General features: G+C 42.4%; 1 protein-coding gene across 1 annotated transcript; it reads right to left on the bottom strand.

Annotated features, from left to right (window-relative positions):
* Positions 1–5580: 5580 nt before the first annotated feature.
* Positions 5581–48004, bottom strand: dkk2 (dickkopf WNT signaling pathway inhibitor 2). The gene is made up of 4 exons (XM_043674335.1): positions 47787–48004; positions 24515–24668; positions 11663–11812; positions 5581–7804 (listed from the first exon to the last, which is right to left on the bottom strand). The coding sequence occupies exons 1-4, from the start codon at positions 47982–47984 to the stop codon at positions 7566–7568; spliced, it is 741 nt and encodes a 246-aa protein (XP_043530270.1). The 5' UTR covers positions 47985–48004; the 3' UTR covers positions 5581–7565.
* Positions 48005–56794: the final 8790 nt, after the last annotated feature.

Raw genomic sequence — 56794 nt, 5'->3', positions numbered from 1 at the left:
CTGAGGCGGGAATTGAACCCGGGTCTCAGGCGCTGTGAGGCAGCAGTGCTAACCACTGTGCCACCGTGCCGCCCACAAACAGCAGGATGCCATTCCTGTTTATTGAATCATGAGGGGCATGGACAGGGTGAATTGCCAAGCTCTTTTTCCCCAGCGTAGGCGAGTTCAAAACTGGAGGGAATAGGTTTAAGGTGACTGGGGACCGAAGGGGTAATGTTTTCATGCAGGGGTGGTCTGTGTAAGGAATGAGCTGCCAGAGGAAATGGTGGAGGCTGGTACAATTACAGCATTTAAAAGGCACCTGAATGGGGACATGAATAGGAAGGGTTTAAGAGGGATATGGGCCAAGTGCTGGCAAATGGGACTAGATTAATTGAGGATATCTTGTTGCGATGGCCGAGTTGGACCGAAGGGTTTGTTACCGTGCTGTACATCTCTATGACTCTATGAATTCCTGCTTTTACTAATTGAATTTAAATTCCACCAGCTGCCATGAGGGGCTTGGACCTATGTCAGTTTCAGGAGCACAATCACCTTCGAGGAGGTGGTAACAATGGCAATTTCTCCCATGATTAATGTCCTCCCAAGCATTTACCTTGATTGGTGATTTATTTGTCTGATAACGATACCCCATTCCACCATCACAGCTCGGAAAGGTTTGACACTGACCTCTTTGGTGCTAAAAGCACCAATGTTGCTGATGTCACAGGGGACAACTATTGCTGTTCCACTCCAATTTCTATCTTTGCCTTTCCTAATGCTTACGGCAATGTAAGGTTACTGATTCCAGTCCTTTCTGGAGTAAGAGCAAGGACCTTTCTGTGTTTAAAGGAATAGCACTAGTGGACTTGCTGAAAGGTCAGGTCATGTGGTAAATTAAAATTTCACACTGCTACAATATAAATCTCAGGAGCAAAGAAGAGAGTTTGATGTTCCATTTTCTGCTTTTTAGAGAACTAAGAGTTCTCACTCATTGAGAGACCTGTAAACTATACCAGATTGAAAACAGAAACTGATACCTTTATTTCATGGGATCGTAACCTGGCTAGACCCTCTTCTAATGTGTTATAAAATGGGAGACAACACTCACTCATCAAGTAAACAGATAGCTGATAAAAAGGCTCTGTTAAATGGATAAATAAGCAGTTTAAAGGTATTAGCATGGCGCTTGACAGATGGCAGTGATTTGGAAACATACTAACCTTTTAGAAAATCCTTTTAATGTGTGATTTAAGTTGTCATTGTCACCATTATTGCTTTGATGGTTAATTTGATCAAACTCATAATCCCTAACAGTTGAGCTTCGACATCAGAAGAAAAATTCCCTTTAATCCATGAACATCTCAAGATTTCTAGTTATTTGTTTACCTCATAGTTAATAAATACTAGGACCCCCCAATACAGCCTCAGTGATTTTCTTAATGCAATTTACTATCACAGCCTATATTTCCAGAAACTGTTAAGAAGATATGACAAGAAAGGTGTTTATTAACTTCTTGTTGTCTGGTTCCATTTTTACTGCTTTTGTATATTCGTTTTCAGTGTGTTTTCTAACCATAAGTAAATCTGACTAAGCAATTTAGCCAGATTTGGTCACATAATTATAGCTCCATGTAGGCTTTTGGTTTTCTATCTTCTGAAATGTTGGAAGAATGTAAAGGTATTTAATAAATTTTCAATTTATGATTCATTAGAATTTAGGTTTAGATGTTTAGACCTATGTGAAATTAACCTCCAGTAATTACAAACACAAGTTCCAATTTGGGCTCAGTTGGAGTGTGATTGATCATTCAGTGAGGAAGCAAGACCTCCTTTCACATTATTGCCATGAAATCTTAAATCCATTCAATTTTCTGCCACAATTTTGTAACTTCTTTACAATCCAGCTGGGAGCTTCATGTGTCAGTTTCTGTTTTCATCACAGGACAGTTTACAGGTCTCTCAATGAGTGAGGACTCAGTTCTCTAAAAAAGAGCATTTTCCTCTGTGTCATGTCATATGAAGTTCCCAACACTCATGAAAAGCTTGGTTGGAAGCATGCCTCCAATGAGTCTTCCATGTGAGAGTCTTTAAAATTCTCAAGCTAGATACATTGAGGCCATTTCTGGGATGTTACTGAATATAATTGTTTTGCTGGCCATACTTTGAACTCTACCAACTTTAGTTCTGTCCATTCCATTTTGTCAGTCTTCTTTTGTCACCACTGACTACAGTTTTGTGCTCCCCAATTTAGTATCCACATTGGGGGTAGGGGGGTTGTCTAGCTCAGTTGGCTGAACAACTGGTTAGCAATGCTAACAACAGGTTCAATTCCCAGACTGATTGAGGTTTCCATTAAGGTTACACCTTCTCAATCTTATCCTTTTCCTGAGGTGTGGTGATCCACTACCAGTCATCTCTCTCTTTCTAATGCGAGAGCAATCCTACAGTCCAAGATGACTTTAGATGCATTAAGATATAACAGTTCATTTTCATTGCAACTAAAGAAATGCAACTGTTACATAAAAAGCAAAAAGCATAGTTGATGAACAATCATGATTTACTTTATTTAAAAAATTATGAATTGTCATATGTAAAATAAATCATTCTGAATACATGTAAAACTGCACTATACAAAAAATCGTTATTCATTCTAAAATTTGGAAAAATACAATAATTGAATATAATCAATTCCTGTTGAATGATATTAACAGCTCTTGAATGCAACACTGACAACGAATGTAAGAATTCTACAGCAAGACAGTTTGATTACGTTGTTTCAATGTTCCAATACTTTTGATGATAGAATTCAGTAAAATATTAAGATTTCTTCAATCCTCTGAAATCTGTGATGACTGCTTAAGAAAGTAAGTGCAAAACTTTAAGGATATTCTCTGATTATAATGGCTACTTTTTAAGCAATTAAGAAATTGGGCAATGAGATAACAGTTTTCATTTAACTTTGTTCAGCAAACCATGATTAATTGTTGCCACAAAGTGAATAAAAAACTAAAAGCTTTATTATAACATGCACTTGGTACTTCACCCCCTAATTCTCCTGCTCTGAAATCTTTGCTTATGCGAACAAGTGTAATCTGACAACTTATTCATCTGCAATTCTACATCCCTGACAATTGTAACATCACTGAAATCAAGCTGGTGTTTATCATTTCCTAACTCTTCCTCACTTGTAATGGGCCAATTTTCCTTTAGAGTGGGACAACAGGGTGTAGTACCTGCATACTTTATTCAAAATAATAGTCAGTGGGATGCAGCAGAGATGAATCAAGGTCCTCTGCAAGAGTCAGATCTAGTTTGTGCACATACAGGTCCCAAACCAGCTTGGAAACCCATGCCTGCACCCATTCAACCTATGGATGTCTGTATTACGTTGACACAGTGCCATCTCTTAGTAACATACCGCAGACTGACTAATCACAAAGTTAATCATGATATCATCGACAGCACTGCTGTAGCTATTAGGAAACTAACTGCTGAAATGATTACAATGAAAATAATCTCATCAAGGGATACAGGTGAAGATAGATAAACAGTAAGAACAAAATTCAAGTGATTAATAAACAATTTGAACTCTTTTTTAATGAGATGATTTTCTAGTAAACACTCCCATTATTCTCTACAACATGCTTTCAAATATTGTTTTGCTATTCATTCTTCTGTACTCACTGTTGTTATGTGTTGGAGTAAGAAGGGAAAACTAAAATAGCCTTATTTATGTTACATCTATTGTAGAAAGCACTTTTCATCAATAATACATACTTCATTGCGCCCTTTATGTGCTTTAAACCCTCAGGGTGTCCTCATATTAACAATATATTTTGATATTTGTAGGGAACTCTTAAACAAAACAAAAGCAAGTTACATGCAGTCCCAGCAAGCCTGAACTGAGCATGCACTGCTGAAAAAGGAACTGACTTGATTTTATTTCTTTAAGAAGGCCCCAAGTTTTGGCTTTCAATACTGTACATAAAATCCTGTACAAATTTACATTGAAAAGGTTCAGCCGTCACTTACAGGGTTCATTTTTGCTTCTCTGTCTTGATACCACAGACTATAAATCGTGACTGACACCTGTCTTTTCTTTCTTTGCTAAACCTGGCTCTAAAATTTTCACGCACTGCCCCGAACTGTAAGCATTGTGACAATTCCTCCTGTTGCATTAAAAAAAAGCTCCATATTCACTGGCTACCGCAGGGGTGAAGTTACATTAAACATTAACAGGTGTGTGCATATGACTGTATCTGTGAAGTCTAACAAGGTTATCTGATCCCAAGTGAACACCATTAGGGGAGGTTTCTATTCCCAGTACCTACCAGTAATGTGCACTTCAGACATACGGACCCTGATCTTGCATTCATTAATTTTATTACAGGAATTGTGCAAATTCCTGATGTGTACTTACATCGTATGTTGGCATGCTTAAATGGAAAGCCTCTTTTAAGATAACCTGGAGGCAACATTACTAATGCTGCATGGGGCTCCATGTATTCCTGATGAAGGGCCTTTGCCCGAAATGTCAATTTTACTGCTCCTTGGATGCTGCCTGAACTGCTGTGCTTTTCCAGCACCATTCTAATCAAGACTGTGGTTTCCAGCATCTCCAGTCATTGTTTTTACCTGGGGCTCCCAGCAAACTGGCAGCTCACTTTCACAACAGAACTGAAAATGGAAAAGAAAATTTGGAATGGTGCATAATGGGTTTCCGCTTTGCTAGTATCCCAGTTCTGCTACAGAAGATAGCAATGTTTTTTTTTTAAGAGTTGTCATTCGTTTTATTGTGCATTATTCTGCTTGTAACCGTTTTGTCTGTCTGAAACGATCAGGTCAAAATCTCTAAGGTTTCACGATGAAGATATCAACATGAGTGCAAATTATGTTGCTGCTCTATTGAATTGAAAATATTGAGATCAAATAGAACCTGCAGGAACAGAGGATGACTGACTGAGGCCTTTTGAAAGATCAACCCCACTAACCTCCCTTGTCACTTCTCTTTCAATCCTTTCTGCCTCCAGGTAACACAACTGTTTCAAAGGGCTTGATCTGATTTTTAACATGTGCCCCATGTTAGTTGAATCTTTCACGTTGAACAAGAGGTAAGAATTGGAAAACAGATCAGTATAAACAGAATCACATGGCACAGAAGCTTTGTAAAAGCTATTCAAATAGATCAACTCATGCTGCTCGTTGCTCAGAGTTCTGCAAGACTTTCGATTTCAATTACGTATCCAGTTACCTTTTGAAGTTATTATTGAATCTTCTTTCAACATCCTTTCAGAAAATGCGTTCCAGATCATAACAACTAACTGTGTAAAATAATTTCACCGCATCCCCTTCCTCGTTCTTTTATCAATTACCTCCATCTGCATCTTCTGGTTGTCAATAGTGGAAATAATTTCTCTCTCTGGAGTCCACTTCTTAAATTTGAGACTATCTTTTAAATACTCCCTTGACGTTTTCTGCTCTAATGAGAAAGATCATCTCTGGAATTCCACTCGTTGCATGTTTTTAAAGCAAAGATAGATAGATTTTGAACAGTAAAGGAATTAAGGCAAGTAAGTGGAGCTGAGTTCATGAAAAGATCAGCCATGATCTTATTAAATTGCAGAGCCGCCTCGACGCGCCAAGTGGCCTACTCCTGCTCCTAGTTCTTATCATATTCGTATTACAGTGGGACTATGTTCATATTCGTATTACAGTGGGACTATGTTCATATTCGTATTACAGTGGGACTAGTGTCGCTACATAATTGAATTTGCTTATCACTGGGAGCATCTTTTTTCAATGTCCTCTGCACCCTCTCCAAGGTTTTAACATCTTTCCAAAATGATGTTGCCCAGAATGGGACACAATTCTTCCCTTGGAAGTTAAGCCAGTGTTTTCTTAAAATTTTGCCATAAGTTTGTTTCTTTTGCACCCTGTGACTCTATTTATAAAGCCAAGGATCCCTTTTTATTTCAATGTCCTTGTCAAATTATTTGGCCATATCCTAGAATCTGTGCCTGTGATCCTTTAGATCTCTGTAACATTTCTCCTCAGTCTTCATTCCAGAATACATTACTTCACTGCATTAAACTTGATTAAACATTTGTCCATCCTACCAATCTGTCTGTCTGCTCTGAGTCTGTCACCATCTTCTTCCCAGTATTAATAGATTTTAACCCGTTTTACATAAATCTGTACAATATAAAGTAATGACAGATTTACTACAGCACAAATTAACATATGCCGCCCTCAAATTACCTTTCTTTACTTTGTTTTTCAAAATATATTCATTAGTTTAAGCATCATGGAAGAGAAATAAAGACTTGTATGGTAGGCTGAAAAAAGAATTTGATTAACAGGCCCATTAGCCCATTTCAGTCAACATGATGAGACCTAATAACTTCAACCATGTAGTTAGTGATTAATTTAAAATGGCCTTCTCACATTTTGGTTGGCATTATGTTAATGATACATTAATATTTATTCCTAGTTGAGCTAAGTTAGCAGATATTGTCCTCTAATTGCTTTTAATTTTGTTGCATCATTGCTACCTTTTGTGATACTTGTGAATTAATTCAGTGAACAACTGTGGGAATCCCAGGCTATTAAACAGAAATGGTGAGTACACTGAGGTACACGGCAGCCACGATCTGATTAAATGGCAAAGGAGGTGAAGGGGTTGAATGGTCTACGCCTCTTCCTATATTCCTCACGTCTGCGTTTGTCAATTATGTCACTAACAATGGAACTGTAAATTAACTTATATTTTCATGGTCTGGATAACACAGTCACTGTTGTAGGAAATACACTGAATTATAAGCAGAGCGTTTCACTGTGTAATATTAACAATTGTGTGGATCTGCTAAATGGGATCATACAGTTGAAATGAACACCATTTTGGGGCAACACCATTGACGAGTGACTGATCTTCCCTAGTTTGCTAGGAAAACAAAATTTGAGATGCAGATCAAAGGGACTGCAATGGTTACAGAAGAAGGCTGAACCACTGCAGAGCTTGTGATAGTCAATATACAGATGGCATTGCACTGATCACAAGAAGAAATCGTTCAAAATGCCAGTGTAGAACCAATGAGGCAGGAGTGTGGAAAGACATTTGCAGAGACTTACTTTGTGTTATAATTATTTGAATCAAAAACTTGAATACCTTCAATGCCTCAATACCTTCACCACTGACTGAAACAGTTCAAAACTACCATCAGCTCAAGGAGCAGCTAAGGAGGGGCTAAAAATGGCCACCTTTTCTGCAATGCCTACATCCTGAGAATTATGCTTTTTTCATATACTTTATAAATGGAATAGTAAATGAAAGACTAAACTCAACACTCCCCACTAAGGTTTCTGACTGTCTTCAATTAATTTGGATGTGCTAGGCTATCATAGAATGATCAGAATGGATGTGCTGTGGTCTTCAGACCTGGTGCTCTATGTTATTTTGCAATAAGCATGGATGAACTCTGGTGAGAGAAATGGCACTTTAACAAATCCTGTATTATTTACACAATGTGCTCCGACAAAAGCACCTTGCTTCACAGTCTCAGGGCCGCAGTGGAATCCCGACATACTCAGATTTTCTGGCAGATGTGCAACCTTGATTTGGCCTCTTTCCAGATTTTACAGGCTAGTCCTTTTGCACAGTCACAGCGTTGGAAAAGCTCCAAACCATGCGAACCCTTCCTCTTCTGCTTTGTACATACTTCCCCTTGGCGGAGGACTGGCTTACAGATCTTGGTCCAAAAGTGGCGAGCACAGCAGAACCCTTCTGCGCAGTCTGAGGAGCGCAAACACGAGTCCCCTTCGTGACCTGCGTAATAAGAATGACAACCAACGTGTACTTATTTGGTATCTTTAATATTGGAAAAGCAAAGCTTGGCCACATATATGAATAGAGTCAAGAGTGTGGTGCTGGAAAAGCTCAGCATCCAAGGAGCAGGATAATTGACATTTCGGGCAAAAGCCCTTCATCAGGAATTTCCTGCTCCTCAGATGCTGTCTGACCTGCTGTGCTTTTCCAGCACCACAGTCTTGACTCTAATCTCCAGTATCTGCAGTCTTCACTTTTGCCACAAACATGAATAGACAATTAGCACCAAAGAACCAAAAGGTGAAATCTGCAGGGTTGGACCCAATACGTTTTTTTTATTCGTGTGACATGGACATGGCTGGACGGCCAGTGGTCAAAGAGCTTGAATGTGAAGGAGAGGGTAAGGGGTTTAAGAAGTTAACTCCATAGCTTAGCAGCAGGTGTGGGACAACAATGTTGCCAATCCTGGGAGGAGAGGTGGGAATGCATCGGAGGTTAGGTTTGGGCAGATGGTCGACTGATCTCAGAATACCTACCTCATCTGAAGTGTGGTCACCCCAGGGGAGTGAGATGGAAAGGGGGTATTGATAATAAAACGTTTCCCTGGCAGATAATGGTGTTTATTGTTGTTGATAGTGCTTTGCATGGTCTTTTGGAAGGCCATGCATCCCACATCAATTGCATTACCCTAATCAGCTCTTCTTGTTACTTCATCAAAAATGTCAATTGAGTTAGTTGAATATGGTTTGTCTTTAACAAATCTTCTCTGGCTTTCTTTCATTGGCCAACTGACTGCTAACTTAATCCCAGGGTAAGTTATCCTTACACCCACTTTTGAACAATAATATAACATTTGCAATTCTCCAGGTATCTAGAAGTACCTAGTGAGGTGTTGGAGGACTGGAGGGTGGCTAATGCTTTGTCTTCTGCCTGGGAGTTATAGACATGTGAGCCTGACATTGGTGGTAGGTAAGTTGTCAGAGGTGATTATGAATGATAGGATTTACATGCATTTGGAGAGGCAAGGACTAATTAGGGATAGTCAGCATGGTTTTGTTTGAGGGAAACTGTGTCTCACAAATTTGATTGAGTCTTTTGAGGAAGTAACTAAAAGGATTGATGAAGGTAAAGCAGTAGATGTTGTTTACACAGACTTTAGTAAAGCGTTTGATTAGGTTCTGCATAGTAGGCTAATTAGTAAAGTTAGATCACATGGGATTCAGAGGGAGCTTGCCAATTGGATACAAAATTGACTTAACAGTAGGAGTCAGGAATCCTGATGAAGGGCTTGTGCCTGAAATGTCGACTCTCCTGCTCCTCAGATGCTGCCTGACCTGCTGTGCTTTTCCAGCGCTACACATTTTGATTCTGACTCTCCAGCATCTGCAGTCCTCGCTTTCTCCTAGTTAATGGTAGGAAACAGAGGGTGGTGGTGTTTTTCAGACTGGAGGCATGTGACCAGTAGTACTGGGCCAACTTTTGTTTGTCATTTATATAAACAGTTTGGATGAGAATATCGGAAGTATGGTTAGTAAGTTTACGGATGACACCAACATTGGTGGTGTACTTGAAAGTGAAGAAGGTTATCTAAGATTATAAAGAGATCTTGATCAATTAGGTCAATGGGCTGAGGAGTAGCAGATAGAGTTTAATTTGGATAAATGCAAGGTAGTGCATTTTAGTAAAACAAACAAGAGTAGACTTTATGCAATTAATGGTAGGGCCCTGGGTAGTGTTGCAGAACAGACAGACATATGGGTTCAGGCACATAATTCTTTTAAATTTACATCACAGGTAAACAGGGTGCTTAAGAAGGCATTTAGCGTGCTCGCCTTCATTGCTCAGGCCTTTGAGTATAGGAGTTGGCACGCCATGTTGAGATTGTACTGGATATTGGTGAGACTTCTTCTTGACTACTGTGTGCAGTTCTGTTTGCCCCGCTAAAGGAAGATATTATTAAATTGGAGAGGATTTGGAAAAGATTTACCATGATGTTTCAGGTAATGGAGGGTTTGAGTTATAAAAATAGGCTGGATAGGGTGGGACTTTTCTCACTAGATTGTTGGTGTCTGAGGGGTGACCTTAGAAAGGTTTATAAAATCAGGAGGAGCATGGTTAAGGTGAACATCGAGGGTCTTTCTCCACAATGTGGGGCAATTCAAAATTAGGACAAAATCTTAACTGGCTTGCATTGTCTCTAAGTAGGATTATTAAAGTACTGAAGTGCATGACCACATCAATGAAGAATCAAAAACAGCAGTTAATAATAGGGGTTGAACAAAGCTGGCGTCAAAGAAGTGGGTTAAAAGTCTCTCTCTGCGATGCAGCGGTAGGAACGTGTGAGAAGGGAACTGGAGAGAGTTGGAAAGTCAAAGACACAGCCAATAACAGCAAAGTGTTAGATTAGGCAGGGCACCTCCAAGAGAGAAATGTCATAGGAATGTGGAGCTTGTAGGTGATTGTAAACTAGGAGGGAGTTCCACAGATAGGAGGGATTTGAACATAAAAATGAACTTTAAATTGAAGGCATTGAGGATGTAGATCAGATAAGACAGGAAAAAATGAGTCTCTATCACTTGATCTGGGATGGAAGCAGAGGTAGGGGAGCACAGAAAAGGAGAGGTACATTGAAGTGGTGAAGTCTGGAGTTGACAAAGGCAAGGGTGAGTGTTTCAGTCATAGGAGCAAGTGCTGGTACAAAGCTGAAACGAGTTGGTCCTTATGAATGAAAGAATATGTGTCAGAAACTCAGCTCAAATAGGAGGGTGAGGTTGGAGGAAGCTTGGTTGAGCTGGTTAACCCTTCCCCCAACAACACTTTTCAACACAAACTTTGGAAAACTGCTGCTGACCATTGCAAACAGTATGCAGTACTCTACCAATGCGAATCAGCGAATCAATCAGTCTGCGTTGATAATTTTCATCTAAACTCTTCAGGAAATGATCAACAGTAGCTGAGCAAGTCTTTCATTTGCTAGATTTAAATTTAAAGCTTGAGTATGTGAATAAAGAAATTGGAAACCAGGAGTCTAAATCTAACAATGCTGGCAAAAGCTTGACATCTGAATTCTTCTAATACGTGAACACATTTGACCAGATTGGGAGGAACAAGTGGCTTCTTCTGAGGTTCCCTTGGAGTTTTAACAAGCATGTCACAAAGCCAAACATCCTTGCTATTTCACTTATTGTTATTCATGGAAGCCACTAATGGCCCAGTGCGTGACTGCTGCAACTTAACAGAGCAATAGGAGAACAGAACTATATTAGCAATGTACAGGGGAACCTGCCAAGTGTAGATTACGGGGTTGAAGAAAAAGTCTTTGGGTTGACTGAAAACCATTGCAAAAACCCACAATTATCTTTGGCTACATTCAGCCTCAGGCACCTTCATTACCCTTCAGAAGTTGCTGTCGTGAACTTCAAGGGCTGTACTAAATGTACAGATGAAAAATGTTATTCTCATCCTTTCCTCTCTTTCCCCCCAGCTTACTTCAGAGTGCCTCAGTCAGTATATACTGTAAGTGGCACTGTATCATACAGAATGATTTGATCCAAAGGTATACTGGTTAGGTGGATTAGCCATGGGAAATGCAGGGCTACAGGTATAGGGTAGAGGGGGAGGGTCTGAGTGGCAAGTTCTTCAGAGGGTTGATATGGACTCAATGGGCTGAAGGGCCTGCTTCCACACCGTAGGGATTCTATGATTTCTATATGGGTAGCACAAAGCAGCTGGTATTGGGTTCTAGATCTGACTGAAGTCGTTCTCACTCCACATTGTCTCATTATTGCTGGAGATGGCAAGGTGTGATATTTTCCCACATGTTGCTGATTCTGCTGAAAGATGATGGTGCCTACTAACCTTTCTCACGTGATGGTTTCGCCTGTGTGTTTCCCACAATCTGCCAATATGTGCCCTTGGATCCATGGTGGGTTCCCTTCTTGGTGTGCTCTTGTATGTCCCCGGGGAGGGTTCTGCGACTGGTGCCTTCAAGAAGTGGTACACAGATACCTGAGGGAAAGGATAATAATAGCTGCAACTAAATCAGGCATTACACACTCATGGTTAAAGATTAGCTGCAATTAATTGATCAAGGTGGAGTAGGGCAGAGTTAGCTTTAACTTGTCCGATTTGCACAGAAGTGTCTCTCAGTCTCTTACGCCTTCAGCACAAGAATACTTAATTCCCTATATCCGCTGCATGGTAGATTATTAATCCTTCCTCTTTGGATATCTGCACATGTATCTATCTGTACTTGTAGACATGCAAGTGGGTGTTTAAATACACTTGTATGTGTGTGTACCTGTGTTTATGTGTCTCTGAATGTGTGTGTTTTATTTATGTATTTAATTATTTGTGTCTGATTGTGTGTTTGTGAATTTGTGTCTTTGTTTATGTGTGTGTCTGTGTTTGTATGTGACTGATTGTGTCAGAGGGGGATAATACTTAGTCACATCAAGAATGTGCATGTTACACCTTTTATCATCGGGGGGTGGGGGGGGGACATGGTTTGTGCTCCAACTGCCACTCAGTTCTGGTTGACCAGGAAACCTTTCCTCTTTTAGCGCCTACCAATGGAGCATTAGAAAGGGTAACGGTTTGATAACCAACATGTCTGGTCGTGTTATGTCAAAACAGAGTTAGTGTTTCAGGTTTTCAACTACAACTGGAAAGAGTTACAGACTTGGGAATTTGTAATCCAGTGCAGAGAGTGGGATAGGAGACATGGAAACAACAGAAGGGAAGGTCTGTGATAGAATGGGAGGCAGGAAAAGGCAAAGAGTTGGTGGGAATGGGAAAAGTTATAAAACAAAAAGTGGGTCAAATGGGAATGACATTGACTGCTGCTTGAAAAGCTGGGATCAGAGGTTGTGGTGTGCTGTTATTTTCTAATCAACCTGCTCACCTCAGTTATTGCTAATCATTGGAGTACTGGGGCTTGAACCCAGGCTCAAGGTTAGAGCGGTGCTGGAAAAGCACAGCAGATCAGGCAGCATCTGAGGAGTAGGAAAATCAATGTTTCGAGCAAGAGCCCTTCATCAGAACCCAGGCTGCCTAGATGAGAGGTGGAGACACTATCAGCGCATCCTAAGACCCTCACTAAAGTTGTTGAATGCAATGTGAAATCTGGGAGGTTGCAAACTGCTAATTTTGTGCTAATTTTGAACCTACATTGAGGAACAGTGTAGCAAGCAACAATTGGATAGATCAGAATGGGAGGGGTTGCAGGATTAAGATTTAAACACATCTGTGTACATGTGCTTGTCTGTACGTATAGCTGTATAGCTGTGATTAAGGACGTGTGAGTGTGCACCTGTACAGTTCAGGAGTGATTGTAATAAGGAAGCAAGGGACAAAAAAATTGCTGGGGATGGAGAGGAGAGGCTGACAGCTCACCAAGAAAGGTCAGCAATATCAGGCCTGTCTTGCAGCTATAATGCATTGTGGTTGGGCTAAACTGATGGATTTTGGGACTTCTCCTCTGCAGTGGGAGGAAGTCTCACTTATTGAACAGGGCTCATGCCCGAAACGTCGATTCTCCTGCTCCTTAGATGCTGCCTGACCTGCTGCGCTTTTCCAGCAACACATTTTCAGCTCACTTATTGAACAGCCAAGCAATCTGATTGGCTACTCCTGCAGTCCCAACAGTGCCAAAGCTACGTAGTGGATGCTGTCGGAATTACAGGTAGTTCCAACTTCAGCGGCTTAGTGGGATAATTTTCAACTCCAAGTCAGAAGCTTGGATGCTTCAATTTGGAACAGTAAGTGCATACAGTCAGTCCTGCTCTCATGCAACGACTGCCTTCTTGTGCAACTCCACATTATAGAAAAATCATGCTTTAGGAACAGCACTTAAAGTGTTGGTGCTGTAATTGCACTAAACGCTCACACGTTAGAAACAGCATCCCCAATTTGTGAATCGCTTTACAGCAAATTTGCATTCACAAAATGCAATGTAATCTAGATCATCTCTCCAGTCAACACAGAAGGACTGACATCTTTTTGATGAGATGTTAAAATCAGTCCCCATCAGCACACTCAATCCAAAGCAGAAGACAACATCTCCATGGAGACCTGGCCAACATTAATTCTACACAAACATCACTAAAACGATTTGTATTGCTGTTTGTTAGATCTTGCTGTGTAAAAGTTGACGACCACAACATTCAGTTGGCTGGAAGATTCTGAGCTTGTTAAAGGCACTAACTCAAAAGAAGTTCTTGCTTTATCTTCAACAAGTAGGTACTAGTTACAGTTAAGAGTGTGGTGCTGGAATGATGAAGGGCTTATGTCTGAAACATCGATTCTCCTGCTCCTCAGATGCTGCCTGACCTGCTGGGCTTTTCCAGCATCACACTCTCGACTCTGATCTCCAGCAACGCAGTCCTCACTTTCTTCTAGTTAGTTAAGATTTTTTTCACTAAGTAGAATGGAGTAATTATGTGGGAGTCACAAATCATTAGACATCAGCTGGTAGAAGTCCCTTGAGAATCTTACACAACTGGCCCGAACAATAATAACGTGAGAAGTTCATATCATTAAATAAATGCTGTATCTCCCTCTCTTTTCCAGTGGCTCTCTCAATTCTATAGGCATCGGTAGGATCTGAGTAAGCTTCTCAATCATATTCTATTGAAATAAATTACATCAATCAAAACTAGGCAACTTGTCCAAATTTGCACTATTTGAGTATGCCTGACCTTTTTAATGGTTGTTGCTATTGCAAATTATGCTTTTTTTAGATTTCGATTTTGAGTTGATTTACTATTGTCACATGTACTGAGACACGGTGAAAAGTATTGTTTTGCATGCTAACCAGACAAATCATACAAAAGCGTAATAGAACAGAATGCAGAATATAATGTTACAGCTGTAGAGAAGGTACAGAGAAAGATCAACTCTAATACATGAGAGGTCTGTTCATAAATCTGGTAACAGTGGATAAGGAGCTGTTCTTGAATCTGTTGGTATGTGTTTTCAAACTTTTGTATCTTCTGCCCGATGGGACTCTTGCTCCAAAAAGTTCAATTCTAAAGATATATACAGAACTAATTCAGAGGCCTGATGTATAAAGTTGGTACTGCCATCAGTATGGTCATGAAATAAAAAGAAATGATGCCTCCATGTTCTTTTAACAAAACGTAACCATAGCTTCTGTTAAAATCATGTTTGCCAAAATGGTGTACAAAATAAATAAAATGCAGATGTTTGTTTAGGAGCTTGATCTAAATGGGATACAAAGTGGCACAGGGCCATGCATTGGAACTTGGCAAGTTGAAGAATTTGCTTCAAAACTGGTTCGATGGGTCAAATGGCCTCATTCTATATCGCAATGTCGACAATTCTAAATGATTTTCCAGAGCACAAAATGACGCAGTCCTTGATTCCAGTCTATTGGTTAAGTTGAGGTTCATGTCTTATGAAATCACATGACTTCAGACTTGCTGCTCCCAGACATAAAATAATGAAGAAGATGAGGGGCAGGCTGTGGTGGGCTGTGCACTGTGTGTCAACTCTTAGATGACATTGGTTGGAGCGACATGAAGTCACAAGGCAACGTGGTTGCAATTATTACAAAATAAATTACAAAGCACTGATACTGTGTGGCACACAATTTCCCAGGAGAAATAAAACAGTAACAAACCAACAATAGTTTAAAATACACACAATGGTGATACTGGAGCTCCACTTTGAGTTATGCAAGATACTTTGGACTCTTGTGTACCATTTGCATGTTTTACTGTTCTTTTCCCTTCTGAGAAGGATTTATGCACCCAGTGTCACTATCATGAACTCCTGAACTTGGAAAAGGAGTAGTTAAACATCAAACACACATCCAAAGAGCAGGTTCTGAAATTGCTCTGTGTTTAAAAGCTCATTCAGGGGCATTGGTCTCAGGAGGTAACACTGGAACAGACAATGACAAACCACTCCATTCTCTATACTCTCTGAATTCAATGGAAATCTGAACTGAGAGTCATAGTCATAGAGTCACAGACTCATATAGCATAGAAACAGACCCTTCCGTCCAACCAATCCACGTTAATCATGTTCCCAAACTAAACTAGTCCCATCTGCCTGTATTTGGCCCATGTCCCTCCAAACCTTTCCTATTCATGTACTCTTTTAAATGTTGTGACTGTACCTGCATCCATCAATCCATAAGGCAGTTCATTCCACACATTAACCACTCTCTGTGTAAAATGTTGTCTCTCACAAACTTTTTAAATCTTTCTCCTCTCACCTTAAATGTATGTCCTCTAGTTTTGAACTCTCTCATCCTAGGGAAAAGGCCCTTTCTATTCTGCTTATCTACACTCCTCATGATTTTATAAACCTCTATAAAGTCACCCCTCAAGCTCCTACACTCCAGTGAAAACATCCCAGTCTATTTTTATATCTCAGCCCCTCCATTCCTAGCAACATCCTAGTAAATCTTTTCTGAACCCTCTCCAGTTTAATAATATCCTTCTTAGAACTGCACTCAGTACTGTAGAAGATGCCTCACCAATGTCCTGTACAGCCTCACCACACCATCCGTAGACTGTCGACTTACTATAATTTTGTGTTACCTATTCCCCTACTATTCTTTTCTATTAGACTGTTTTCTTATTAAATGGATCAGACTAGACGAAACTGATGATAAATGCAATGTACTCACACTTATTCAAAGTAAGCTTAACATCAACATTCTGAATTTCAATCCCAAAGTTCATACCTGAGGTTACTTTGTGTCTTCCAAACAGACCTCTCTCTGCAGTTTTGAGTTTCTGGACAGCTCTCTGCTACCTCACAATAGAGAAACCTGAACCAGGTGTAGGGATTTGCACTGAATCTCAAATACTAAGGTCCAACCTGGCGTTCATTAGACTGCTTTGGACAAACCTGGAATCAGATGTGTTGCCTTTTCAGCTATACGGGGTCAAATTTGACTTGGGGCGGGGATGGGGGGAGATGTGACTCAAACACAATTGCCACAGAGAATTTGAAACTTATTTTAATTCCCAGTGTGTTAGTTGGTTAACACACAGAAGACAGGGAGCTGAGATTATAGGATCTTTTATTCAGTTTGGACAAACTTAACTAGTGGAATGCCATAACAGTCAGTCCCGGGCTTCAATTATTTACTCTCTACATTAATGACTTGGAGAAGGGAGGAGAGTGTAATGTATCTAAATTTGCTGACGATATAAAAATAGGTGGGAGGGTATGTTGCGAACATACTGGAAGGGGATGTCGGTTGGTTGAGTGAGTGGGCAAAATCTTGCCAGATGGAGTGTAATGTAGGAAGTGTGAGGTCATTTACTTTGGTGGGAAGGATCCAAAGCCAGACTATCATTTAAATGGAGAGAGACCCCATAAAAGTCCAGTGCAGAGAGATCGGGGTGCTCTTGTGCGTGAAACACAAAATGTTAGCATGCAGGCACAGCAAGTAATTAAGAAGGCAAACAAAATTTTGGCCTTTTTTGCTTTAGTTTAAAAATACCAGTCTTTTTAAAGCTGTGCAGGGTGTTTATGAGGCAGCACCTGGAGTACTGTGTACAGTTTTTGTCCCTGTATTTAAAAAAAGGATTTACTGGCATTGGATGTAGTGCCAAAGAGATTCACTAGAACCATTGAATTCCTTCAGTGTGGAAGGAGATCATTCGGCCAATTAAATCCACACTGATCCTCCAAAAAGCACCTCACCCTACCCTACCCCCATAACCCTGCATTTGCCATGGCTAACCCACCTAGCCTGCACATCCCTGGACACCAAGGGCAATTTAGCATGGCCTATCCACTTAACTTGCACATCTTTGGACTGAGGGAGGAAACTGGAGCACCTGACGGAAACCTACACAGACACAGGGAGAATATGCAAACTCCACACAGACAGTCGCCCAAGGCTGGAATCAAACCCAGGTGTCTGGCACTGTGAGGCATCAGTGCTAACCACTGAGCCACTGTGCCACTCTAAGGCTGATCCCTAGGATAAAGGGGTTGACTTATCAAGAATGGCTAAACATGTTTGACCTTGATTCATTAGAGTTTAGTAGAACAAAGTGTGATCTTATTGAAAATGCAAGATTCTGAGGGAGTTTGACAGGATCGATGTTGAGGAAATCTTTCCACAGTGGGGTCATGTGGAACTTGGGAACATAGTTACAGAACACAGGGACACTCATTTAAATCAGCGATGCAAGGAAATGCCCTCTGAGGAGGGAGTTAGATTTTTAAAACATTGAAGAGTTGAGGCCTGATCTGATAGAATGCTGGGTAGGTTTGAGGAGATGGATGTGATATTCCTGCTCCTAATACTCACGTGTAACTATTTCTCATTGCCACACAAAATTAGTCCATTTGTTTTTAAAGTTTCTCCATTTATGATCTATTATGGTATGAAAAGAAATCAGTTCAAGGAAACACCCACCAGCCTCCTGCCCAAAACAGCAACTGTCCAACATGACAAAGGCAATGCAGTGTTAGCACCTTATTTGAGAAATATAGCTGCTCCCACGCTGTTTATAATTGCCAAGCTTTCCATCATATTAAAAAGTCCTGGCCTAGTTCATGGTTTTTTTAAAATTTGATCTATGGCCATTCCATAGGTGAGGTTTTTGGAAGGATGTACAAGTCTCTGTAACCCTGCTACTCATAACACAGGTGGTTGGTCTAGCATTGCCAAGTGTATCAGTGAAACCTCTGATAGGTTCTGACACATGGGTTCCTACGTTGAGGGCTACCAGTCTGCTCCATCTCTGCAATTGTTTGGCCTTTTATTTCCTGGCTTATTTTCTTTTAATGCACTCAGGAATTTCCTGGCTCCTATTCCCCTTTGAACATTAATCCTATCCCATATGAATCATCCTGTCCACTCATCATCCAATTACTCTCTCAAAGTTCATCAGCTTTGTTCAGCTCATGTGCCTTCAGTACACACAATTCCTCTCATAGCACAGCAGTTGAAAGGTCTTCATCTCTGCCACTCCCTAAGCAATTTTTTTTTCCATTCCGCAAGGCTCTGGCTTGTTTCTCTTTCTCACGAGTTACAATAGAGTTTTCAGTGTTTATTTCTGATTGTTTCGGTTATAGCTCTGCTAATGTTCGCGGCCTAAGTATTGTCTCTCATCCCAAGTGGATGCCCCATCTCTCAAAGCTGTGAAGTGGGGCTTAACCCTCTGACTCAATGGCCAGAGTGTGAACACGAAGGAAAGACTGGCATGCAAAGGTTAAAATAATATGTCAAGATCTAAACCAAACCCATCTGCCACTTAGCAATATGTTCCAGCTCACAATATACAGCTGCACCAAAGCATTACTAAAGCGTTACGAATCAGCGTAATGTTATAACTGCTATTTGATTGATAATGATATTGCTTGACTTGAGGCATGTTTCTACTTTGCTGCTGTTGTGTGTTAGGCAGACAGAAGCAAGGTGGAACTGGAAACAACAGCAACAGCAAAGACAGATGAGTTATGAATCAAAACCTGGTGGTTTCTGTGGATACAGAAGATGTGCAGAAATTGCATTAGGTTAAGAGTTGTCAGAAGTTGTTTTTTTTTCCCCAATGCTTCAACAATAAAGTGACAAACAGTAGGCAACAACACGGAGTGGGAGGAAGTTCCATAGAGTTTTTTTTTTATTCATGGAGCATCACTGGCTGGGCCAGCATTTCTTGCCCGTCTGAAGACTACTGCTTGAACTCAGTGACTTGCTGGGACCATTTCAGAAGACAGATTAGAGTCAGTCACATCGGCGTGGGTGTGGAGTCACATGTGGGCCAGGCCAGGTAGGAACAACAGATTTCCTTCCCTAAAGTTAGCCTTTTGAGTCTGACATGATCTTTCTTCAGAGCTGTCCCTCAAAGGTTTCCCCAATTGTTAGCACAGATTCGAGACGATTAAAGAATGGAGAATGTTTTCAGTTTAGTTGGTGATGCTGCTGTCAGGATATGGAAGGGGTAGTGGGGGCATGTTCAACATCAGGTCGTTTGGTAGAGGAATAGCTCAGCAGAAGTGCTCCCAGGATGGAGGGGTTGCCCATGAAGAGAGATTGGGAAAATTGAGCCTGAATCCTCTACAGTTTCAAAGAATGAGAGATGATTTCATTGAAACTTAAAAAAATACTTAAAGGCATAGAATGGGGTGGATGCAGGTAAGATGTTTCCCCAGTCGGGGAAATCTAGAACCAGGGGCATAATTATAAACAAAGGGGATGATTTTATTCGGAGAGTTGTGAATCTTTGGAATTCTCTACCACAGAGGGCTGGGGTAGCTCAGTCTTTGAGTATGTTTAAGGTTAAGATGTATCAGTTCTGGTTACCAATGGCATGTCAGAGTCATGGGGATGGAATGGGGGTGAACGGTTCAATCAGCCATAATTGCATTGAAGTGCAGGGCAGGCTCGATGGACTGAATGGCCTATTCCTATTCCTATATTCCGATAGACTGGCTCTTGTTAGTGTTGAGGGGTGATAAACTGATTGTCTTCACACTGAGTGGTAGATTTAACTTCTTCACCAAACAGAGACCTGACCTCAAAGGATAGGAGGCAGGAGGAGAGTGCTGATTTTCTGTGGTGCTATCTTTCAGCATGTATGCCGTACTGGTCACAGAGAATCAACAAATCCACCCTTGAAGATCAACCCAAGGTAACTGATCATTGCCAGACTTGTAAACTGAGTGGTAACCATTCACCAAGGGGTGACGTTGTCACCATCAGCAGGAATCTCTTAATTCACATCCAGCAGTTCCTTGACTAGAACGAGGGAGGGATACTGCCTGAGTGGTCCCGAAACCTAAGCACTTCAGTGTGAGCTGAAACGCATTTTTCATTAATCGAAGCCTTGAAAAGTCAGGAATTGCGAGGCAACGATATTTTCGCAGTGCCTGACACTTGAAAACAAATTCATGTGGTGTTCTTTGGGCAGAGTGGTTTCTGGCAAAACTGTAAAAATAAAGTGCCAGGGTACAGCAGTGATCACATCACTCAGCGTACTCCTTTGATGAGTCACAAATGTGAATGCACAGCTGCCAGGCTAAAACCCAGCTGTCACAACTCCATTAGACAGGACAGGCGACCACAGTCTCTTGTGCCCAATCAATTGTGTCTTTCACCACTGGGAATTGGGTATCGTGTGAACTGCCACATAGAACTACCCAGTGTCGCAGAGAATAGCAACAAAATGTTGCCTTCCTTCATTATCTGTTTAAAAAAGCATTTTCATATTGTCGCCCTGATCAGGAATTTCCCCAGAATGAGCCAGCATACTATGGCAAGTAAAGCAGTGTGCATTTTGGAAATGCGTGCGAGTTATTCAAGCGGCCTACTCCATTAATGTTAAATTATCTAATGCTGAAGGAGACATGCCTCTCTCCAAGCAATTCTAGCTCAAGTAAATCCAGGGTCCTTGTGCACCTTTCTGTTTGAAAACTAATCTTTGATATTGGTCCTGCAGCTCTGCACATACTTTATGGGTGGAACTTATGGCTGCCTGGTGTGCCATGTGTAATGGTTCAAAAAATGGAAAAGTACAGACAGAATGAGAACATCCGAATCAAAACATGAGAATTTTGCACCTTTCCCCATAAGTCTTAAATGGCCATTGAATGGTGACTACCTTATTTCAATGCATCTCACTAAAGGCCCAACTCACCTTATTTATATAACTCTCCCAATTCCCGTTTCGTTCCCCAAGAAACTGGATGGTGCAAATTCCCAACAAATAAACCGGAGCAGGTAGCTGGAAGCTGCAGCTCACCAAAACCTCATCCCAGTCAGCATCCCGACTGCTTCTTCACGACAACACCCCTGCATGCTCCTTGGCTGGCATCCTTCATCCCCCCATGTCAGCACTGGCAACCCACCAGCCTGACCACGGTGCCATGCCAGCTCTCCGGGCCAACTCTCACACCACGTCAGTCCATCAACCCTTTAGGGACACCAAGCACTTGTGTATTTCTTCCTGAACACTTTGGGAACACACATACATCTGCACAGGACCCATCTCATGACTCTCAGCCCGCTTTCTCAGTAATCACTGCCAGCCCGTGTGTGGCTCACCCTGCTTTCTTAACACAGACGGGTTTTCCATGCTCAGTCACAGGCTGCCAGCTTGTATTACTTTGTTAACTCGGAGGGCAGGGAGGGTTGGCAGTTTCAGAGGGTGAGAGGCATTAAGTGGAGGCATGTAATAGTGAGAGGTGCAGTCTGTGATCTTGGTGAGAGGGGGGTGCAGTACCAGAATTAGAGTGAGTGATGGCCCTATAAGTGTGAGGTCGTACTGAGAAGATGGTGACAGCTATACTTGTGGAGCACAGAAGGTCACTGACTTTTTTCTGCTGGACATCCTGTTTCCCCTGGGATACAGCACCAACCTGGGTTCCAATCTGTTCTCAGGCTGGCGGGGTCTGGTAGGGTGGCTGTCTGTGGGGGTCTACAGGGTAAAGGACTCCCCTCCTTTCCTCATCTCGTTCACTATCACCTCCAGGTCCCTGTCTGTGATGCAGGGAGTGAGCTCTCCTTTCCTCTGGGCCTGAGGGTAGGGGCAGTTCCTGGCTTGCAGCATCTGGACTGGTGTGCGTGGCTGGGATTCCAATACAGTGTCAGTGGATTCAACACTGTGAGCTCCCGGCAGCGATATCTGCTTCCACTCATGGGCCACAAAATTCCCTGAAAAAGCCACCCAGGAGCGCAGTTACATTACTGCTGAGGTGTAAGGTGGAGGATTGTGTGTGAAAAGTCACTCTGAGCCAAGGAGAACCATGAATGTCACTCGGCAGAACACTTCAAGTGGAATTGGGTGTTTTCTGCCTCAACCTATTATATTCTATTAGTTGCAAGAAGCTGACAGAGTATTATGAAGGTAAAATGTAACATCACTGCACCTGTTTGTTAGGGCTATACACAGGAACAGAAAGATCCAAACTTTATTAGAGTAAAACAATTTGATCATCTGATGACAAGAAGCCCTTGTCTTGAACAAAGATGTACTTTATTGCGTGATGGTGCTCAGATGTATTAGTATGGTAGACATTATGTGGAGGTGCCAGTGTTGCACTAGGGTGGGCAAAGTTAAAAATCACACAACACCAGGTTATAGTCCAACAGGTTTATTTGGAAGCACTAGCTTTCGAAGCGTTGCTCCTTCATCAGGTAGCTGTGGAGCAGGACCATAAAACACAGAATTTATAGCAAAAGATTACAGTGTCATGTTGAATATATCATTTCAGTTGCACAACACTGTAATCTTTTACGATAAATTCTGTGTCTTATGGTCCTGCCTCACAACCACCTGATGAAGTAGCAACGCTCCGAAAGCTAGTGCTTCCAGATAAGCCTGTTGGACTATAACCTGGCATTGTATGATAGACGTTGTTACAGAGACTGGGGAAGACCTCAATATTTAGTCTGACTCCCTCAAGATCTCAAGCTGTTCCTCCCACCCCAGGGTCCATGTGGCATCATTACATTGGATGGGTGCTTAATGCACTCCTCAATGTTAACTCTTTGATAGCCATAGACCCTTAAACAACAGAAACAACCAGATATTCTGCTTGGTTTAGGGATAAGTATTGACCAGGACACCAGGGATAAAAGCCCTCTCCTCTCTGACTGGTGCTGTGGTTTGTTTCATAGCTACCAAAGAGGGGAGTTCAATTAGCATCTCATGCAAAGGGGAACACCCCTGTCAGTGCTGCACTGGTGGAATGGCCTGGATTGTGAACTCAAATTCCTGCAGTGAAATTTGAACCTCAACCTTCTAATGTGGAGGTAAGGCTGTTGAACCTGAGCCTTTTTATATATTCTTTCACAGGATGTGGGGTCGCTGGTTGGGTCAACATTTATTGCCCATCCATAGACGCCTTGAAATGGTGATGGTGAGCTGCCTTCTTGAACCTCTGCAGTCCATTTGGGGTGGGTCGAGAGGGAGTTCCGGATTTTGCCCCAGTGACAGGGCAGGAATGGCAAGTTCTAGCACAATGGTGAGTGGCCTGGAGGGGAGCTTGCAGGTGGTGGTGTTCCCATGTATCTGCTGTGCTTGTCCTCCTAAATGATTGTAATTGTGCGTTTGGAAGGTGCTGTCTAAGGATTTTTGGTGAATTTCTACAGTGTACCTTGTAGCCAGTACACACTACTGCTACTGAGCATCAATGGTGGAGGGAGTGGATGTTTGTGGATGTGGTACCAATCAAGTGGGCTGCTTTATCCTGAATTGTTAGAGACAAAAACACTACAGGTGCTGGAATCCAAAGTAGACAAGTAGGAGGCTGGAGGAACACAGCAAGCCAGGCAGCATCAGGAGAAGTCAACATTTCAGGTATAACCCTTCTTCAGGAATCTATCCTGAATAATGTCAAGCTTCTGGAGCTTTGTTGGAGCTGCATTCAGCGGGGAGTATACCATCACACTCCTGACTTGTGCCTTGTAAATGGTGGACAGGCGTTGAGCAGTCAGGAGGTGAGTTAATCGCGACAGGATTCCAAGCCTATGACCTGCTCTGGCAACCGCAGTACTCATATAAATAGTACCAACTCAATTTCTGACGGTTCAGAACATAGCTGATCTCTCTTGATGGAAGAACACTCGTTTTGTACCCCTCCCCGCTCCCTTGATGATCAAATCAACCCTTCAATTCCTGCCCAGTGGATTCAGTTAAGATTAACATCTGCCAAGTTTAAATACTTCTTTCTCTTGACCAGACCCCAGTGAAGTAAAAACCAATGTACCGTTACTGCAGTAGTTTCCTGGGCAGCACATTGAGTCTCTATGACATCGTTTCTTCCTTCGCCTGCAGGATACACAGGATGGGTAGCCTTGATGGTGTGAATGATGACAGTACCCACTGGGTCCACACTCTTTATCATTGCTGCATGCCTGATTCTGAAACACACAAAACAGAAACACATCCTATAAGCCTTTTTATAAAGCAGTGGGTTAGCATGAGACAATCATTCAGATTGAGGGAAGGCCATTAGGGTGGGGAATGGGAAAGGGATGATCATGTAAAACCTACTCAGCAGTTGTGCCCTGAAGGGAAAAGTATCAGGTTTTAATGTGCTTTTGGTTGCAAATACTGGCTGTACTCGGTGAGCTACCTCACATTATCGAGTGCCTCTGAAAGCTAGCTTTGTCTGAAATCATTTTCACACAGATATCCTCTTCTTATCTCAGTCACAGCATCATGCACCTCAAACAATGTCCCCTTGCTTCACAGTAATCATAGGGAGACTTTGCTCACTGCTCACTGCTAGGTGTGACAGAGCACAGAGGAAAGGGAGATGATTAACATGGCAGCAGTATAAGCTGTGGTTGACCATTACAAATACCATGTAGCTTATTTGTACAACTCAGTTAAAGATAATTCACCACATTGAGATAATCATTGAACAACAATATGTACAGGATGTGCCAGAAGCTTAGTCCTCAAGTGTTCTGTATCATGAACAAATAATTATAGGTTCCCTTACTATCTATTATATTAAAACCACATATGACTGAATAAACTTCCTGTCAACTTTATAATAAAAACTTCAGTACAGATATGAACATGCATTATTGAGTCCTGGTTATCAGAGATTGCTCTGTAGCACTGTTACTGGTGGGATAGTGTAATTACAATGTGATAATTTCACACAAAAGGAATTGGCATTGAGATAGCATCACTGAAGAGCACAGCGCAACCCAAAGAGATTTACAGAAATGAAGTACTTTTTAAAATGTTGTTACTTCTATAACGAGTTTTGAGAAGATTTGCAACTCAGGTTGAGGTTCTGGGTGTAGATTTGCTCACTGAGCTGGAAGGTTCATTTTCAGACATTTCATCACCATACTAGGCGACATCTTCAGTGAGCCTCCAGACGATGCATTGCTGATGATTCCTGCTTTCTATTGATATGTTTGGGTTTCTTGGGGTTGGTGATGTCATTTCCTGTGGTGATGCCATTTTTGATGGTGATGTCATTTCCACCAACAGCTGCTGGCCAATCAGAGGCTGGCAGTTCATGTGCTCAGCAGCACTGCAGGAGAGAGACTGTGGTAACTGCAGGAAAAGCATTTGATGAAGTTACAGGATCATGAAGAGTCTGGTTAACTAATAGTTGGGATTGGGGTGGAGAGGATTCATGAAGTGGGATTCAGGGCAGACAGGGAGGACAGTGGGTTCAGTAGCAAGGACAGGCTTGTTGGAAATCGGCTCTGCCCCATTTCCCAGTGGAGCACGGATTACCTTTGATCAAGAGTTCACCTGGCATCAGGGCAGGCAGGTCAACCATGGGTCTTCCCAACCAGAAACTTAACTCCAGTGGAATCACTATAATGACCGACTTCAGAGAAACCGGCACCCTCCCAAATTAAATGCCTTTCATGTCTCTACATTTGCCACCTCCAAGATCAGAATATTCCATTAGTGCATTCTGGTCTAAATGTTCCCAATTTGTAAAATCCCTAAAAAAAATTAACACTATGCGTCTCTCCACTTCATGGAAGATCGACCAGTTATTTTTTTAAAATATCCCTCGCCACTCTTTGGGTACTTTCAGAAAGTGTTGAAATGTTTACAATATACAGTAATGACTTAGAGGAAAGAAGCAAATACACTGTAGCCAAATTTGCAGATATCATAAAAATAGGTGGAAAGGTAAGTTGCAAAGAGGGACACAAACAGTTTACAGAGAGATATTATTAGGTTAAGAAACTGGGCAAAAAGTTGGCAAATGGAGTTTGATGTGGAAAAATGTGAGGTTTGTTCATTTTAGAAGACAGAACAAAATTACAGAGTATTAGTTAAATTGAGAAAAGCTGCAGAAAACTGTGACTTTGGTGGTACTTGTGCACAAAACACTGAAAGCTAGCACACAAGCACAGCAGGGAATCAGGAAGGCTAATGGAATATTGGCTCTTATTTCCAGGGGGTTGGAGTATGAGAGTAGGGAAGTCTTACTGCAACTGTACAAGGTGCTGGTAAGACTACATCTGGAGTATTGTGAGCAGTCTTAGTCCTGTTAATTGTAGGCAGTTCAGAGAAGGTTCACGAAGATGATCACTGGTATGGGGAGTTGCCTTGTGAGCAAAGGTCAAACAGGTTGGGACTCTACTCATCGGAGTTTAGAAAAATTAGAGGTGATCTCATTGAAGCATATAGAATTCTTGAAGGATTTGACAGGGGAAACATTCGGGGGGCATTTCCCCTCACGGAAGAGCCAAGGACCAGAGGGCATAGTCTCAGAATAAAAAGGCGCCAACTTACGGCTGAGATGAGGAGGAATTTCTTTTCTTGGGGGATTGTGAGTGGCTGGAACTCCTTACCACAGAGAGCAGTGGGGGCAGAGTCCTTGTGTAGTTTTAAGACTGAGATAGATAGATTCTTGATCAGTCAGAGAATTGAGGGTTATGGAGGAAAGGTAGGAAAGTGGACATGAGGAATGTCAGTTTAGCCATAATCCTATTGAAGGATCAAGAGGCAGAACAGTCTATTCCTGTACCTATTTCTTACTATCTTCTTTTCATCCTCATAGTTTTACACATCCCCTTATTGCACTTCTGAAAGTTCCTGCAAATTCTTTTATTCATTATTTTGTTATTTTTAATCAAAAGATTTTTGATGTAATGGTCAGTGTAAGCCTAAAGCACTTCTTTTTGTTGTGTTTGTTCAAGGGATGTGGGCATTGCTGGCAAAGGCAGTATTCATTGCCCATCCTTAATTGCCCTTCTGCTATGCTACTTCCTTGAGCTGTCACCATACACAATGGGAGTTTCAGGATTTTGCACCAGCCACACTGAAGGAAGATATATTTCCAAGTCAGGATGGTGAGTGGTTTGATGGGGAGCTTGCAGCCGGTGGTGTTCCCATGTATTGCTGTGCTTGTTCAACTAGCTGGTAGATCTCAGGTAGATCTCAGGGTTTCCAAGGTCGCTGTTGAAATAGCCTTGGTGATTTGCTGTAGTGCATCTTCTAGATGGTTAACACTGCTGCCAATATGCTCCATTGGTAGAGGGACTGATTGATTATGGTTACAGATTGGGATTGCAGTCAAGTAGACTCCTGGATGGTGAGTCTCCTGAATATTTTGGAGCTCAACTTATCCAGGCAAGTGAATCTAACAATGAAACAAATATCAAAATATACATCAGATTGAGGGGCACTGGATGACTCTAACCCTTGGTTTAATTTGTTTTAATTTTTTAAAAAAATATTGACCAGATCGATTTTATAATCTTTTTATTAAAAAGTTATGATAGCAGACAGAATGGGGGCTGGACGGCTTAATTGGAAAGATCATGTCGGATCTTATTGTCGGTTCAGCTCCACTTACCTGCCTGCTCACCGTAACCCGTAATTCCTTTTTGGTTCAAAAATCTAACTTTGTTTTTAAGGCAATCAACAAGGAAGTCTCAGCGGCTTCACTGGGCAGGGAATTCCATAGATTCACAACCCTCTGGGTGAAGATGTTCCACCGTAACTCCACCCTGAATGTTCTCCCCCTTATTTTGAGGCCATGCCCTCTGGTACTAGTTTCATCCACCAGTGGAAACAACCTCCTATCTTTTATCTTATCTATTCCCTTCATAATTTGATATGTTTCTACAATATATCCCCCTCATTCTTCTGAATTCCAATGAGTATAGTCCCAGTCTACTCAATCTCTCCTCAATAAGCCAACCCTCTTAACTCCGGAATCAACCTGGTGAACCCCCTCTGCACCCTCTCCAGTGCCAGTACACCCTTTCTCAAGTAAGGAGACCAAAACTGTATGCAGTACTCCAGATGTGGCCTCACCAGCACCCTATACAGCTGCAACATAACCTCCCTGATGTTAAGCTCCACTCCTTCAGCAACAAGTGACAACATACCATTTGCCATCTTAATTACCTGCTGCACCTGCAAATCAACTTTTTGTGATTCATTCTGAGGGCAATGTGATGTCCCAAAATTGTGAGGAGGGGAGCTCAATGACAGAGGATATGCAAAGATTTTCAGTCGCAATATCTATGAATGTGCATGTCACCACTTTAAACATTGCGCAGAAAATAGACTTTCAGAAATGATTAAGTCGCAATTCTGCCTCGACTTTCTGACTCTGATAGCCTGGCCTTTTCTCAAGGACATAAGTCAGGAATTTACCTAACAATTACCAATCCAGAGAGATGTTCCTTCAACATCAAACTCTACTTGTCTCAAAGATGTTTTTACTTCCAGCAGGGAACTTCCCCAGATCACTTCCATAGGGAAAAGCCAAGTAACAATTTCAAAGGGACTGCTCAGGTCAAATGCTGCTCCATTTTAGCAACCAGACTATCCCTGACCATGAGACTAGGGATCAGTTAGCTTGTTACAGAAAAGAATTAAATATTGTATTCCAATTCAAAGATTCAATGGGAACTCATAAACCAATTTCTTTCTCATTTCATGACTGCGTAATCATTTTAACATCACTCTCACATGCTTGTGTTATAGAGGCTGTATATTGTAGCTCCTGAAGATCCACTGAAAAATGCATTCAACCTTTTGAAGAAAAGTGAGACTGTAGTACACCAAACTACAGGAAGTAGCCGACATTAACTTTCCATTAGTCTTTCTATCAACTATCAGTAGAATTTAGCTTGATCTGTAAGGGCACATTAGTGATGTCCCTACACCTCAGCCTGCAGCCCCGGGTTCAGGTTCCACCCACTTGTGACATATGTAAAGCATCTTTGAACTGATTGATTCGGAAGTATCGAGTTCGGTTCAGTACTCCTGTCTCTGAGCTGAAAGGCTTCAATACCAATGCTTAAAACTCAAACACATGTTCCAGGCTACTGCATTACATCTGTTATGATGCAGATAAGTTCAACTAAGGCCCTGTCTGCTGGTTCTGGCTCAAATCATACAATCCCTGCTCCAGTATATATAAGCAGGTTATTTGGCCACCAAGTCCACATTGATCCTCTGAAGAGCATCCACCCAGACCCACTCCCCCTACTCCAGTCCTGTTACCCGGCATTTCCCTCGGCTAATTCACCTAGCCTGCACACCCCCGGACACTATGGGCAATTTCCCACAGGTAATCCACTCGGGCCTGCACATCTTTGAAGTGTGGAAGGAAACTGGAGCACCCAGAGCAAACCCACGCAAACACAGGGACGATGTGCAACTCCACACCGACAGTTGCTCAAGGTTGACATAAAATTTTGTGTCACTACTCAAATGAGAGAAGGGAGCATTTGTAAAGGGACCAACTGATAAACTCGTGACCAATGTTTATGAAACTTTGCTGTATGCAAATTAGCCACTTCACGACAGCAATAATAATATTCCAAACATTGTGTGAAGTACTTTGAGAGGTCCTGAGGATGTAAATAGTGCTGTATCAATGCAAAATTATTTCTTTCAAGACTAAAAATAAGTTAAGTATTATAAAATATAATCATTCGAGATAAAAATTAACCAATATTGGAGAAGAAATGTCTTCACTCAGAGAGTGGGGAGCCTGTAGAATTCACCACCATAGAAAGCAGTCAAAGCAAAATACTGTATGGAATTGGATATAGCACTCGGAGCGAAGGATCAAAGGACATGGATGAAAAGCAGGAACAAGCGAATGAATTGGATGATTGAACAACACAGCAGGCTTGAAGAAAAAGAATGGCCGACTTCTGTTTCTATTTTGTCTGTTTCTATAAACTCTGGAACTTTTACACTTTTAGGATTATCCCCCACCTATTGAATAATCATTAGACTAGAGTTGTCTTGGCTTTTTTGCATTTATTTCATAATGCTCCGAAAGGAAGATTGCAATAGAAATAACAGACACACCACTGAGGCTTTGACAAAAAGGTGACTCAGAACGAGTATATTAACAGGCCTTTTCCTGTTTAGGTTGATGTACTGATTAGCTTGTTTGGAAACAGTGCAATCTATACCAGCCCAAGTTTCTCATTCACAATCCCCTCGCTAATTTCAATAGGATTGAATTCCTATTGAAAATGAACAGTTCCAATGGTAAATAGTTCCTTTCTTTAGCAGCATCCTACCCCAAAAAGCTGAAGCAATGTCACGTTTAGTGGTGCTGTCCAATGCTTTGCTTCCCTTTCAGAAGCTCTCACATTTCTTCCGTTTAACAAGCCTGTCTTTCTTTCTGAAGCTTATGAAATCTACCCCTCCCCTCAGTCCCCATCCCTGCCTTCCCAGGTTCTCTCCCTTGGACTCATCTCTCCAATATGGCTGAGCGAGTACGTGAACAACTCACCAATTCCTCACACCTGTGTCAATGCTGCAGTACGCCATCCACATGGAGTTGGGGCAGTCCTTTCGGTGGTTTTGGTGGCTGCTTTCGTCGGCATTAGTCTGGGGTTTTCTTGTGGCACCTTCAGTCCGTCTCTGACTCCATGCAGCGTTTTCCTCAGCATTGTGGTGGAGCCTGTCCAGAATTCCATTGGGGATTCAGGTCCTTGAGCCCGGAGCTGTGAAATGGACTAAGTGGACTTTGTCTTAAATTCCGCTCTTTTAATTTTTTTTCTTTATTCTATCATCGTGTACTTTCTATTTCTTTATTTTTCTAATTTATTAGTGTGATTTTGCACCATTGAAAGTCTGTAATGCTAGACTTTTTATGTCTTTATTTTTCTAACTTTCTTTCCTAAGAATTCATACCCAAGAATAGATTCCTTTTTATCTAAGGTGGCGTCAGAACTGGAAACTTTTCATTGTACTCATGTGTGGAGGTTCCAGTGTTGGACTGGAATGGACAAAGTCAGAAATCACACAATACCAGGTCATAGTCAAACAGGTTTGTTACCAGGAGCGAAAGCTTGTGATTGTAAATAAACCTATTGGTCTATAACCCTGGCGTTGTGTGACCTCTGACTTTGTCCTCATGTCAGTGCATGTGACAATAAAGCTAAGTCAATTAAAATTCAATTCAAATACTTTGGGAATACTTTTCCTCCTCCTCTTTGAGTACACGTGCGGTCTGCTCTGGATTCCATACCAACCGTTGTATGGGTCAGGTGAGAAACGTATTCAAGTGGGTAAGGGAGAACAGGAATGACATGAGAAAAGCATGCCTTAACTCTTGGAACACCACCTTAACCTCCACTCAGAAATCCATGGCTTCGCTGATAATGACTAATTAGTATAGATCCGAGCAATTCAAAGCACAATAATCCCATGATTTAATTGGGTCTTTGAGAAATTTTAAAAAAAGCACTCTAGCTTTCCTGCCCAGGTGACCAGGCCCTGACTTCAGATGAGAAATATATCGATGTGGACATATCCAGGAATGGCCAGGTCAAGCTGCTGTTTATCTGGTCCAAGTCAGCCTGCTCTTGCCTATGGGTCAAGCATGGATGTGGCAATTTGAACCAGGCAATGAACTCACCTTGAGCCTGTAGCATCACAATCAACCAGCAGCTTCGGACAGTGAGAAAAATGCAGAAAAATCCAGTTCATGTGGAAAGTGGTACTCCATTAAAGTCGAGTGTCATTTTCACCTTCCTCAGCTGCACACCAGATAAGGAGAAAGTGAGGATTGCAGGTGCTGGAGATCAGAGTCACAAACTATGTAGCTGGAAAAGCACAGCAGGTCAGGCAGCATCCGAGGAGCAGGAGAGTCAATGTTTCGGGCATAAGCCTTTCATCAGGAATGGGAATCAGATAAGCCAGTTTCTCTCCTGTGGTGGAACAATGTCTATCGGATGTGAGGCACAGAGTTCAGCCAGGGTCTTCCCTGGGTCTTCTCTGGGTGGATATGATGCCATCACTAATCCCATTTCTAGAGCTAGTCTAAGACCTATTAATGGTGAAGGTTGGCCAAGTCTTTGGAAGAAGACTTGAGTAGCATGAAGGTTATTACATAATTGTAAGAAAACAGGTTCCAGTAGAGTTTCCACTCTGGCTGAAGTTACCATGAAAATCCTACCTCCTCAAACTCACCCCTCACTTGAGGCATGGTAACTGTCAGATTAAGCTCACCACCAGGTTATCTCTCTCTAATGAGAGAGCAGTCCTCTGGTCCTCTAGGACTATACCAACTTTTACCTTATACAGCACACGAAGATAACTTCATTACAAAGCAAGAAAACCTATATATGAAAACCTGCAGCTTGGTCTCAGCCATGTGTTGACTGATTACAGAGACTGTCTTATGTATCTTAGTGGGGTAGAGCTAGCCAGAGATTTCTTATTAACCCTTTCAGGCCAACCACCTCATACAACAGGTCAATCAGCCCCTTGATCCTATCATTCAATCATGCTGAACCAGCAGTCCTGCCCGATTTTAATCAATATCAAAATAAAACTTGAGTGGCTCCTGTAATTCTGGGAGATGCCACCCACAAAGCCAATTTCCTGAGCATGGGAGCAATGACACTGTATGGAGAGTTCTAGTTCGATTCATTGAATGATAAAATGGTTAGAAGAGAAGTTTGAAAATACTATTCATTTTCCACTCTTCACGTCACCAATAGTGACTGAGAATTCAGCTGGCAGTCCCTAGAATTCCCTCCCTAATCCCCTCCACCTCTCCTTTAACATTTACCTTAAAAACCTGCCTTTTGATCAAGAGGTTGGTTGCTTCCTTTGATTTCCCTTTGGCAAACGTCCAGATTTTCTTTGGGAAAGTGAGTTGGGATATTTGTTGCTTCTGAAGAGGAGTTTAGAGTGGCAACTATTGTATCTGTTACAGGCATAATCCCATTCCAATTGTTTTACATCAATACTCATTGCATAAAAGTTAGTTTATTTCTTGAAAACCCAATAGACAATATGAAACAGATACAAGTTTGCATAATAATAGCTGTAATCTCAATAATGATAGTGGACAGCCAGGATATGATATGAAATGATATGATATGATGTGATATATCATATAATGTGATATATGATGTGATATGGTATGATGTGATATATGATATGGTATGATGTGATATGATATGATATGATGTGATATTGGTTATGATGTGATAAATGATATGATGTGATGTGATATGATATGGTATGATGTGATATATGATATGATATGATGTGATATATGAAATGATATGATGTGATATATGTTATGATATGATGAAATATATGAAATGATATGATGTGATATATGTTATGATATGATATGATGTGTTATATGAAATGATATGATATTTCTCTGCCATCTGAAGACAGACATCAACCATCTCCAAATTATCATTCTTGTTCCCCCTCCCTATTTAAAGGAGTGACCATAGCTATCCTAAAAATGCGCTTCTCCACCTTAGCACCCATCTCTCTTCCCTTCAATGTTCATCCAATTCCACTTTGAAAGCTACTGTCCTATCGTGCAATGCATTCCAGCTTCTAACTGATCACTAACATGATCAAGATCTGAAGATGTGCATGTTAGATGAATTGGCCATGCTAAATTGTTCAAAATATTCCAGGTTGTGTAGGTTGGGTGCATTAGTCAGGTGTTACATGTAGGGGAGTGAGCCTGGGTCGGATACTCTTCGGTGGGTCAGTGTGGACTTACTGGGCCGAGGGACCTGTTCCCTTACTGTAGGGGTGCTAATTCTAATTCTAATGTATAAAATTAGATAGGGTGGACAGGAAAAGACTTTGCCCTGGGTGGAGGGAGCAATTTTCCCCTGGATGGAGGGATCAATGAGGACTGGGCAGATTTAAGCTAAGAGGCAGGAGGTTTACAGAGAATGTGAGAAAATATTCTTTCTACCCAGTAGTTGTGAGAATCGAGGAGTCACAGCCTGTCTGGGTGTTGAGGCATAAGCCCTCACAACAGTTATGAAGTATTTAGATGTGCACTTGCAATGGGAAGGCATTCAAGGTTACGGTCCAAGTGTTGGTAAACAGGAGTCGCGTAGTTAGGTTCTTGTTTTTGACTGGCTCAGTCTCAATGGGCCAAAGGGCCCTTTGCTGTGCTGTAGGCTTCTATGACTATGGGGGGATGTTGATGCAATGGTAATGTCAAAAGACTAGTAATTCAAAGGCCAAGATTAAATGGATTCCAATGGCAACTGATGGAGTTTTCATCAAATATAGAATTAAAAACTGTACTTAGTAATGGTAGCCATGTAACTATCATCAATTGTTTTTAAAAGCTCTTTTGGCTTATTGATATCTTTTCGTGACGGAAATCTGCCATCTTCACCTGGTCTGGTCCACGTGTGACTCCAAACACAAAGAAATGTGGTTGATTCTTAACTGCACTTTGAAAGGGTCTAGCAAAGGCACACATTTCAATCGGGATGGGCACAAATATTGGCCTTACCAATGACCATAAAGGAGGAAAAACCTCATTGTACAGGCTGCACCTATTGTAAATGCCACCACCAGGCGGAGTAATGAGCACATCCACATACACTTGCAGCACAATGTCACTGCCCAGCACCATGCTGCCAATATGGTTCTGTGTATGAATTTTGTTAGACATCTTAAATCAGTGTCCGCTGGTTATTGACTCTTATTGTAAGCACTCTGTACATCTAAACACTTCTAAGATTTTAAACACCTCTATCACATCTTCTAAACATCTCTGCTCTACAGCTTCTCTAGTTTATTCATTGACTCACTGATCTTATGCCTCTCTGAACTGCATGAGGTGGGGAATTCAACATTGAGTAACTCCCTTCTGTCTCGCCAACACCCATCTTTCTCTATTTCTTCATTTTTCTGCCTTTATATGCTATGTTTTGGTTTACTTCTGTGTAGTTTAAGAGTGGTGCCAGAGAGTGGCCGCACTATACAATATTTTTCACTGGTTTTTGTGACAAGATACATGTGACAATAACAATTAAATCGAACCAACCTATCTACACTCTGAAATGATCCAGCTCCAACAACACTTAAGGAACTGAACACCAAGCAGATGATTGGTACTCCATCCACCACCTTCAACAATAAATCTCCTCATCACTGATGCATAAGGACTGTGGTGTGTTCAATTTAAATGTTGCACTCAGTAACCAAAAGCTTTTTCTGACAGCTTCTTTGGAACTGGCGACATCTACCAACTAGCAGGCTAGGGATATCCAGTATTGCTGTTGATAGGTGCACACACTGTCCTAATTTCGAATGAAATCCCTGTTCCTTCACTGTCGTTGGGTCAAACTCCGGGAGCTCCCTTCCTAATAGCACTGTAGGCATACTCACCCCACCACGGACTGTCTAGCTACCTGAAAGAGCAGCACTCTGAAAGCTTGTACTTCCAAACAAACCTGATGCTGTGTGATTTTTAACTTTGTCCACCCCAGTCCAATACTGGCACCTCCACATCCTGTTCAGGAAGGCAGTGCACCTCTTCAAAGGCAGTTAGGGATGGGCAATAAATGTTGACAATGCCAGAAATGCCCACATCCCATTAAGATGGAAAAAACATTTTATCATGAAAGTTCTCAGCTCCCCTTAGTGCCTGGGGAATGCATCCAGTAAGGAACAGCCATATAAAGTCACATGAAGCCAGGGAAATCTCGGCTTCAGTCCTTAGTCTTCACTGGGGCAGCTCATTTCTGCTGAAGTGGAAGTAGTGGAGCCTATAATTGGCTTAATTGCTTATGCAAAAAGGATAAAATCAGCCTGATTGCTACAGCAAAAATTCCAAAAACGTTGAAAGAAGGTGGACACCAGATATGAATGGGAGTTGCAGTAACACCCCAAGCAGTTGAATAACTACAACCCTAATTTAAGAGTCGAATTGGGAAGGGAGAGAGGCTAGTCAGTACATCTCTGAATTGTGCCATGGGAAATGGTAGGAATTGCTGGAAAATGTGGGTACATGGTTTTAGATTAGATTACTTACAGTGTGGAAACAGGACCTTTGGCCCAACAAGTCCACACCGACCCTCCAAAGAGCAATCCACCCAGATCCATTCCTCTATACCTAACACTATGGGCAATTTAGCATGGCCAGTTCACCTAACCTGCACATTTTTGGACTGTGGGAGGAAACCGGAGGAAACCCACGCAGACACGGGGAGAATGTGTAAACTCCACACAGACAGTTGCCTGAGGTGGGAATTGAACCCAGGTCTCTGGCGCTGAGAGGCAGCAGTGCTTACCACCGTGCCGCCCACGTTTTGCATACTGAAATCCCACACCTGATTCAGTTTGGAAACCTGCTCATCCTCGAGCCTTTGTGGGGCAGTGCTTGTGCCCCTGCCTCTGGGCAAGGAGGTCTGGGTCCAAGTCCTACCTGCTCCTGAGGTGTCTAACAACATCTCTGAATATAGACGATGCAGAAAATATCTACAGCACTCATCCTCATGCAAGTGAAAAGTAATATGTTTGCAAGCAGTGTGGAGAGCCATGTATAATAGCACATAAACACCAGCATGGTAAACTGTCTGATACAAGTCTGATCCTGTGCAAGATACAAGGGAGCAAGGTTGTTGCTGGTGACCAGGAGTTGAAACCCATCAATCCCTCGAGGTGACAGGACTGAACTGAATTGGCAGCTTTGTGACTGCATTATGTGGGGGTGGAACGGAAGGGCGTAGCATAGGGGAACACTGATCAAACTTGGGAATATTTCCCCATGTAAACATGCTGCCTTCTAACTCCTGCTCAAGAAATAAAAGATCACAGATAATGTTCTGACTGATAAGCATCCCCTACCTTTACACCCACTCCAGGCAATGTTGAAAGTGCATGGCTTTTAGATGTTTAAACCTCCCTCATTATCTCATATTACTTTCAGTTTCTAAGAACATTGCCTTTAGTCACATTTGATTCCCTGCCTGTCTCCTCCTGTCTCATTTATTTTGCACAGAAAGTGAAACAAGACATTTTAATATCATTTTCTTTGGCTCATCACTGTTTATAGCACAGGTATTAGTTTGCTATTAGTTATCCTTTGAAACCTAGTTAATCGCAGATGCTCATTTACTGTTTATTCACTCCACTTCTGTTAACAAAATGACTCCCTCCCAAGTCGATCTCTTCCGACTATGAAACAGTAAGGACTGCGGATGCTGGAAGCCGGAGTCAATTGGTGTGAAGCTAAAACAGCACAGCCGGTCAGGCAACATGCGATGAGTAGGAAAGTCAACATCTTGGGCCAAAGTCCTTCGTTAGTCCTGATGAAGGGTTTCAGCCTGAAACACTGACCTTCCTGCTCGTCAGATGCTGTCTGATCAGCTGTGCTCTTCCAGCTTCCCATCTCTTGACTGATCTCTTCCTACATTTGATTGTCTGCTATTCCGTCCCATTCACGTCACATTTTCAATCCCGTCACGGCTTTTTCCCAATAAGTCTCTTTCCTCTCTATCCCAACTTTTCACACAACTATAGAAAGCAAGATTCCAGTGCAGCACTCATCTCCCACTGGACCACACCACTGTCACATCAGAGCCAGGCCTTCTGACTAAGCAAAAGAAGATTTGCAAAAATGTTCCTATTTGAACAATCATTTGTTTATTATGAGATTCAAGTGTGGCACAGGCAGCTCCTACCGATTCAACATAATAGGATGTGGGCGGCACGGTGGCACAGTGGTTAGCACTGCTGCTTCACAGCACCAGAGACCCGGGTTCGATTCCCGCCTCAGGCAACTGTCTGTGTGAATATTCTCCCTGTATCTACGTGGGTTTGCTCCAGTTCCCTCCTACAATCCAAAAATGTGCAGGTTAGGTGAATTGGCCAGGCTAAATTGCCTGTAGTGTTGGGCGAAGGGGTAAATATAGGGGAATGGGTCTGGGTGGGTTGCAGGTTGGCGCCGACTTGTTGGGCCGAAGGGCCTGTTTCCACACTGTAAGTAATCTAAGTAAATTATCTAGTGCATTGAACTGAGCAACATAAATATTATGCAGCAAAGTGAAACTGGGATGTTTGAAAGAAACAAAAGGATGAGATAATTCGAACTTGGGCAGAGAACATCTGACCTGTGTATGTGGTCTAACATCAGATTGATCTGACAGTGTTACTTTGACCCACTTGCTTTTCAATCATTGGTATATGTAAACAGGCAAATTCTGCACTCAGCAGATTCCCTTCCATATGGTCCATATGGAACTATAATGAAAGGCTTGGAACACCAGGGCTGTTTTCACTAAAACAGGGAGATTAAAAAGTGGTGGGCAGAAATGTTAATTATGCTGAAGGAATGGGGCAGATTGTTTTCAGTGGTTGAGAGGTGTGTGTGCATGTGGGTGGGATAGTGTTATGGAATGAAAATGAAGCTTATTCATGGTCAGAATCCTCCACCAGAATCTCTTAATGTAGGGAGGCTGCTGTGCTGCAAATGTTCAGTCCTAAGATGTGAATGGTGCTGGCTTGGCTAGCATTTATTGTCCAACTCCAGCCCCCCTTGAGAAAGTGATGGTGAGGTGTTTTCAGGAACCGCTACCATCTATGTACTGTAGGTTGACCCACAATGCTCTTAGAGAGGGAATTCCAGGATTTATACCCAGCAGCTCTTAAGAAATGGTGATTAATATGTTCCCAAGTCAGTGGCTTGGAGGGGAACTTGCAGGTGGTGGTATTTCCATGTATCTACTGCCCTGTCCTTCTAGATAGAAGTGGTCATGAATTTGGAAGATGCTGTTGAAGGATCTTCAGTGAATTTTTGGAGTGCATCTTGTAGATAGTTCACACTGCTGCTACTGAGTGCTGCTGGTGGAGAGAGTAGATGCTTGTGGATGTGGTACCAATCAAGTGGACCACTTGTCCTGGATGGTGTCAAGCTTCTTGAGTATTGTTGGAGCTGCCCCATCCAGGCAAGTGGGGAATATTCCATCACACTCCTGACTTTTGCCATGCAGATGGTGGACAGACTCGGGGAGTCAGGAGGGGAGTTACTTGCTGCAGCATTCCTAATCTCTGACCTGTCTTTGTGTTTATGTGGGGAGTCCTGGTGAATTTCTGGCCAATGGTAACCCCAAGACTGTTGATAGAGGGAGATTCTGTGATGGTAATACCATTGAATGTCAAGGGGGGATAGTTATATTTGTCTCTTATTGGAAATAGTCTTAGCCAATGTTACTTGCCACTTGTCAGCCCAAGTCTGGATATTGTCCAGATTTTGTTGCATTTCAACCTGACAACTCAAGAATGGTGCTGAATATTCCACAATCATCAGTGAACATTCCCACTTCTGACCTTGAGATGAAGGGGAAGTCATTGATTAAATAGCTGAAGATGGTTCATAAGCCATAAGACCATAGGACCATAAGACATAGAAGCAGAAATTAGGCCATTCAGCCCATCAAGTCTGCTCCACTATTCAATCATGGCTGATAAGTTTCTTAGCTGAAAATGTATTGCTGGAAAAATGCAGCAGGTAAGGAAGCATCCAAGGAGCAGGGGAATCGACATTTCGGGCATAAGCCCTTCTTCAGGAATCCTAAAGAAGGGCTTATGCCCGAAACGTCGATTCTCCTGTTCCCTGGATGCTTCCTGACCTGCTGCGCTTTTCCAGCAACACATTTTCAGCTCTGATCTCCAGTATCTGCAGCCCTCACTTTCTCCTCCCTGATAAGTTTCTTATCCCTATTCTCCTGCTTTCTTTCCATAACCCTTGATCTCCCTGACAATCAAGAACCTATCTATCTCAGTATTAAATACACTCAGTGGCCTGGCCTCCACAGCCTTCTGTGCCAGTGAATTCCATAGATTCCCCACTCTCTGGCTGAAGAAGTTTCTCCTTATCTCTGTTCTAAAAGGTCTTCTCTTTACTCTAAGGCTGTGCACTCGGGTCCTGGTCTCTCCTACCAATGGAAACATCTTCCCAGCATCCACTCTGTCCAGGCCATTCAGTATTCTGTATGCTTCAATTAGATGCCCCTCACCCTTCTAAACTCCATTGAGTATAGACCCAGAGTCCTCAAACGTTCCTCATATGTTGAACTGTTCATTCCTGGGACCATTCTCATGAACGTTCTCTGAACACGCTCCAGGGCCAGTAACAATTTTCCTGAGATATGGGGCCCAAAACCACACACAATACTCCAAATGTGGTCTGACCAGATCCTTATAGAGCCTCAGAAGTATATCCCTGGTTTTATATTCAAGTCCTCTCAAAGTAAATGCCATCATTAATTTTCCTTACTAACTCCTGACACAACCTGTAAGTTTACCTTGAGAGAATCCTCGTCTAGAACTTCCAAGTCTCTTTGCACTGCAGACTTCTGAATTTTCTCCCCATTTAAAAAATAATCACTGTCTCTATTCTTCCTACCAAAGTTCATGACCTCACACTTGTCCATGTTGTACTCCATCTGCCACTTCTTTGCCCACCCTCCTGAGGAACTCCAGCAGTGATGTCCTGGAGCTGAGATGACTGACTTCCAACAACCACAATCATCTTCCAATGTGTAGGGTATGACTCCAGCCAGAGGAGAGTTTGCCACCTGATACCTATTGATTCCGGTTTTGTTCGGGCTCCTTGATGCCATACTCGGTCGAATGTCAAGGGCTGTCCCTCTCCCCTCCCCTCTGGAATTCAGCTCTTTTGTCCATGTTTGAACCAAGGCTGCAATGAGGTCAGGAGCTGAGTGGCCCTGGGGGAACCCAAACTGGGTGTCACTGAGCAGGTCATTGCTGAGCAGGTGCTGCTTGATAACACTATTGATGATACCTTCCATCACTTTACTGATGGTTGAGAGTAGACTGACGGGCGGTAATTGGCTGGGTTGGATTTGTCCTGCTTTTTGTGTACGGAACATATTGGGGAAATTTTCCATATTGTTGGGTAGATACCAGTGTTGTAACTGTACTGGAACAGCTTGGCTAGTGGAGCGGCAAATTCTGGAGCACAAGCCTTCAGTACTAATGCTGGCATGTTGTCAGGGCCTATAATCTTTGTAAAATCCAGTGACTCCAAATGTTTCCCAGTATCAGATGGAGTGAATCGAATTGACTGAAGACTGGAATTTGTGATGCTGGGGAGGAGGCGGAGATGGATCATCCACTCCACAATTCTGACTGAAGATTGCTGCGAATGCGGTAGTGGTTGGGGGATTATTACTTGGGATCTAGCTCTGATTTGCTGCTTAACTGTTTGGCATGTGAGTAGTCCTGTTTTTTGGCTTCACCGGTGACACCTCATTTTCAGGTATGCCTGATGCTGCTCCTGGCATGCCCTCCTGCACACTGCATTGAACCAGGGTTGATCCCCTGGCTTGATGGTAATGATTGTATGGGGGATATGCCGGGCTATGAGATTGTGGATTGTGCTGGAGTACAATTGTGCTGCAGTTGATAGCCCACAGTGCCTCATGGATACCTAGTGTTGAGTTGCTAGACCTGTTCGAAGTCATCCCATTTCTTTTGGAGATAGTGCCACACTACAAAATGGAGGTATTCTTAACGTGAAGGCGGGACTTTGTCTCCACAAGGGCTGTGAGGTAGTCAGTTTTACTGATACTGTCATGGACAGATGCATCTGCAGCTGGCAGATTGGGTGAGAACAAGGCAAGTATGTTTTTCCCTCTTGTTGGTTCCGTCATTATCTGCCGTAAACCCAGTCTAGCAGCTACATCCTTTAGAACCCAACCAACTCGATCAGTAGTGCTGCTGCCCAGCCACTCTTGGTGGTGGACATTGAAATCCACCCACCCAAAATACATTATATGCCCTTGCCACCCTCAGTGCTTCCTCCAAGTGTTGTTCAACATGGAGGCGTACTCATTGATCACCTGAGGAAACAATTTCCTTGCCTATGTTTAACTTGAAGCCATGAGATTTCATGAGGTCTGGAGTCAATGTTGAGGACTTCCAGGGCAAATCCCTCCTAACTGGCATAGTACTATGGTGTTCTACCTCTGCCAGGTCTGTCCTGCCAGTGGAACCAGAACATATCCAGGGATGGTGATGGCAGTGTCTGGGACATCATCTGTAAGGTGTGATTCCGTGCATATGGCTATGTCAGGCTGTTGCTTGACTAGTCAGTGAGACAGTTCTCCCAATTTTGGCACTAGCCTCCAGATGTTAGTAATGTAGACTTGGCAGGGCCAACAGGGCCATTTCTGCCATTGTTTTTTCTAGTGCCCACGTTGATACTCCATCTGGCTTCATTTCTTTGTTGAGACTTTGTATCAATAGATACCATTTCAGGGTATTTCAGATGGCAGTTGAGAATCAACCATGTTGCTGTGGCTCTGAAGTCAAACCAGGGAAGGATGGCAGATTTCCTTCCCTGAAAGAGCATTAGTGAACAAAATGAGATTCTCCCAACAATTAATTCATGGTCATCAGTATATTGTTAATTCCAAATTTTTAAAAATTGAATTCAAATTCCCACCATACCTTGACAGGATTTGAACATGTGTCCTCAGCACATTAACAAAAAGCAGAAATTGCTGGAAAAGGTCTGGAAGCACCAGCGAAGAGAAATCAGAGTTAAGGTCCAGTGTGACCTTTCGCCAGAATAGAAGGATGTTCTTCTGAAGAAAGATCACTGTACCCAAAATGTAAACTTTGCTTTCTCTCCACAGATGTTGTCAGATTTGTGAATTTCTCCAGCATTCTCGATGTTTGTTTCAATATCCATTCCAGCTATGAGGCCTCCTCACCCCACATTTGCAAAGTGTTTATCCTTAACCAATTGTCTGTCTCTGACAGTGAAAGGTGTTTTAGACCTTGGCAACACCCGGTTTGTTGTACTTGAGATATTGTATGCAATATTTTACCAGTCTCTAAAGCAAAGAGATGATTCTTTGTGCTCAAGGGATTAGTGATGAAGTCAGTGTGCCACTTACACTTGATATCATAGTGATATGGTGCACCTTCTGACTTAACTGCTCTCTCCTTTACTAAGAAGAGAGAGTTAAGTTCCTCTTTAAAACACAATGATGTATGTGCCTTTAAGACAGCAGATTTACTGTTACCTTTGATTTGTGAACTTCATTCCAATCAACTAAGATTTTAATGCACATTAACACCTTCTGATGTAGGTTCACACAACAGTGCTCAATGTAAGTCATCAATCCACTTCCAGATTGTATTTTTGACAGTAATTGTCAGTCCTGGCTCTGGGTAGCACTCATGCCTCTGGGCAGGAAGACTGTCAGCTCAAGTTCCAGTCTAGAATCATGAACATTTAATACAGGATATTCCTCACAATACTAATTGGTTCTGCATTGTCAGAGGTGACATCTTTCAGGTGAGGTGTTAAAACAAGGGTTCTCAGCCCTTTCAGATGAATGTAAAGATCCCATGCCATAACTTAGAGTCATAGAGTCATAGAGATGTACAGCATGGAAACAGACCCTTCGGTCCAACCCGTGCCCATATCCCTCCAAACCCTTCCTATTCATATACCCATCCAAATGCCTCTTAAATGTTGCAATTGTACCAGCCTCCACCACATCCTCTGGCAGCTCATTCCATACACGTACCACCCTCTGCGTGAAAAAGTTGCCCCTTAGGTCTCTTTTATATCTTCCCCTCTCACCCTAAACTTATGCCCCTAGTTCTGGACTCTCCGACCCCAGGGAAAAGACTTTGCCAATTTATCCTATCCATGCTCCTCTTAATTTTGTAAACCTCTATAAGGTCACCCCTCAGCCTCCGACGCTGCAGGGAAAACAGCCCCAGCCTGTTCAGCGTCTCCCTGTAGACTTGAGGAAGAACACGGGAGCTCTCCCTGGTGTTCTTGCCAATTTACATCCCTCAACACCCTCAAAAGATTATTTGGACCTTTATTTAAGTGCTGTTTATGGAACATTATTGTGTGTTAGTTGACCTTTATGCTTCCTAGATTGCAAAAGTGACATTTTAAAAGTTACTTCACTGTAGATTGAGAAAGATGGTTTGTAAATACAAATTGTTTCATTTTGTGTAATTCAGCAAAGAATATGTTGCCTCATTGCATTCGTGGTTTTCCACTTACCTCCCGAAGAATATTTGTAAGATTACTCATTTTAATTCCTCACATATCGAAACAAGTATACTAGCATCCTCGGCAAGTGTGCTACCAACTGAATCAGAGCTGACACCTAGGGGTACATTTCATCATCGCTGCTTGGGTGGTAATCTGCTGCTTGCCATGTGTCTAGGGCAGTGATCTTCAAATTCTTCCCAGAAAAAAAGTTGGCAAATTTCCCATGATTCCACACACCACAAACATTGCTTCACTCCTGACCCACCCCAGCACTAACATCTGACATTCGGTATTAACCCATCCGAAAGAACACAGAAGCATGGTCTCTCTGAGTATTCTTGCACGTTAGTAAACACAGTAAAAAACTGCAGAACAGTACTGATAAAACCAGAAGACCTCAAACACCACAGGCATCCCTCAAGAGATTCCAGTTTTTAAAACCTATGATTCAGAAGATCAAGGTTCAACTTGAATTGATAAAACAAAGACAGTTGAAGAATGATGAGCTTGATGTTTGCTTGTTAATGTCAAATGCCAAAACCATAATATTCAAGAGAATAATTTGTTCAATTTTACCTTTAATAATAGTTAAATTACATTTCTAGGTTTCAATAAAGTAACAGAAAAGTAGACATGAATCCTTATTATTAACAGTATTTTCATCAATCTTCCAGAGGGTTCACAGTTATCATGTTTGCTACAGTTTTTAGCTTTTATCATCGAAATGCAATGATATTACTCCTTTGCAAGTAAAGACATTGCACAAACCAAAATAATGGTTCAAAGAATAAAATGCTCTCACATTTGTAAGGTACCTTTCACAATCTCAAGATGTCTTAACATGCATCAAAGCCAATGATGTATTTTGAAATGTCATCCCTCTTACGATGTAGGAAATGAGGCAGTCAATTTGTGTACAGCAAGCTCTCACTTGATAATAACTGTAAAATTGGTTGTTAGAAGAATGACAGATATTGGTCAGATCGCTACAGGCGACTTGCCTATTGTTTATTGAATGGTGTCACAGAACGTTCACATTGAACTGAGAGAGCAGGTTTTTCATCTCATCCACACAACAGCAACATCTTGCAGCTCTGAAGTGCCAGCCTAGGTTACGTGAGCAAAGCTCTGTAGTGGGGACTTAATCTTCTAATGTAGAGGTAAAAACTTCACGAACAAAACCACAATTGAAACCGAGAAATTACCAAAATAAACATTGCCAAAAGAAGAAGCTGCACATACCAGGTAACATTATGTGCCATTAATAGCAGAATTATTAAAGTTGAAGCAACATTGCATGGCATAGAAAATTCTCCAACTTTACAATGCGCACAATTTTCAGATGTTAAACTTTCCCCGTAATCTTAAAGGGGGTTTGTTTATCCATTAAATTAGAGGTACAAAAAGTCAACGGCTTGTATCATACACTATTACAGAGAATTATTTTAAAATCACTTAGAAACAGAATGTTGATCCAAACAGTCCATATTAGTGATTATCCTCTATACAATTAACAATAATCTTCAGCTTGGGTGTCTATTTCTTTACCAATTTATCCTATCATTGTTTCTTATCCTACTTGGTATCCATTGTTGACATGGGTTTTGACTGAGATTTCTCCAGCCCCCTCACTGCTACTTTGGCCGAAGCAACAAGTGGTATTTATATAGCACTCATAAATAAATAAATGTCTCAAAGTCTTCACTCACATCAACAGGGGGTCCTTCACAAGTTAAATTGGGTTAAACCTCAATTTCATCACCTTGGCGGCTTCAGTCCTTGACTCTGGTGGCACTCCCTAATCCTTTCTGGATGACCGCCTCCCCTTGTCGTCTGTCCTCCCTCATGTTGAATCTCAATTTGTTCTACACCTTCTCAACAATGGAAGGGAGAGTGTCTTCTTTTTATGACTCCATCCACTCTGACCAATCCCTTCATGATCTTCAATTTGCTCATCAAATCACTCTGTTCTTTTCTTCTCTATTCTAAGCCTGCAACCTTTCAGCATGTTTGTGGGGAGCGAAAATAGTTTTGGCGAATATATTCTAACAGGACAAAATGATTCTTATCTGATATTTATTGTGCACTGACCTTATTCTAGTAACATCCACAATCTCTGTTTAAGCAACCCGGGAGCTGATTTCCCTCAATTTAAAGCATGACATGTTTAACCTGGTCAAATGGGGAATTTGGCATTCTCTTTACCTGTCCACGGTGCATGGTCAGAAATAAAACAATTCAAGTCCTCGCAAGCCGAACAAGAAAGAAGGCAGTTCAATTCCTGGTCTTGGTCAGAGTGACCTGGTCACCAGGGCAGCTACCCTCAGGATCTGAGGCTGAGGACTGTAACCGAGCCTGCTGGATGCTTCAAGCTACAGATTCGCAGAATTATGTCTGCACAGATGGAGGCCATTTGGCCCATTGTGCCTGCACCAGCTCTTCAAATGAGGGTTGTTAACCAATGCCAATCTCCTGCTTTAAATCTCCATACACCTGCACACTTTTTTCTGTTCACACAAACCATCCAATGCCCCCTGGAGTGCTTGAATTGAACCTGCTTTCACCACATTTCCACGCAGCGCATTCCACATTCTAACCACTCGCTGAGTGAAAAAAAAAGGATTTTCTCACATCACCCTTGGTTCATTTGCCCATCACATTAAATCTATGCCTTTCTCACTCCCATTCCTTGTACAATCAGGAGTGACTTCCCCCTATCTATTCTATCCAGCTGCTCACGATTCTGGATCTCCTCTCAACCTTCCCTCGAGGGAGATCCGTCCCCAGCTTCTTCAATCTATCCTCATCACTAATGTTTCTCATGCCTGGATCCTTTCTTGTAAATGGTTTCTGCACTCTCTCTCCAATACACCTTACCCATAACATGGCCAAGAACTGGACTCAATACTCCAGCTCAGGTCTAACAAGTGTCTAGTACAAGTTCAACATCACCTGTGTGCTCCAGTGACTCTATGCTCCTATTAATAAAGGAGCAAATTACTGCAGAGGCTGGAATATGTACTGAAAACAAAAAAACAATGCTGGGAATCACAGCGGGTCAGGCAGCACTTGTGAAATCCAGCGGGTTTTTTTTTTGTTTTCAGTCCTGTGGATAAAGCAGACAGTCCATGGGAAACTCCTTTTTGCCAATCTCAATGAGTCCCAAAAGGGAAGGGAGTTGCTGCTTGGCAGATGGTCTCAGTCTGACACTCACCTGGCTGGCGATAGGGTTCTTCTTACTCAGCCTGCCGGGCTGCAAGCCGACAGACCGGTTGACCGGGGGTGTCTGGTCGGCGGCTTGCCCACTCGCCGGAGATTTGATGGAGTTGATTTTGGATCTGGCGGTGTGAACGCTCGGGGAGCCCAGGATAAGCAAGGTAGCCCAGAGAAACAGACAGCCGGCAGGAGTCATCCTCGACTGGACACGCAGGGAGGGGGGGGTGTTTGGAATTACTAAGGAGCAACTTTACAAAGAAAAGGGCTTAAACAAGAAAATTAAAATCACTTAAAGACTGGGATAAGCGCCGCTGGTCTCTCCCCCCACTGTTGTAAGTAATCGCTATTTCGCTGAACTGCATTTGCTTGGAAAGCACTCGCTGTTTCTCAGTCTGTGTCCCCTCCTTCTCCCAGCCCCTCTATTTATACAAGACCTCCGTCTCATTCCCTCCCCCCCCCCCCCCCCCAATCCAGGAGATGACAGAAACCGAGAGAGGGAGGGGGTGTTCGCATCCAGGCACCTCTCCCCTCCCCACTAACCCCCCTCCTCCACATCCCAGTACAAAATAACACCCTCCCTCCCTCTACAAAGATCCACAGACAGACTCGAGAGACAGAGAGAGAGAGCAGGAGACGGGAACAATTACTGAGAACTGGGGCAACAGGAGCATTACTGACAGCAGTACATTGTAGAGTTTATCCTCTCTGGGGTTAATTCTCTCTCATCCTGCCCCTGGTCTGATCCCCAGGCACCCTGCAGGAGGGAGAGACTCTCTCCTCTGGGAGTTGTTTGATTTCATTAACGCTGCTGATAGAGCTGGGGGTCCCATTGATCGGGACAAGAGGGAAGAAGGTTCAAAGTTTGGAAAAAGGTTTGTGTAATTGTCAGGGATATTGTCAAATACAATGTATTGATGCCGGAGTTTGTGGTTTTCTCTCTCTCTCACACACACACACACACACACACCATCCTCTGTCTAATCCCACTTTCAAACTGCAAGGGAAACAACTCATTTCAAAGTTCACCCAGTCCTCGGAAAACAAATAACAAAGCAAAACAAACACGAGCAGAATTCAAAAATATTTTGCAAACTTTATCTGCAGCGTTTTATTGGAAGAGCGTGCAGAAGGAGAAGCGAACAATTCATCTGCGTTTAGAAAGTGTTTCAGTTAAAAGCAAGTTTCCCCGTGATCTTCCCACTGGGGAACAGGTAGAGAGAGAGAGAGCTGGGTAATAGACTAACGCATTTCCGTCTTCCCTTTGCTTTTGATGCAGGTCAGTCGGCCTGAACCATTAACGCTTGTCCCTCTCTCTCTGGGACTGACGAACCAGCCGAACATTTATCTGGGCTACAGCGTGGAAACAGGCCCTTCGGCCCAGCTTTCACAATTTAAACTAGTCCAATTTGTCTGCGTTTGGTCCATATCCCTCCATGCCTATCACATCCATGTAACTGTCCAAATGTTTCTTACAAACGGAATTGTGCTATCTCCACCACCTCCACTAGCAGCGAGTTTCAGACACTCACCGTCCCCTTTATGATAAAAGATTGCCCGTTTGAATCCTTTTGTATCTCTCTCCTCTGAGTTCAGAAAAGATTTACAAGGATGTTGCCAAGGTTGGAGGATTTGAGTTACGGGGAGAGGCTGAACAGGCTGGGGCTGTTTTCCCTGGAGCGTCGGAGGGTGAGGGGTGACCTGATAGAGGTTTACAAAATTATGAGGGGCATGGATAGGATAAATAGGCAAAGTCTTTTCCCTGGGATCGGGGAGTCCAGAACTAGAGGGCACAGGTTTAGGCTGAGAGGGGAAAGATATAAAAGAGACCTAAGGGGCAACTTTTTCACACAGAGGGTGGTACGTGTATGGAATATGCTGCCAGAGGATGTGGTGGAGGCTGGTACAATTGCAACATTTAAAAGGCATCTGGATGGGTATATGAATAGGAAGGGTTTGGAGGGATATGGGCCGGGTGCTGGCAGGTGGGAGTAGATTGGGTTGGGATATCTGGTCGGCATGGACGGGTTGGACCGAAGGGTCTGTTTCCATGCTGTACATCTCTATGACTATGATTCTCACCTTAAACCTATGCCGTCTAGTTTTAGACTCTCCCATCATGGGAAAAGCTGCATTTCCTGTTTGTTTTCTGTTTTTAATTTCAGATTTCCAGTATCTCTCGGCATTTTGTTATTGTAATAAGTCAGTGCTGTCCAACAGTGGAAAATTGGGAGCCTACATATGAATAAAAGCAACTCATCAATAAAATGAGTATTAGTCATTGGTCTTATTGTGAAAACAGAATCTAGATGCAGCAGTAGGCCATTCTGCCCTTTGAGCCTGCTCCATCATTCAGTATAATCATGGCTGATCATCCAACTCGGTCCCCTGTTCCCACTTTCTTAGACTGTATCCTCTGACTGTGACCCCTGGTCCTGCACTCCCTGGTCATCTGAAAAATTCTTTGTGTAATTACCTATCTAGACCTGTTAGAACTTCAAAGAAGCCCATGAGAATTCCAAAGATGTGCAGGTTAGGTGGATTGGCTATGCTAAATTGTCCATAGTGTCCAGGAATGCGTAGGCTAAGAGGGTTAGGCTAAGAGGAATGCAGGAAGGGTGAGATGCATTTTGGAGGGTTGGTATGGACTCAATGGGCTGAAAGGCCTGTAGGGATTCTATAATTTTAGAGACTTCTATGAGATTTGTTGAGGTGTTTGCTTTCTGTATGGGATAGCATTCTTCCAGATTCCAGTGAATATAGTCCTAAAGTCAACACTCTGCCCCATACATTTGTTGGTGAAGTGTTAAGAGGGCAAGCAAAGAGTGCCAGTGAATTTCGGTGTATTTTGCCTTCTGGCTTACTGAAGGATGTTAGATGTTTGCCATTTTAAGCATGGAATCCATGTATCTGGATTGTGCAGAACACTCTGGCTTTGTTGGTACTATTCCTGAGTCCAAGTCAGAAGATGCAAGACTTACACTTACACTTGGCGAGTAGATTCTGATTTCCAGCTGGACATCCAGCAATCATTTGTTTGGTGAGGTAATGCTTGCGTTACACCTGACGGGAATAGTGCACTGGAAATCAAGGTTCACTATTTCCAGTTTTGAGGAAGGGTTACCAGATCCGAAACGTTAACTCTGATTTCTCTTCATACATGCTGCCAGCCCTGCTGAGCTTTATCTGCTTTTATTTCACTACTTCCAGAGTCATCACTAAAATTGAAAATTTATAAATATGAAGAACTCCCCAATTTACCTGACTTTCAGACCCAGGTTGATGAAAACATGAATCAGATTTCTTTATTGAACAATTACCATTCATCACAAGCAAACAGAATCTAGCTGCAAGTAAGCAATTGTGAACTATCAAGTCATAACTCGACTACTTCCAACTCTAACCCTTCATAATCCCCTCTTGCCCATGTGCACAGATGGATACAGTGGCACTGTGGCTCAGTGGTTAGCACTGCCGCCTCACAGAGCCAGGGACCTGGGCTTGATTCCACCCTCGGGCAACTGTCTGAGTGGGGTTTGCATATTCTCTCCATGTCTGTGTGGATTTCCTTGACACAAGGTGCCCTTGGGTCTTCACACAGTCCAAAGATGTGCAGGTTGGGTGGATTGACCATGCTAAATTGCCCATAGTGTGAAGACTAGGTGGGTTAGCCATGAGAAATTCAGGGATTGGGTGGGTCTAGGTGGAATGCTGTTCAGAGGATCAGTATGGACTCAAAGGGCTGAATTCCACACTGTAAGGGATTCTATTTTATATGATAGTGAAAGATAGGGGTAGGAGGAAGAATGGGAAAGTAGTTCAATGCTCTGTGTCAGTAAAACCCGCTGAGATGATTCTTGCGCTAATCAGAGTGCTGCTTCTTCATCTTTATTTTCACAACGGTATCACAAACTTTAAAAAGACACAGGGTGACCGATTCACAATTTTAAATGGTCTCAAATTCATTAATTACAAGTCACAGCTTACAGTAACTGCTGAAAGAGAAATAATTTGGTTTCCTTCAGGCTTAAAGTAGTTTTACTGCAGAGAACAGAGAGATCTCCTGAGCTGAAGCAGGTCTGATGTCTTCTCATTATTTTGTTTGCAGCCCCAACCTGTTCAGCTACTGATGAACCAATCACATAATTGTTGGCAGGCGGAAGGCCTTTGTCATCAACAACTGGTCACAAGTCTATAGATCGATCAGTTACTGGAGCTGGCTTGGTTCCAGCTCATGTGCACCTTCACCTACTACTGTTTCAACTATCAGCTGTGTAAACAGTGCTTGCAGTGAGTACCGGGTTACTTGCTTTCAAAACATGCAACAATCCTTCACTTGAAAATAGTTGTATTCCCATTTCTGTCCACAATTAAAATAAAGAAAGTTAAAAAGACAAAATCTTTACACTTGTAGCTTATGTATTATAGTTGACAGACATTAACTAGATTTTTCTTTTCTTTGAGATAATGGAATGCAACTTAATAAACACTTGTTTTGCAGTGTTTATAGGTCACAGTGTCACAGCAGCAACTCTTTGAGCTCTCCTGCCTTCAATCAAGATCGTGGTCAGCAAAGTTTAAAAGGGAAATAAAAGCAAACACATTGTCATTGCTGTTTTTTGCACAAGGCAAGATTTAGATGCTTTTTTGCCTAAAGAAAAATCACTTGTTATCTTACTGTTCAGATAGTTATTTTGATCAAGAAAACAACAACGTAGTAACACAGTGCTAAAGTCGTTGGACTAACAATCTGGGATAATAACTGGGAGCAGAATTTCATGTGTCCTGCTCAGGTATTTGCAGGCCACAGGGTAGTGGCCATACAAGGCTCCCTGCTCTGGCTTTCCCTCTTGCTTGCCCCGTAGATTTCTGTTGGTTTTCAAGGACCGGCAAGGCTTAAGGTTTCCCACCCATCTCCCCCACCACATCCCCTCCCCCCTCCCCACATTAGAACACACACAAACACACACCAAGCTGAGGCCCTTTGGTGGCCAATTGTTGGGGACTTAAGAGCTGCTTCCACCCCTCCCTCAACTTAGAGGTTGACAGAAGGGCTCGGGGGCAGAGAAGCATTAAATGCTGTGACCATCTCTTCAGACAGTGGGCTGAGATGCTCCTTCCCCCCTTGTCAAATTTCCTGCCCAGTGGGACTGGGGGAGGGATGGGTTGAAAGGTAGAATTTATGTTGAGACTATGTGGCAGAGTGTGAAGATGATTACTTTGGACTTTCCTCTACTCAGCTGAATGAAATTGAACCTCATCCAAGTCTGGAGGCGAGACGAACAGTGTGAGAGCACAGTCAGGGAGTTACTGGGAGGATGTTTCCAATTGTGGGAAAGACGGGAACTAAGGGGGTCACAGTTAAGAATACAAGGTCTCCCTTTTTAAAACAGAAATGAGGATAGTTTCTCTCTCCCACAGGGTTGTTCACTTCTCTGTGGAATGCTCTCACTCAGAAAAGAGTGCAGACTGTGCCATTCAAGACAAGAGTTAGATAGATTTTTGATAGATAAGGGAGTCAAGGCCTCAGAGAGTGCAGAGAAGAAAGCTGAGTTGAGGTCCATAACCAGATTAGTCATGAGATTACTGAGTGTTGGAGCAGGCTCAAAAGGGTCAAACACTGCATCTATGTTGCTGTGAGAGAAGTAGTGGAATGCTAATAGAGTTATAGAGTCATAGAGATGTACAGCACGGAAACTGACCCTTCGGTCCAACCCGTCCATGCCGACCAGATATCCCAACCCAATCTAGTCCCACCTGCCAGCACCCGGCCCATATCCCTCCAAACCCTTCCTATTCATATACCCATCCAAATGCCTCTTAAATGTTGCAATTGTACCAGCCTCCACCACATCCTCTGGCAGCTCATTCCATACACGTACCACTCTCTGCGTGAAAACGTTGCCCCTTAGGTCTCTTTTATAACTTTCCTCTCTCACCCTAAATGTATGCCCTCTAGTTCTGGACTCCCCCACCCCAGGGAAAAGACTTTGTCCGTTTATCCTATCCATGCCCCTCATAATTTTGTAAACCTCTATAAGGTCACCCCTCAGCCTCCGACCCTCCAGGGAAAACAATCCCAGCCTGTTCAGTCTCTCCTTCTAGCTCAAATCCTCCAACCCTGGCAACATCCTTGTAAATCTTTTCTGAACCCTTTCAAGTTTCACAACATCTTTCTGATAGGAAGGAGACCAGAATTGCACGCAATATTCCAACAGTGGCCTAACCAATGTCCTGTACAACTGCAACATGACCTCCCAACTCCTGTACTCAATAACATCACCACAGGAAATGACATCACCAACCCAAACATATAAATAGAAGTGGGAATTTTCAGCAGTGCTTTGCCTGAGGCCCACTGAAGATGTTACCTAGTAGGGTAACGAAACCTTCCAGATCAGCGAGAAAACCTACATCCAAAACCTCAACCTGAGCTGCAAATCTTCTCGAAACTCGCAAAGAGAAGTTAAAGTTCAAGTGTACCTTTCAATAAAAGTCTGTTCTAATGAAATGTTACGCTATCAAGTCTTAATCTTTCTTGCTCTGTATTTTATTTTATCTCACTGTAGGTCTTTTGAAGAGATAATGTTTAACTTGAATGAATGGAGTCCTTATAAGATACCTGACAAGAAAAAAAACATAGGCACTGAGCCAAAACCAAGGAAAGCTAAACTTTCCAACCAATCAGTAAACTTTCCACCCTTTGTATAAATTGTTGTAATCGTTTGAATTGTTATATTTGCATTTACCCTGATAAATACAAGACAAAAGCTTTGGTGGCCCATCTCTCTTTTCGGCAGAAGTGAAGTTAAAGTAGATGTGAGAACCAAACATTTAGCTCAAGAGATGAGTTTCAAGGCGGGTCATAAAGGATGAGAAAGATGTGAAGGTACGAAGGGGATTGAGGAAGAATTGCAAAACACAGGGCTGAAGGCTTGACTACCAATGAAGTTAGTGAGGCCAGTGTGGGAGAAGCGGAGAATTCTAGGTGAGTGATTGGCTGGACGAGGGGCAAAGCAATGGAGGGACTAAACAGAAGCAGGAGACTATGGGGCACCTGGAAACAATGTAGATGGCTGAGGACCGGTTCAATGGTTAAGTGAAATTTAGTGCAGGATAGCATATGGAAAGCAGAGTCTTGGACAAGCTGCAGTTCAGGAGGTAGGGACTGGGAGGCCAGCCAGGAAAGCTTTGTATTAACCAAATCTGAAGGTATTAAAGGTGTTTATGAGGGTTTCAGAAGCAGATGGATTGAGCTGGAATGGATAAAGGTGATATTATGGAAACAGTGAAGAACTGTGACTGAGATGAGAATGTTTGTGAGAGATAGCAGGATATTTACAAGCATCGAAGAGAAACAGGGATTGTCTTTGAGGCAGCTGTCAGTGAGGGCAGAATCCTCAATACTCATGTCTACCAAAACAACAAAGTTGCCAAAGAAAATTTGTAGTGTGTGAAGTTATGGCTATTACTCATAGTCTTGAGCAAAGCCAAGCTCAGACTTATTAGCAAGTTTGTAGACTGAAAAACACAGTGACCATGGCACTAAACCATAACAAAGTAATCCATAGTGAGCCACGTTAATTGTGTTTATCTGATATTAGTGCTAAGAGAACTCTCTTGGCTTGTTACTGCTACTCAGTTTAGCAAAGTGCTGAAGCCTGGCCCATTATGTAAACCCTCTTCAGGTAAGTCCATCATTAAGAGGCCAACTTCATATAAGTTAAACAAACATTAAATTTATTTCCCTTCCTTTAAGTTGGTTTGTAAAATATTACTCATTAATTATTTCACTGAACCCTCCCAATGCAGAATTCTTTTCCCCTCCAGCTTACCAGATGTATTTACTTTAAGAAGCTTAAACTCCATTACAATAGCACAGAGGGATTTCAGATGAATTTACTGAGACGTAGTGGAGCTCTGTATTTCCAAGGACAAAATGGGGAATAATAAGAGGCAGACGAATGGTAAAGTTGAGAGAAGTTGTTAATTTATCCTTATGGAAGATCTTACAAGTCATTCATTGATCGCGTCCTGGATAGTTAACTCTCTCATATAGTTTAGTTTCCATTATTACACAAAGTTTATAAAGAAAATCAAGTTATTGGCAAAAATGTGAATTTATTCATTTGCAGATGTTGACGTCATTGGGAAGGGCAGCATTTACTGCCCAACTCTAATTTCCCAGAAGGCAGTTCAGAGACATTTACATTGCCGTGGGTCTGGAGTCACACATAGGTCAGACCAGGTAAGTATAGCAATTTTACTCTCTAAAGGACATTAGTGAACTAGATGGCTTTTTCCAACAATTGACAATGGACTTTTGGTCAGTGGTAGACTCTTAATTCCAGATTTTTATTAAATTCAAATTCCACCATCTGCTTGGCAGGTTTCACACCAGGACTCTAGCTGGCTCTCTGATAGCAGCAGACCATTACTTTCCCTTATTGCAACCAACAACAACTTCCTGCAAGTGTCTTTGTGACTAATCCAATGTCACTCACCAGGGAAGGTTGACATTAAGTCTCATTAATGGTCTGCTGCTATCAGAGAGCCAGCTAGAGTCCTGGTGTGAAACCTGCCAAGCAGATGGTGGAATTTGAATTTAATAAAAATCTGGAATTAAGAGTCTACCACTGACCATTAAGTCATTGTCAATTGTTGGAAAAAGCCATCTAGTTCACTAATGTCCTTTAGAGAGTAAAATTGCTATACTTACCTGGTCTGACCTATGTGTGACTTGAAGCACTAATTATAGCACAGCTACAGAAGGCTGAATTGGCTCCTCCTTTGTACGATTATGCATGTTTTAAGATGAAATACTTTGTCGCATGCTGGGCACACTTGAAAAGCAGCAAGTTTTATGATAGTTTATATTTCATTTACCTACACACACTCTGTTCTCTCACTCACACACACACATTCTCTCATTCTCACACACACTCTCACAGTCACTCACTCTCTCCCAGTCTCACTCTCACACACATTCTCACAGATACACATTCACAC

This window comes from Chiloscyllium plagiosum, chromosome 32 (assembly GCF_004010195.1).
Source record: "Chiloscyllium plagiosum isolate BGI_BamShark_2017 chromosome 32, ASM401019v2, whole genome shotgun sequence".
In the NCBI taxonomy this organism is placed as follows: domain Eukaryota; kingdom Metazoa; phylum Chordata; class Chondrichthyes; order Orectolobiformes; family Hemiscylliidae; genus Chiloscyllium; species Chiloscyllium plagiosum.
The sequence above is the reverse complement of the archived record's forward strand: the minus strand, read 5'-3'. Positions and strand labels throughout refer to the sequence as shown.

What these genes read in the sequence shown, in the direction of transcription:
- dkk2 (XM_043674335.1), bottom strand. Translation starts at nt 47,984, where the DNA reads ATGACTCCTGCCGGCTGTCTGTTTCTCTGGGCTACCTTGCTTATCCTG. An exon ending in AGAACCCTATCGCCAGCCAG is followed by an intron (nt 24,669 to 47,786) that starts GTGAGTGTCAGA and finishes TGTGTGTTTCAG; the next exon opens with AATCAGGCATGCAGCAATGA. An exon ending in AGGAAACTACTGCAGTAACG is followed by an intron (nt 11,813 to 24,514) that starts GTACATTGGTTT and finishes CCTTTCCCTCAG; the next exon opens with GTATCTGTGTACCACTTCTT.